This window comes from Humulus lupulus, chromosome 5, assembly GCF_963169125.1.
Source record: "Humulus lupulus chromosome 5, drHumLupu1.1, whole genome shotgun sequence".
NCBI lineage: Eukaryota > Viridiplantae > Streptophyta > Magnoliopsida > Rosales > Cannabaceae > Humulus > Humulus lupulus.
This window is the reverse complement of record NC_084797.1, coordinates 41,260,558-41,332,646: the sequence shown is the minus strand read 5'-3', so window position 1 is coordinate 41,332,646 and position 72,089 is coordinate 41,260,558. Positions and strand designations below refer to the sequence as shown.

The 72,089-nt window shown below is 36.8% G+C and overlaps 3 protein-coding genes across 5 annotated transcripts; 1 reads left to right on the top strand and 2 right to left on the bottom strand.

Moving 5' to 3' along the window:
* The first annotated feature begins 52,944 nt into the window (after nucleotides 1-52,944).
* LOC133834776 (probable transcriptional regulator SLK2) lies at nucleotides 52,945-58,724 on the top strand. 2 transcript variants are annotated; one of them, XM_062264520.1, is made up of 10 exons: nucleotides 52,945-53,071; nucleotides 53,888-54,926; nucleotides 55,086-55,217; nucleotides 55,370-55,418; nucleotides 55,706-55,920; nucleotides 56,000-56,068; nucleotides 56,186-56,286; nucleotides 56,792-56,885; nucleotides 56,971-57,040; nucleotides 57,516-58,724. In XM_062264520.1, exons 2-10 carry the CDS (start codon nucleotides 53,982-53,984, stop codon nucleotides 58,412-58,414), a joined length of 2,574 nt encoding a protein of 857 aa, XP_062120504.1. In that variant the 5' UTR covers nucleotides 52,945-53,071; nucleotides 53,888-53,981; the 3' UTR covers nucleotides 58,415-58,724. The 2 variants fall into 2 exon arrangements, with proteins under 2 accessions (XP_062120504.1, XP_062120505.1); XM_062264521.1 differs by having other exon boundaries at nucleotides 53,009-53,071; nucleotides 53,670-54,926.
* A 178-nt stretch (nucleotides 58,725-58,902) lies between these two features.
* Nucleotides 58,903-62,268, bottom strand: LOC133834777 (F-box protein At4g00755-like). 2 transcript variants are annotated; one of them, XM_062264522.1, is made up of 7 exons: nucleotides 62,030-62,268; nucleotides 61,472-61,658; nucleotides 60,635-61,048; nucleotides 60,354-60,532; nucleotides 59,876-59,994; nucleotides 59,463-59,565; nucleotides 58,903-59,170 (listed from the first exon to the last, which is right to left on the bottom strand). In XM_062264522.1, the coding sequence occupies exons 2-7, from the start codon at nucleotides 61,605-61,607 to the stop codon at nucleotides 59,105-59,107; spliced, it is 1,017 nt and encodes a 338-aa protein (XP_062120506.1). In that variant the 5' UTR covers nucleotides 61,608-61,658; nucleotides 62,030-62,268; the 3' UTR covers nucleotides 58,903-59,104. The 2 variants fall into 2 exon arrangements, with proteins under 2 accessions (XP_062120506.1, XP_062120507.1); XM_062264523.1 differs by lacking the exon at nucleotides 62,030-62,268 and adding an exon at nucleotides 61,835-61,966.
* Nucleotides 62,269-62,680: 412 nt separating this feature from the next.
* Nucleotides 62,681-65,865, bottom strand: LOC133834778 (F-box protein PP2-A13-like). The gene is made up of 3 exons (XM_062264524.1): nucleotides 65,256-65,865; nucleotides 65,034-65,152; nucleotides 62,681-63,296 (listed from the first exon to the last, which is right to left on the bottom strand). Exons 1-3 carry the CDS (start codon nucleotides 65,625-65,627, stop codon nucleotides 62,876-62,878), a joined length of 912 nt encoding a protein of 303 aa, XP_062120508.1. The 5' UTR covers nucleotides 65,628-65,865; the 3' UTR covers nucleotides 62,681-62,875.
* Nucleotides 65,866-72,089: the final 6,224 nt, after the last annotated feature.

Genomic DNA, 72,089 nt, shown 5'->3' with positions numbered 1-72,089 from the left:
TTTCTATTTGGTGGATTTTGGGTTGAAGCTTGGCTAGGCCAGTTTGGGAAATAAGAGGGATACGCTTGGAATTGGACTTGGAGAAGGCTCAGAGACGAATTTCAACTTGAGATAAGGTTCTATGCAACTCTGATATGTTTTAGTTGAGGTAGTTTAAGTTTCTGGTTTATTGGTTTAAGTTTCATAAAGTTTCAAGCCAATTGGTGAATTAGGGATTTGATTGTGTGTTTGGGTTTATTTTGATGTTTCTGAGTTTTTAGATGGTCTATGTGGGGTTTTGAATTGATTTTGGGGCTTAGGTACTTGCTTGGGATGATTTGGAGTGGTTTTAGCTCGGAGAAAACGCAGGGAAAATCCCAGAAATCTGGGTTCGCGAAGGAGCGCCGCGGCCCTGTTCTTGGGCGCCGCGGCGCGAGGCTGCTTCAGGTTAGGGGGAGGCTCTCTGACTTGCTGGGCGCCGTGGCGCGAGGCTGCTTCAGGTTAGGGGGAGGCTCTCTGACTTGCTGGGCACCGCAGCCCTCTAGGGCAGCGCCGCAGCGCTAGGCCAGTTTCAGGGCATAACAATTTTGCAATTTTGAGCTTTTGCACCGGGGGTTCGGGGGATGTTTCCGATGAATTGTTTTAGGAATTTGGGGATTCCGAGAGTGTGGGATTGGTTCCGGGAAGTGGTTTTGGATTGATTAGTAATAAAGGATGTTTTATATGTGTTGTGACTAGGTCTTTGGAGAGGCTCGGGTTAGAGGACCGTGCTCGCGGCTTTGGGGCATCGGAAGCTCGGGATACAGGTAAGAAAACCACTGTTCCCACAGAGCTTGTATGCAGAGCTGAGCCCAATGTGTTTGAATTGTAGGGCATAGCCCTTTGATTGAATTTGTTAGTATTCAGTATATGTTTTTTATGCTATGAATACGATTATGTGAATGTTCGGCGAGAGCCGGGAACGGCGTTCGGCACGTTGAGTGCAAGGCCGAGTACGGCAAGGGGCCGGGAGCAGCGTTGAGCACGTGGAGTGCGAGTTGCTAGGGTAAGACCCTAAAGGATACCTGGGATATCCTCACGGTGTGGACCGCGAACCCAGGGCCTGGTAAAGCGCCTGGGACGGCATGGTCGTGTGTGTTTAGGCTATTGGTGGCCTGATTATATGCTAAGTGTTTGTTGTGCATATGTTATTGGCTTGTGAGGGTTTTCTTGCTGGGCTTCGGCTCACAGGTGCTCTGTGGTGCAGGTAAGGGCGAGAGGAAAGTTAACCAACCATGAATATGGAGAGCGTGAAGCGGCGTGTACATGTTTGGCCTGCCTGGCTGCCATGGCCAGTGGTTTTGGGAGATGGTTGTATTAAAACTTAGATTTTGTCATCTAGTCGACTCAAACTTGTAAATTTTATGTTGTAAATATTTCTAAACGGTATCTTGGGATCCCAAGTGTCAAACACTCAACGATTTGTAGTAAATGGAATTATTTCCAAAGTTTATTTCACTATTTATGATTTAATTACACTTTTGACCTAAAAACCTCGATTAGCGAGTTAAATGCACGTTTAAAACTCACTTAGTAACGACTCTAAGGAAGTAGGGCGTTACATCTGTCGTCTCAAAAATCTGAACTTATGACTTCTCTCTAAGCACTCCTTTTATAGACTCAATTAGGTCATTTAATTTAATTAAAAAATCAATAAAACAATAGCCAATTTGAAGCCCTAGGTAGAAATTATCATGGGCTTTAGGCACGTGAAATTTCCCATTTGATTATAAGCTCATTAGACTTAAAATCAAGGCATGTATTATTTTCTATTAATTTAATTAATTAAATAATTATTTAAATCCTTTATCAAATTAATTATTTATAATTTGAACCTTGATTTAAACTTATTTATTAATTTAGAGACCAATTTATCTTAATTAATAAATCTGGCCTAATTTATCTTTTCTTCTAAAAAAAAACATAACTCTGTGAAACTATCCAAAATTGACCTGGTAAACTTTGATAATTCTAATTGATAATTAAATCAATTAATTGAGACTATCTAGATGATTTTATCCAAGGTACAATGGGGACCATGGGCCTATGAAATCAAGCTCCAATAAGTTATCATAAATCTAACAAATAAATTTACTAACTTATTAATTCCTCGTGACTCCACTATAGACTCGGAATTGCACTATTGAATTCATAGAACGCTCTATAACAAATATAGATACGCTATTGATTATCCATTGTTACAACCATAATTTTCACTTAATCATCTATAGACGGTCTACAATGAGATAGGACTAAAATACCGTTTTACCTCTCATTGTATTTTATCCTTAAAACACTTAGTTCATTGTAAATGATATTTCAATAAACTAATTTAATTACTGAAATGAGATCTCTATCATTTAGCACCTTGAACCAAACTAAAGGGAAACCATCGTTTCACTTCTTCATCAGAAGCTATAGATGTTCATATCTATAATTAATACTCCCACTCAATTATACTACCGAGTTCCCAAGATGTAAGTATGGGCTAGTCCATAGGGTAAGCTAGTAACGAACAAGTCAAAGAACTCAAATAATACAATCAGTTAGAATATTAACTACTCAGAATTGAGATTGAATTGACCTATGGTCAACTATATGATATGACTAGAATAGATAATAACGGTATGTTTACTTATCTTATCAACTGTCAATATTGATCCAGTCCGATGTAACAAATACATCCGATCTTATCTACTTTGCTAATGTTCTAAAAAGAACATAACACTGTAATGTGTAAGTAGATCATATCGTAGATTGGCAAGTCAGTGTAAATCCGGTGCACTGACTAATCTTAGGACCAACTTATTTTGAACATATAATCATATTTATATTCCACTGTGATTACGTCACTATAAATATGATTAGCTATATGCTCAGGATTTAATAGAAGTTTATATTAAAAAAATAATCATGAAAACAAAACATGTGAGCAAAGTGATTGACCAAGTCAAAAAATGATTTCTATTCTTTTATTGATAATAAAATGAGATTACAAAGAATTTGGGTTTTATTTAGGGCATAAAACCCCAATAATAACTTTATAGTAGTACAGCCCCACACCTCCGTGTGGAAGCTGGTGTGCTCCTGGTTTGGTAGATGAATGCTTATCTGGTTGTACCCCGAGTAGGCATCCATAAATGTTAAGATTCTGTGGTTGGCTGTAGCATTTACCACCTAGTCAATTCTCGGAAGTGGGAAGCAGTCCTTTAGGCATGCTTTATTTAAATTTGTGAAATCTATGCACACTCTCCACTTGTTATTAGGCTTCAGTACCAATACGGGATTGGACACCCATACTGGGTAGAAGGCTTCCCTAATGAAATTGTTAATTCGAAGCTTCTCTACCTCCTCCTTCAATGCCTTTGCCCTCGTTGGATCTAATAACCTCCTTTTCTCCTATACGGGTTTGAAGTGTTCGGTATCGATGTTGAGGGCATGGCTTATAATGGTTGGGAAGATCCCCACCACATCATCATGAGACCGTGCGGATACGTCTTGGTTGTCCCATAGAAACTGGATCAAAACAGATCTTATGTTCCTGGACAACCATTTTCCTACTTTGACAACCCTGGTCGGGTGCTTTGGGTCAAGCATGATTTCTTCTAATTCTTCGGCTGGACCCACCCTTGTATCAATATCCCCAAAACGAGGTTCTGTGTCCTCCCCCCCCCCCCCCCCTCCCATTTTGGGCTGCATCCTATTTCTGGTGGCTGGACCCTACAGGTTGTGCGGTACAGACTGCCTTCCCTGCCTTTTTTACTGATGAATTATAACACTCTCTGGCCATGTAATGCCCGAATTCCCTAATAGGGTTTAGGACCTTGATTAGGAGGTCGGGAGGGTCATAATTGAGTTATGATGCTATTTAATGATCATGTGCATGTTTATGTGAATTATATTATTATATGATGGTAAATGCATGCATATGGGTGTATTTATGATTATAAGGGTGTTTTGGTAATTTGGTCGTCGTGGGCGTAATTGTGTATTTTGGGTGCATGGTTGTGATTAATTAATATAGCCACATTATAAGGTGGATTGGTTCGAGCTATTCGGCATGAAATGATCATGGAATGCAAGTGCTCGGTCTAGTCATAACGGGTTTAAGTTCGAGGCTCGGGGTGAGTCTCGGGGTCATTTCGATGATTAGAACATTACCGGGAATTAAAGGGTAATGGGATATGATTTATTGGTATTTAAGATTATTGAGAATAGTGGGAATTGGAGAGCGTTAATTATAATTAACAAGATAGGCGGGAAAGGACGATTTTTCCCTTGGGAAGGCTTTAGAAACTTTTAATGACCTAGGGGCATTTAGGTCATTTGGTTTGGATTTATATTGACTTTGAAGGCTGTAGAAACCTTCAGAACAAAAAATAGAGCACCATCCTCATCTTCTTCTTTCTCTCCCGTACATGTTCTTCCCTTCATCTTCCTTTGAATTTCGAGAACCAAACCGAGGCAACAAGTTAGGAGAGCAAGGCTTGAGGACTTAGGACCTTGGTTCAATAAGTGAGGGGCGCCTAAAGCAAGCTTGAGGTAAGTTCCAGCCATTAGTTTTATGGTATACTCTGTTTTGGGCTATAGTTTTCAGCTTGTGAATTCTTTGTGGAAAGTTGGAATTAATGGAAGCTAGGTTGGTGTTTAGCTTGGGCTTTGTTGAGGGTGAGTTGTAGATGAAGTTTAGTGGTTGAATTGGGTGTTAGGTTGATGTTTGGGACTGGTTTGAAGGATTGGTTTCAAGGAAAAACGCAGGGGAAGAAAGCTGGTGGCTGCTGGTTTGCGTAAAGGGTCGCGGCATGGCTATGGTGAGTCGCGGCCTGTGTGTATTTCTGGGGAGGTTTTTCCTCTGTCTTAGGGTGAGCCGCGGCATGGCTAGGGAGGGCCGCGGCCCATGGAGGAATTTTTTCCAGAAATGGGTTTTTGACTTGGGGATGCTAGCCTTAAGCCTCGGGGTTGATTCTACTACTTGGTTTAGTTTGGATTGATGTCCCGGAGGCTAGATATTGGTTTGGGAACCTATGTTGATCATTTTTATTGATGGTATCTTATATTTGGTTATGACTAGGTGACCGTTAAAGGACTAAAAGTTGATCGTTCTCAAGGGTCGTTCTTTTATCATTCTAGCTCGAATCTGAGGTAAGAAAACTGCACCTTGTGTATATGTGACATGCATGGTTGTTCTTGATGCATGTTGGTTGACTATTAAATGTGACATGCATGGCGATTATTGGTGCATGTTGGATTGTTAAATATAATGCATATGATGCACGAGAAACATGTGATTAGGATATGCTTTATATACTGAGTATGATAACGTTCAGAGCTTGAGCCTCTGTGTTCGTGCATGGTCCTAATTGTACTAGTACCTGTTAAGTAAGCATGTTGAATACCTTGTTTATGGATATTGGACATGTGATATATGTTTGATGGCATGGCTTACTTGTGTATGGCACTGACTTATTAGTCAAATTCGGCAATGGTGTTAGATCCATCTGTGAAGCTGTGATTTATTAATCAAGTTCACAATGAGTTGAACACTAGTCGTGTTTTACTGACCTAAGAGTTAGAAATGGCATAGCATTATGAACGCCGAGCCAAATGAAGATTAGATTTAATCGATATCAGCGTTGAATGACTCATATGGGGTATTAACGCTAGACCGACCCTAAGGTCGATGAACTTATAAGCACTTGTCTGGTCTAAGACCAGTTATTCAGAGCCAGGGCATATGGCCCCGGTTACTGTTTGTCACATGGCTAGGGAACGTTGTTCCACAGTTATGACTCTAGAGTCAGGAGGAAGGTTATGTTGGTGACTAATCACCATGCACCTATCCTGTTAAAGCTAGTGAGATGCTCACTTATTTGTTAAGCCCTGGTGATCCTATCGTCACATGGCTAAAGGGTGTCATTCCCATATTAGTGACTTGTGATATCTGTTAAGCCCTGGTGATCCTATCATCACATGGCTAAAGGGTGTTGTCCCCATATTTGTGACTTTTGTGATAGTCACCTATTTGTTTGGACTGTTGGTCCTGAATAATTAATACAGTCATTGTTGATATTATATCATGTTATATTGTGTTTTCTTGCTGGGCTTCGGCTCACGGGTGCTATGTGGTGCAGGTAAAGGCAAAAGAAACCTGGACCATCCTTGAGTTGGAGAGCTTAGGTGATGACGTGTACATATGCAGCTGCTCATCCGCCACGGCCGAGGTTTAAAGGGGAACTAGGGTTAAACCCTGTTTTGCCACATAGAACGGCCTGTTGTAAATATTTTCTTGTAATAAACTCTGAAATTATAATTTTGGGATCCCAGTATATATATCAAATGTTCTAATAAAACGTTACATCTTAACCAAAAATTTTAATCCCTAAACCGCTAATCATACTTAGTTACACGATTTTGGCCAAATGACTCGATTAGCGAGTTTAGCACTGTTTACAAGGCACACCGTAACGGTCCCTAGAGTTGGGGCGTTACAACTTGGTATTAGAGCGAGCCAAGGTTTATGGTTCCTGAAGACAAGCTGGGCATGTACACTCATCACTGAAGATAGCTTCACTCATGGGATGGTAACTATTTCTGTAGTTATGTGCATAGCTGCATAAATGGAATGTAAATGCTGTACATGCACATTGTATTAGGGAGCATGAGATTCTGATAGAGCTTGGCTCTTGACTATATGATTATATGCTCCATGAATATATATATTTGATTGTGATCATATGATTGCTTGTTCCATGAATATATAATTGTGATATTTGCATGCTGGGGTTGGAGGCATGGTTTGAATACTGGAAGAGCAGGGATTATGAGTAATGTATGAATGCTATGGGCATGTTTTTAGCACTGCAAGGGGTTAATGATTGTGGTGTGGCAAGATTTATCCCGTGGGGGAAAGCCCTTGATATGCTTATTATGATTAATGGGTCAAGTTGTTGACTGCAGATTTAATCAGCAGGTTTATATTCAAGGCAGATAATGAGACCCGGTGGTAGTTATACAGGGGCTGGGAGTTACAGCCAGGGTATCAGTTCTTCGTCTGCACCTATGAATTTTCAGCAGACGCTTGCAGATTTGCAATTAAGATTGCAGAGACATGAGGAAGAGATTAGATATTTGAAGCAAAAGCGAAGTCTGTTGGGGAGCACCTCTTCCTTTGCTATGCCAGGGGTGGCATCAGCTTTAGCTCAGCCTAGGGTTGAGAATAAATGGGAATTCCTCTGTGGAAGATTCCTGAAGTTTTATCCTCCAGTCTTCGAGAGAGGCCTAGATCCATTCAGAGCTGAGCAATGGATGGGCATGATCAGTTCCATTCTTGATAGTATGGGACTGGTGGGTCACGATAGGGTGATCTGTGCTACATGTGTACTGCGGGAGGATGCCCGGACGTGGTGGGAATTAGTGTCCCAGACACGAGACACAGCTGTGATGGATTGGAAAGAATTCAGGCAGTTGTTTAATGAGAGGTATTATTGTGATGTAGCCAAGACCGTTAAGATGAATGAGTTTTTGAATCTTGTTCAGGGTAACGCATCGGTGGCCGAGTATGTTACTAAATTTGATGGGTTGGCCAAGTTTTCCTTTGATATGGTACCCACAGATATAGATCAGAAGGAAAAGTTTATTCAGGGGTTGAACCCTGGAATAGCTCAGGACATTAGAGTTGCCCCAATGCATGAAGTCTATACCTATGTTCAGGTGGTAGGGAAGGCTCTTGCTGTTGAGAGCGCGGGACATCTGATTGGCCAGCAGAGTGCTGGAGACCACGAAGCTTAGATAGTAGTACCTCCACTTATTGGAGCAAATAAGAATGAAAGCTGGAAGACTCGTCCAATATGCACGCGGTGCAAAAGGCATCATCTTGGTGTATGTCGAGCAAAGGCATGCTTCTCATGTAGGATGTTTGGACATCATAAGAAGAATTGCCCAAGGCTAAGAGAGCTTGAGAAAAGGAGGATAGACAGCTCGATTTCAACTCAAGTGTTTATTCCAGAGCAATCAGAGTCAGAGACCAAGACTAGTTCCTCGGGGGTGACAGGTTAGTTTTCTAGTTCTGAGTTTTGAGTTATGCTGTTTGGTTTGGTGCCATGCTGTTCCTTTTGCTTGTTGCATATATAGAAGCATAAAGATGGTGTGTATAGATCACATGGTTATGCTATGATGGGAAATGTAATATGGTATTGGCAACTTAAGAGATGAGTTGGGTTATGGAAAGGACTCATCAGTGATTTTGATAAAGCTGGTTATGACGGGCTTTGGTTTGATCCAGGGTTTGGATTGGTTAAGTAATTAAAGAGCAATATTGAATGGCAAGGAAAGTATAGTAATTCTTGGGCTTGAGAGCGGAAAGCCTTGTGTTAGTCGGTTTGGTACATGATTCTTTATTTTTATGATACCTGTAGTGAAAGCTAGAGTTTTGTGCAGGGAGGTGCATGGAACTCTTAGCTAGCGTGGTGGATACCACTTAGATTGTGTCAGTGAGATCAGGACAAACTGGTTTAGTCTGTGGGTTTTGAATGTGTTTCTAGGTTGTTTGTTAGGGTTTCTTTTATATGTGAGGAGACTAAAATGGTGATTGGATTAGTGCCAGAGATGGGATCAGATGTAAACACTGTTTTGAGTGGCTCAGCTGAGTTATAAGAATTAAAGGTTTAGTTGTGGAGTAAGATGGAATTCTTTAAGGTGGATCTTGGATCTGGTTAGGACCAGTTAGAGATCAGAGAGAGGAAATTATATAAAGGATTGTGTTGGTATCAGATTAGAGCACTGCAAGTGCTGAATATGTCTTGAGAATTGGTTTAATGCTAAGTGCTTGTGAATCAGATGAATGGTGCATTCAAAGGTTTATTTGAATGGGATTTGTGATCATCTTGGATGATGGTATTGTGGTATCTTCTTTGTGGAGATTTGCCAAGGTTGGAGAGTGCCTTAGGAACAGGAGTGTCCATGGATGGTAAAGATGTTTCAGGTGCCTTGGGAAAGTGTCTTGGGTCTTTTATGGACCAGGATCAGTTAGTGGATTGTTATGACATCCCAGTAATAGAGGAAAAGTGATTGCCTATGCAACATGTTGATCAAAGAATCTTTCCAGAACTAGAATAGAGTTTCTGGTGGGCCTGGTGGCCAGTTTCTGGTGGGCGTGGGCCTGGTGGCCTGCCTATGCAACATGTTGATCAACATGTTTTAGGTGCCTTGGGAAAGTGTTTCTGGTTGGCCTCAAGCTTGATGAATTCCTCTGCCCGACCAAGGAACTCCTGGGTGGTATGCGCAAACTTCCTTTTTAAACTGCTCCAAAATAGGCATTCTACTTTGACTCCCGAATTGATGGCTATCAACTTACCATCATGACTGAGGGATTTCACTATGGTGGCTTCCCCCATAAAACGTTGAATTGATGGTTATCAACTTACATTGAATGCTCACTTATTTGTTAAGCCCTGGTGATCCAGGCGTGACCTTGTCTGCCCAGGCATGACCTTGTCTGCCCAGTCATGACCATGTCCGACCAGTCATGACCATGTCCGACCAGTCATGACCTGTCTGCCCAGCCAAGTGCATGTCTGCCCAGCCATGTGCATGTCTGCCCAGTCAAGTGCATGTCTGTCCAGTGAAGGTTTGGGCGACCAAACTGAATGTGATACGGATCGACTAGATAGAGCAGGACTACGTCAAGATTCCCAGAAACGGCTTCAACAAGAATCGTTCTTGGCATACGCGAGAATCTCTCAATTTATCCCACAAATTTAGTGTATTGTTATATTTTGAATATTATTGTAATTTTAATATAATGAGAATAATAAAATATCCCGATGGGGGATATCATCTGTCCTGAGCCTATAAATACAAGACTTATGACATCATAAAGGGGGGAACTTTTGATTCGAATTCTTATTTTCTAGAGAGAGGGAGTACTTGTATTTGAGAGAATTCTTGTATTCTTGTAATATGCACTGAAGAAACTCAGTTGACTCAGGTTCATCTGATCTTGAGTGCAGACCTATAATCACAACTCTAAGTGGATTAGGCTATTACCAACACATTGGGCCTGAACCACTATAAAAATCGTCTGTGTTGTTTATTTCTCTTGAAGGTTTTTATCGTTTTTGACGTCTACACGTCGTTGGCCAAAAACGCGGTCAATAGATACCAATTTATTTTAATTAATAAATCTGCCCTAATTTCTTTTTTCTTCTAAATAATACTTAACTCTGTGAAACTATCCAAAATTGATCTGGTCAACTTTGATAATTCTAATTGATAATTAAATCAATTAATTGAGACTATCTAGATGATTTTATTCAAGGTACAATGGGGACCATGGGCCTATGAAATCAAGCTCCAATAAGTTATCATAAATCTAAAAAATAAATTTACTAACTTATTAATTCATCGTGACTCCACTATGGACTCGGAATTGCACTCTTGAATTCATAGAACGCTCTATAACAAATATAGATACACTATTAATTATCCATTGTTACAACCATAATTGTCACTCAATCATCTATAGAAGGTCTACAATGAGATAGGACTAAAATACTGTTTTACCCCTCATTGTATTTTATCCTTAAAACACTTAGTTCCTTGTAAATGATATTTCAGTAAACTAATTTAATTACTGAAATGAGATCTCTATCATTTAACACCTTGAACCAAACTAAAAGGAAACCATCATTTCACTTCTTCATCAGAAGCTATAGATGTCCATATCTATGATTAACACTCCCACTCAATTATACTACCGAGTTCCCAAGATGTAAGTTTGGGCTAGTCCGTAGGGTAAGCTGGTAACGAACAAGTCAAAGAACTCAAATAATACAATCAGTTAGAATACTAACCACTCAGAATTGAGATTGAATTGACTTATGGTCAACTATATGATATGACTAGAATAGATAATAACAATATGTTTACTTATCTTATCTACTGTCAATATCAGTCCAGCCCGATGTAACAAATACATCCGATCGTATCTACTTTGCTAATGTTCTGGAAAGAACATAACACTGTAATGTGTAAGTAGATCATATCGTAGATTGCAAGTTAGTGTAAATCCTGTGCACTGACTAATCTTATGACTAACTTATTTTGAACATATAATCATATTTATATTCCACTGTGATTACATCACTATAAATAAGATTAGCTATATGCTCAGGATTTAATAGAAGTGTATATTAAACAATTAATCACAAAAATAAAACATGTGAGCAAAGTGATTGACCAAGTCAAAAAATGATTTCTATTCTTTTATTGATAATAAAATGAGATTTCAAAGAATTTGGGTTTTAATTAGAGCGTAAAACCCCAACAGAATGTAGTTCTTTAAAGGTTCATTATCTCTTTGTTTTATGTCTACTAAGTCATTTGGCTAGACCAGAAGGGGCAATGCCGAAGAGAATTGGGAATAGAACATGTGTACAAATCCATCCCATGATGTAATTGACCCTGGTTGTAACTTGAAGAACCATTGATGAACGATTTCTCACAGGGTGGTCGGGAAGATCCCGCACCTGCCATCATCCCAAACCCCCTGGAGATCAGTCTGCAGTTCAAAGTTGTAAACATGGGATACTGGGTCTTCCAGTCCAGTGTACATCTTCCATGTCAGCTTTTTGAATTTGATAGGGGGCAACTGATTAATACGTTCTGAAAATGGGGAACCTCTCTACCTCTCCATTTCAATACCAGTTAATTTGGGAGCTGTCGAGTCCCTTACCTATAGGGCTAACAAATCCAGCTGGGCTTGGATGTTAGGGAGCTATCTGGGGCTATGCTACATTGCAGACCTCATCCATTCTTGGGTCCTGAACAGGCTCAGGCAGAGCTATGTTGTTCGAATCTCGATTTTCCCTGCTACAATTAAGAGCATCTTGAAGGTCTTCACCTCCCAAGGGACCCATTCGGTTGAAAATAGAGTTTGGCCAAGGCTTGCCCCCATCATTTTGGCTGTATGCTCGGCCTAGTACTAGAGGGACTCCCTGAAACCCTCCACCTCGGTGTGGTTGGTTGTTCGGGATATTCTGCCCTTGTGGGACAAATGGTTCTTCAGGCTGGTTACCTCTCTGACCCTGGTTATTCTGTTGGAGAACTTGGCTCACTACCTCATCATGGTCATACCCATCAGCATAATGGGATCTGTAAGCACTACTAACTTTTGGCTCCTCCCTTTGGGATCTTGGTCGGTATTCTTGGTGTTGTCTATACCAACCAGGCTGCTGGTAGTAGTTTTGGGGCTGACCACTCTTATTCGGCACTGGAGCTCGAGGGTTGCCATCCCGTCCTACAACACCATGATTCTTGTCACGGCCACTGCCTTGAGATCTTGGCCGAAATTTTCTAGCTTGGTCATGTCCCATGTTTCGCCTTGGCAGGACCTCCTCATCAGCTGGTAAGGGTCACCTATTATTGTTGGCTTGGGCACCCTGACCAAATCTGTGACTCTTTGTCGGACCTTAATTCCCATTATGAGGTTGAGCCCCTGGTCCATTCATGACTCCATCACCAAAACCAAATACAGGAGGATGTTGTTGGTTGTGGGCAATAGTTCCAACTATAGTCCCCATACCCTAAGTTTGTTGTTGTTGTATAATTGTGAATGGATTCAATAGCCTCCCAAGTCCGGCGCTCCATGTATTCCTGACGGGCCTGCACCTCCCGGGAATGTCAATCAATCCATTCTTGGAAGTCTCCCCTTTATTTTTCGAAAGCCTTGTTAAGGGCCTCATGAGCAGTAGCTAGCCCCTCGTTCATGGTGGAAAGTTGATCTTGCATCTGCCCCATGACCTTGTTAGGAAACTTATACAGGATCTTTATTTATTTTCATGTAGATCTAATATTAAACAAATTAATATGAGATAACCTAGAACATTTTTCTAAAATTGAATTCAAAGAGAAACAAAGACAAGAATACCTACAGTATACGCAGCAGAATGAAAGAGTCATTCCTTCAATTTCTCTAACTCTTGTATCCTCTCTGTCACTGAGTATTATACAGAAACTGAATCGATCTTCTATTTTCTTCACAGTCTTCCAATGTATCCTTAGAATCACCTAGACTAGTGTGGACAATTCTCAACACATGAGATAGATATAGAGAGAAGAGAAAATAACAAAGAGGCTTAAAAAATGACTTGTGTTTAGAGAGAATAAAAAACTATCAGAAAATTTGACTTGTGACTTGTCAAACTTATGTTTTGACTTCTCTCTAAGCACTCCTTTTATAGACTTAATTGGGTCATTTAATTTAATTAAAAAATCAATAAAATAATAGTCATTTTAAAGCCCTGGGTCGAAATTATCATGGGCTTTAAGCCCGTGAAATTTCCCATTTGATTATAAGCCCATTGGACTTAAAATCAAGGCTTGTATTATTTTCTATGGATTTAATTAATTAAATAATCATTTAAATCCTTTATCAAATTAATTATTTATAATTTGAACCTTGATTTAAACTTATTTATTAATTTAGATATCAATTTATCTTAATTAGTAAATCTGCCATAATTTATCTTTTCTTCTCAAAATTAGACAACTCTGTGAAACTATCCAAAATTGACCTGGTCAACTTTGATAATTCTAATGGATGATTAAATCAATTAATTGAGACTATCTAGATGATTTTATCCAAGGTACAATGGGGACCATGGGCCTATAAAATCAAGCTCCAATAAGTTATCATAAATCTAACAAATAAATTTACTAACTTATTAATTCATCGTGACTCCACTATGGACTCGGAATTGCACTCTTGAATTCATAGAACGCTCTATAACAAATATAGATACACTATTAATTATCCATTGTTACAACCATAATTGTCACTCAATCATCTATGGAAGGTCTACAATGAGATAGGACTAAAATACCGTTTTACCCCTCATTGTATTTTATCCTTAAAACACTTAGTTCCTTGTAAATGATATTTCAGTAAACTAATTTAATTACTGAAATGAGATCTCTATCATTTAACACCTTGAACCAAACTAAAAGGAAACCATCGTTTCACTTCTTCATCAGAAGCTATAGATGTCCATATCTATGATTAACACTCCCACTCAATTATACTACCGAGTTCCCAAGATGTAAGTTTGGGCTAGTCCGTAGGGTAAGCTGGTAACGAATAAGTCAAAGAACTCAAATAAAACAATCAGTTAGAATACTAACCACTCAGAATTGAGATTGAATTGACCTATGGTCAACTATATGATATGACTAGAATAGATAATAACAGTATGTTTACTTATCTTGTCTACTGTCAATATCGGTCCAGTCCGATGTAACAAATACATCCGATCGTATCTACTTTGCTAATGTTCTGGAAAGAACATAACACTGTAATGTGTAAGTAGATCATATCTTAGATTGCAAGTTAGTGTAAATCCTGTGCACTGACTAATCTTAGGACTAACTTATTTTGAACATATAATCATATTTATATTCCACTGTGATTATGTCACTATAAATAAGATTAGCTATATGCTTTGTATGTTCAAAATAAGTTAGTCCTAAGATTAGTCAGTGCACCAGATTTACACTGACTTGCCAACCTACGATATGATCTACTTACACATTACAGTGTTATGTTCTTTCCAGAACATTAGCAAAGTAGATAAGATCGGATGTATTTGTTACATCGGACAGGACCGATATTGACAGTTAATAAGATAAGTAAACATACCGTAATTATCTATTCTATTCATATCATATAGTTGACCATAGGTCAATTCAATCTCAATTCTGAGTTGTTAGTATTCTAACAGATTGTATTATTTCAGTTCTTTGACTTGTTCGTTACCAGCTTACCCAACGGACTAGCCCATACTTACATCTTGGGAACTATGTAGTATAATTGAGTGGGAGTGTTAATCATAGATATGGACATCTATAGCTTCTGATAAAGAAGTGAAACGATGGTTTCCTTTTAGTTTGGTTCAAGGTGTTAAATGATAGATATCTCATTTCAGTAATTAAATTAGTTTACTGAAATATCATTTACAAGGAACTAAGTGTTTTAAGGATAAAATACAATGAGGGGTAAAACAGTATTTTAGTCCTATCTCATTGTAGACCGTCTATAGAGGATTGAGTGACAATTATGGTTGTAACAATGGATAATTAATAGCATATCTATATTTGTTATAGAGCGTTATATGAATTCAAGAGTGCAATTCTCAATCTATAGTGGAGTCACGAGGAATTAATAAGTTAGTAAATTTATTTGTTAGATTTATGATAACTTATTGGAGCTTGATTTCATAGGCCCATGGTCCCCATTGTACCTTGGACAAAATCATCTAGATAGTCTCAATTAATTGATTTAATCATCAATTAGAATTATCAAAGTTGACCAGGTCACTTTTGGATAGTTTCACAAAGTTGTCTAATTTTGAGAAGAAAAGAGAAATTATGGCAGATTTATTAATTAAGATAAATTGGTATCTAAATTAATAAATAAGTTTAAATCAAGGTTCAAATTATAATTAATTAATTTGATAAAGGATTTAAATAATTATTTAATTAATTAAATCAATAGAAAATAATACAGGCCTTGATTTTAAGTCCAATGGGCTTATAATCAAATGGGAAATTTCACGGGTCTAAAGCCCATGATAATTTCAACCTAGGGCTTCAAAATAGCTATTATTTTATTGATTTTTTAATTAAATTAAATGGCATAATTGAGTCTATAAAAGGAGTGCTTATAGAAAAGTCAAAAAAAGAAGTTTGATAAGTCACAAGTCAGATTTTCTGATAGTTTAAATTCTCTCTAAACACAAGTCCTTTTCTAAACCTCTTTGTTATTTTTTCTTCTTCTCTCTATATCTATCTCATGTGTTGAGAATTGCCCACACTAGTCTAGGTGGTTCTAAGGATACATTGGAAGATTGTGAAGAAAATAGAAGATCGGTTCAGTTTCTTGATAATACTCTGCGACAGAAAGGATACAAGAGTTAGAGAAACTGAAGGAAGGACTCTTAATTCCGCTGCGTATACTGTAAGTATTATATTATTTGTTTCTCTTTAAATTCAATTTTAGAAACATGTTTTAGGCTATCTCGTATTAATTTGTTTAATATTAGATATACATGAAAATAAACAAAGATCCTGTATAAGCATTTTCCAACAACTGGCCTCAGAGCCTTTGATAATCTTTATTTTCATGCATGAACATGTTTAAAATTGTATTATTTGATATATTTGAATAATTGGATGTTTTTTCATGTTTTTATGAATATATTGATTTTATGTGAATTTTAGTAATTTTTAGGTTATTTTGTTGTGTTTTCTATGCTATTAATTTTTATATATGTTTTATTTTGTGTAAAACATGTTAAAAATTAATTAGAAAATGGTTTTGGTTTGAAAAATTGCTCAAAAAAAATTTTGGGAAAAATTTGGCTTGGCTCCCCTGCACGCGCGTGCCCACGCACACCAGCACAATGAACAGTACCCGTGAACAGTACCACGGGTACTATTCATCCATTTTTTTTTCAAAAATATTTTTTTTTAATTAAAATTTGTAGAAATAAATTATTTATAATCAAAACCAAAAATATCTTTTTTGTTTCATCATTTAATTTTTTTAAATAAAGATATTTTTGTTAGTTTGGATTTAAATAATTAGATATTTTCTACAAACATTCAAATTCAAATTTACAAATAGACTAACAACTTAATTTTAAGTCTTTTAATATACTAAATATTAGAATTATGATATTAGATATTTAAGTTGATTTTGTTTTATTAAATCTTTATTTGAAAATATAAATATATTTTTATTCTATAGTTTTTAATATTTAAATTATTTGAAATTTGAACATTGTTAGTTAGATATTTTTATGGATATTTGAATTTGTTTAACTATTTGAGATATTTTAGGATTGTTATAACTATTTATATATATATTTAATGGTTAAAATATTAGCTAATAGTTATAACAATACAAGATATTTTGGAAAATAGTTAAGATATTGATTTTAAATTTTAAAATTGGTTAAATTTTGAAAAGTATCATTTTTTTTCAGCCAATTAATAATTTTTTTTAATAGGATTTAAATTAACTTTGGTTAATTGTTAATAAATCCTAATTAAATTAAATTAATATTTTTTTTATCAAATTAACCTAAAACCAAGTTGATTGTTGATAAATGAAATTTAAATTAACTATTGTTAATTGTTGATAAATTTCATTTAAATTGACTTATTTTTTGTAAAAAATTTAATTAATTTGAATTTTTTTTATAAATTCTAGATAATTTATTGTGGTATTTTTGCAAATGAAATAAATTGTGGTATTTTTTGCATAAATTCATAGAATTGCTCATATAATAACATGATTAGGCCCATCCAATTATAATATGTCTGTGTTGCACTATATGTGGTATTTTTGCAATTGAGCTTAGATGCATATAGTTGCACATATGTTTGTTAGATATATGGTATTTTGCCAAATAAAATATTCATAAAATGATAGGTTTTATTTGGGCTCATTAGAAAATGTAAAGTTTAAATTCCTCTCTTGCAGGTGATTCCCCTTGTGAAGGCTCATTTGCTTTGCATGACTATAATGGGCCTAATCAATTATTAACAATTAATAAAACGAATGTTTAAATTCTTGTCATTTGGACCTTGTATGGAAGATAGGGGGCCTTTGTAGTGGGAACGACATACTGAACCCAGCCCTCCTCCATACAAGCCCAATTGTTAAGGCCCATTTACCTGAGTTGGACTTAATTGTATAGGTTCATTATATTAGTTAAACCTAAATATTGATTAGCAACAAATTAATTCTAAATTAATTGAATTTGTTTCAATGTGACACGTTGGAATTAATAAGAAATTATAAGACTTTGGTTTTAAAAAAATTTAATCTGTTTAATTTTTTTTTTTGGAGACCATAGTCATTAATTTTCTAAAAATAAATAATAAAAATACTATTTTAATTTGATAATGAGCTTATTTTAAGGATTTTATTCGATCTCCACCGTTGGTTTAACATAGTCAATAGCTTAATGGGGCCTCGAGGCGCTTTGATTCGTCCCCCTACGGAAGGTGTTCATTAGTTATTTTGACAAGGTTAGATTTCAAAAGATAGATAATTATAGGTCAAATTCTACTAGACTCACCCCTACGGTGACTACTAGGACTAAATCTATGATTATTGAAACCGTGGGTCTAGCTCATAAAATAAGAGATTTTGTTTTCTTATTTTGATCGAATAGTAGGTTGTTAATAGTGGTGTCCATTATTAAATGAGTTTACAACTCTATTTAACTAGTGGTATTTTTGAATCTCGCCAACCGGGACAAGGATATCATAGATTAGTTAAAAACCTAAAGAAATAGAGATATGATTGTTTTTGGTATTTTTTTCTCATATCTTACATATTTTTGGTATATGTTGTGTTATTTCTTGAAATTTGTATGAATAGAAGTTTTATTGAGCAAATGTGATTGATTTATATTTTATTGATAATTTGTAGTTTTAAGCTAAGTAGTGTCTGTGTCTACTCCCATCCTTTCTCAACTTTCGATGGAGAAAACTTCCTTAATTGGAAGCAAAATATCAACATAGAGTTGATTGGTGACAACTCTGAATTCATCATGATTGAGGAATCCCCAGAACGAGCACCGTGTCCGCACGTTAATGATGGCACCGTTAATGCTCGTGATGGTACCGTAAATGCTTGGATAGCACCGTCTCTGCACGTTCATGATGGCACTGTAAATTCTCGGATGGCACCGTATCTGCACGTTCGTGTTCAACTCAACTATGGTCTAACGCAGCTCATGAATGAGCTTCAGATTATTGAACCTGTCATGGGTGAACCTAGTAAAGGAGGTGAAAATAAGACTACTGATGTTGCTTCTCATCTAGCTAAGGCTGAAGCTAACCAAGCTTCGTCTTCGAAAGCTGGAAACAAGAGGACAGGTGGACAAATAAACAACCCTAATCCTGCAAAGGTTGCAAAGACGAGTGCACAACCAAGTGCACAGACGCCAAAGGGGAAAAACAAGAAAAGTAAAGGTAAATGTTTTCACTGCAAAGAAAAGGGGCATTGGAAACAAGATTGCCCCAAGTTTCTAGCAGATAAAAACAAAGGTAGTGATTATAGTTCATTTATCTTAGAAACATGTGTTTTAGAGAATGATAACTCTGTTTGGATTATTGATTCTGGATCTACTAACCATGTTTGTAACTCTTTACAGCTTCTTGAATCGTGGGAGGAAGTGAACGAAGGCGGCTTAAAGCTTAGAGTTGGGAACGGAGCATTCGTTGCGGTCCAAGCTAGAGGAAGAGCTCGTCTGAAGTTTGGAAATAAATTTTTAATTTTAAAAGATGTATTTTTTATTCCGGATTTTAGTAGAAATTTAATTTCAGTTTCCATGTTGCAATTAGGACGATTTGTTATGACTTTCACAAGTTTTAATATATCTATTTCTTTCAATGGATCACAATTATGTATTGCATGTTTGGAAAACGGGCTTTATATTCTGCGACCTAACGAACCCCTCGCTCTTAACAATGATTTATTCAAAGTAGCTAAACCTAGGACCAATAAACGTCAAAAGACCGATAATAATAATATGACGTATTTATGGCACTTGAGACTAGGTCACATTAGCTATGATAGGATTCAAAGACTTACAAAGGACGGACCTTTGAGGGAACTCACCTTAGGTGAATTACCTGTCTGTGAATCTTGTCTAGAAGGCAAACTGACCAAGCGTCCATTCTCTGCAAAGGGTGATAGGGCCAAAGAACCACCTGGTCTTGTGCATTCAAATGTTTGTGGACCTTTGAATGTACAAGCCAGGGGTGGTTTTGAGTATTTCATCACTTTCATTGACAATTACTATAGATACTCATGTCTTTACCTAATGCATAAGAAATCAGAAACATTTTCAAAGTTTCAGGAATTCCTAGCAATGGCTCACAACCAATTAGGTAAAACGTTAAAGATCTTGCGATCTGATAGGAGTGGAGAATATTTGGATGTGCAGTTCCAAGATCATTTAACTGAACTTGGGATTTTATCACAACTTACTGCCCCAGGTACTCCGCAACAAAATGGTGTAGCGGAACGCCGAAACAGAACTTTATTGGAAATGGTTAGATGCATGCTCAGTGTAACGCCCTGGTTACCCCAGAACAGTTACGGTGAACGGTGAACCGGAAATTTGACCCGCTACCCGAGTCCTTTGGTTAAAAACGTGATCTAAGTGTTATTATCAGGTTAAGGTAGAAAACTAGTAAAAAGGAAAGGGTACATTTCATTAAGTAAATAAACTGCTCATGAGCCTTTCAAAATGTTTACAAGTGGTTTGTAATACAAAAGAGTCGCTACAGCTCCAAATTTACAAACTCCGCCGTCCTAAGCGGCAAAAATAGGGTAAACCCCTTGTCCCTCTGAGAACTCCTTGACCGTGGCGGTCAAGCGTCCCTGTATGTACATCACACCGCCCAAGCTCCCCACTCAAGGCTGGCCCAGTTTTTCCTTTCCTTTACCTGCACCACATAGCACCCATGAGCCAAGGCCCAGCAAGAAAACATAATAGAACATGATATAATATCAACAACGATCATAGTAACCATTCAGGACTATCAGTCCAACAAATAGGTGACAATAGCCAACAGTCACAATAACGAGCGTCGCTCCCTCTAGCCATGTGACGATAGGGTCACCAGGGCTTAACGGTTAAGTGATTCTTTCATATGTTCGATTAGGACAGGTGCATGGTGATTAGTCACCAACATAACCTTCCTCACGACTCTAGAGTCGAAGCTATGGACAACGTCCCTTAGCCACGTGACAAACGGCCACCGGGGTCATATACCTTGGCTATAGTCTTCTGGTCATAGACCAGGCAAGCGCTTATAAGTTCTTCGACCTTAGGTTCGGTCCCGCATTAATGCCATAGAGTCATTCAATGCGTAATCGTCGACTTTAGAGTCGGTCCCTGGCTAGTCAGTGTCTTAAACAGGTAATCGGCATTCATTAGCATTTAATATGCAATCCACGTTCACATATATCAACCAACATGCTTCAATATCAAACCATGCATGTCATATACCTTTACAGGGTGCAACTGTATCCATACACTGTTTTCTTACCTCAAGTTTGAGTGAGAAGTATGATAAAGACGACCCCTGAGAATGATCGATCTTTTAGTTCCTTAGCGGTTACCTAATCACAACCAATTATAACCTCCATTAATGAGAATCCACAATAATAGGGTCTTAACCTAAGCTCCACCCTCAGGACCCCGAAACATGCCCACACGGTGAGTAGATTCGATCCCGGGCCTTAAGGATTGAAACCCCAAGTCAAAAACCCTTAAAAACACTCAAAACGGGGTTTGGAAGGAACAGGGTAGCGCTACAGCGCTCAGCCCCTAGCGCCACAGCGCTCTACACAGAACCTCCCAAAGGCCAAAAACCCTCCTGAGGAGCGCTATAGCGCCCTAGGGTGGGCGCTGTAGCGCTACCTCCAGCCCAAAACATCCCTGAACCGACCTTCTTCATCTCCTTCGTTTCTAACTCGATCTCCAAGCTTCCAAAGCCTATTCTTGATGCCAAATGAACCCAAAAACCATCCCAACACACCCCAAACATCACAAGCATGGGAACCCTAGCCAAAACTCCCAACAAAAACCATGAATTCACCCTAAACATTTCAGCTGCAAAACAAAACCAAAACAGAGCAAACCAGAGAAACTATGGTTAGAAACTTACCCAAAGCTTGGCTTATGATGGCCTTCAATAGTGGAACACACTCCCAAACTTCCAAGGCTTGCTTCCCAAGCTAGAATCCTCAAAGTTGGCTCAAAAACCACAAAGAACAGTGAGAAAAAGGAGGTACGGGAGAACTCTAAAACATACTCTATTTTCCTTCACTATTTTCTTCAGCCAAGAGTGTTATATCTATCCTAGGGGTGAAATGTCCATTTTACCCCTAGGTCAATTAATGGTTTCTAAAGACTCCCAAGGGCATTTTTGGTACTTTCCTCCAAACTCGTTAATCATAATTAACGCTCTCCAATTCCCGCTATTCTCAAAAATCATAAACACCATTAACTCACCTCCCGTTACCCTTTATCCCCCGGTAACGCTCTAACCATCAAAATCACCCCGAGACTCAACCCAAGTCCCGACACTTAAACCTGTTGTGACCAAACTGCTAATCAATAATCTACGATCGTCTCATGTCGAACAACTCGAACAAACCCACATCATAATGTGGTCTCAACTTATATCACCGACATGCATACAATTAACATTATATTATAATATAATTCTCATAAACATGCATAAACAAATTAAATGGCATAATTAAACAATTATGGCCCTCCCGGCCTACAAATCCAGACGTTAAACCACATTAGGGAATCCGGGGCATTACACTCAGTTACTCAACTCTAACACCTTTAGAACGCTGGAATGGTCGTGAACCTAGTTTACACCATTATAGAATCTTGGGGTGTACCGCTCATGTCCTGAGGAAAAAGGAGGGAAAGCTAGAACCGCGAACTGAAGTTTGCATGTTTGTTGGCTATCCTAAAGGTACTCGGGGTGGACTTTTCTATAGTCATTCAGAAAAGAAAGTGTTTACTTCTACAAATGCTACTTTTCTGGAAAATGACTATGTCCAGAACTTTAAACCTCGGAGCAAAGTAGTTTTAGAGGAGATGGTTAAAGAATTGACTCCAACCAATGTTCCATCGTCATCAACGCGAGTTGATGATGAAATTCCCACTCTTCATGTACAACCGACGCAAGTCGATTTAAATGAAGAAAGTACCACTGTTCCTGAGCAAACAGTCACGAAGCCTCGTCTTAGTGGGAGGGTTTCTAGAAACCCAGTTCGCTATGGTTTGGATGGTGAAACCAATATGGTTGTTGGTGACACTAGTGATGATGATCCATTGTCTTTCAAACAGGAAATGGCTAGCCCTGAAAAGGAACTATGGCTCGAAGCCATGAAACAGGAAATGGAGTCTATGTACTCAAATTCCATCTGGGATCTTGTGGAAGCACCTAGTGACTTTAGGGCCATTGGGTGCAAGTGGATCTACAAGAAGAAACGAGGTATTGATGGAAATATCGAGACTTATAAAGCTCGATTAGTGGCAAAGGGTTATACCCAAAGAGAAGGCGTGGACTATGAGGAAACTTTTAGTCCGGTAGCCATGCTCAAATCCATTCGCATCCTCCTATCCATAGCAGCCGCTCTCAACTATGAGATTTGGCAAATGGACGTGAAGACTACTTTTCTTAATGGAAAGCTTGACGAGGTCATTTATATGGGTCAGCCATAAGGATTTAAAGTATCTGGACAAGAAGGAAAAGTTTGTAAGTTAAATAGGTCCATCTATGGACTTAAGCAAGCTTCTCGTTCCTGGAATCTTAGGTTTGATGAAATAATCAAAACCTATGGCTTTGAACAAAATATTGATGATCCCTATGTTTACCAACTGAAGGCAAATCAAATAGTGGTATTCCTGGTTCTTTATGTAGATGATATCTTACTCATTGGAAACAATGTTAAGAAATTATCAGATGTGAAGAATTGGCTGAGCACTCAATTCCAGATGAAGGATTCTGGTGAAGCAAGTTATGCTCTAGGTATCCAGATCATCAGGGATAGAAAGAACAAACTTTTAGCTTTATCTCAAGCAGCTTACATTGATAAAGTGCTTGAACGTTGCTCAATGAAAAATTCCAAGAAAGGGCGTTTACCGTCCCGCCATGGAATTCATCTTTCAAAGAAGCAGTCTCCCCAGACTCCTGAAGAGGAAGAAGCAATGAGAAAAGTTCCTTACACATCTGCAGTTGGAAGTCTGATGTATGCCATGTTGTGTACTAGACCATATATCTCCTATGCAATGGGAGTAGTGAGCAAGTATCAGTCAAACCCAAGACCGGAACATTGGATAGCAGTTAAGCATATCTTGAAGTATTTGAGACGGACTAGGGATTATATGTTAGTCTACAAGGGTAGTGTTCTGAACCCTATAGGCTACACCGATTCAGATTTTCAGACTGATGTCGATGACAGAAAGTCTACTTCTAGAATGGTGTTTACTCTTGGGGGTGGAGCTGTGATTTGGAGAAGCGTAAAGCATTCTGCAATCTCTAATTCCACCATGGAGGCTGAGTACATAGCCGCATCAGAAGCAGCTAAGGAAATAGTCTGGCTAATGAAGTTCTATTCAGATCTGGATGTTATTCCAGAAATGGATAAACCGCTTGTGTTGTTTTGTGACAATACAGGAGCGATAGCCAACTCAAAAGAACCTCGAAGTCACAAGAGGAGTAAGCATATAGAAAGGAAATATCACATTATTCGAGAATATGTGGCCAGGGGAGATGTGAAGGTTATGAAGATTGCAACTGAAGACAATCTTGCGGATCCGTTTACAAAGACACTACCAGAAGCTACATTTGATAAGCATATCAAGGAGATAGGATTAGTAGAATTAAGGCATTAGTTTCAATTAGTGCAAGTGGGAGTTTGTTGGGATTTTATGCCCTAATTAAAACCCAAATTCTTTGTAATCTCATTTTATTATCAATAAAAGAATAGAAATTATTTTTTGACTTGATCAATCACTTTGCTCACATGTTTTATTTTCATGATTATTTGTTTAATATAAACTTCCATTAAATCTCGAGCATATAGCTAATCTTATTTATAGTGACGTAATCACAGTGGAATATAAATATGATTATATGTTCAAAATAAGTTAGTCCTAAGATTAGTCAGTGCACTAGATTTACACTGACTTGCCAATCTACGATATGATCTACTTACACATTACAGTGTTATGTTCTTTCCAGAACATTAGCAAAGTAGATAAGATTGGATGTATTTGTTACATCGGACAGGATCGATATTGACAGTTGATAAGATAAGTAAACATACCGTTATTATCTACTCTAGTCATATCATATAGTTGACCATAGGTCAATTCAATCTCAATTCTGAGTGGTTGGTATTCTACCTGATTGTATTATTTAAGTTCTTTGACTTGTTCGTTACCAGCTTACCCTACGGACTAGCCCATACTTACATCTTGGGAACTCGGTTGTATAATTGAGTGGGAGTGTTAATCATAGATATGAACATCTATAGCTTCTGATGAAGAAGTGAAATGATGGTTTCCTTTTAGTTTGGTTCAAGGTGTTAAATGATAGAGATCTCATTTTAGTAATTAAATTAGTTTACTGAAATATCATTTACAAGGAACTAAGTGTTTTAAGGATAAAATACAATGAGGGGTAAAATGGTATTTTAGTCCTATCTCATTGTAGACCGTCTATAGAGGATTGAGTGACAATTATGGTTGTAACAATGGATAATTAATAGCATATCTATATTTGTTATAGAGCGTTCTATGAATTCAAGAGTGCAATTCCAAGTCTATAGTGGAGTCACGAGGAATTAATAAGTTAGTAAATTTATTTGATAGATTTATGATAACTTATTGGAGCTTGATTTCATAGGCCCATGGTCCCCATTGTACCTTGGATAAAATCATCTAGATAGTCTCAATTAATTGATTTAATCATCAATTAGAATTATCAAAGTTGACCAGGTCAATTTTGGATAGTTTCACAGAGTTGTCTAATTTTGAGAAGAAAAGAGAAATTATGGAAGATTTATTAATTAAGATAAATTGGTATCTAAATTAATAAATAAGTTTAAATCAAGGTTCAAATTATAAATAATTAATTTGATAAAGGATTTAAATAATTATTTAATTAATTAAATCAGTAGAAAATAATACAGGCCTTGATTTTAAGTCCAATGGACTTATAATCAAATGGGGAATTTCACGGGCCTATAGCCCATGATAATTTCGACCTAGGGCTTCAAAATAGCTATTATTTTATTGATTTTTTAATTAAATTAAATGGCCTAATTGAGTCTATAAAAGGAGTGCTTATAGAAAAGTCAAAAAAAGAAGTTTGATAAGTCACAAGTCAGATTTTCTGATAGTTTTAGATTCTCTCTAAACACATGTCCTTTTCTAAACCTCTTTGTTATTTTCTCTTATTCTCTCTATATCTATCTCATGTGTTGAGAATTGCCCACACTAGTCTAGGTGGTTCTAAGGATACATTGGAAGATTGTGAAGAAAATAGAAGATCGGTTCAGTTTCTTGATAATACTCTGCGACAGAAAGGATACAAGAGTTAGAGAAACTGAAGGAAGGACTCTTAATTTCGCTGCGTATACTGTAAGTATTATATTATTTGTTTCTCTTTAAATTCAATTTTAGAAACATGTTTTAGGCTATCTCGTATTAATTTTTTTAATATTAGATATACATGAAAACAAATAAAGATCATGTATAAGCCTTTTCCAACAGATTCCAGTAGAGGCAGCAGCTCCGCACCCTGGTGCACTGGGCCCAACGGTTTGCCCTCCTACACCAGATGGGTTCCTTGGTGGAAAATCACCTCGCTTCCCATTCAAATTACTCATCGATGGAACTTGGTGAGGGATTTCAGCTTCAAGCTCTAGAGGCTCTTCGCTTGACCTTCTGGTTGAGACTACCATCCTTGCAGCAATAGAATCTAAATGTGATTGTCTTGGGCTCTCAATGAAAGCACCAAAATGTTGATCGATTTTTTAGCCAACTGACATGCAGTCAAAATAATTAATTCGAGTGCTTTCAATTAGACAACCAATGAACCATAAATAAGCCAAGAACCTAATAATAATGAGCAATAAATAATAAAGAAAACCAGGATTTATAGAAGTTTGGCCCCAAGAAATTGTAATGACCTACTTCCTCTTAGATTTGTATTGATCTTAAGGGTTTACACAAGATAACCAGTGAATAAAGGTAGATTTCTAAGTGTAAAGAATGATACAGAATGGCATAATCGCTGCTAAGTACCAAGCCAGGCTGCTCGGTATGTTTCTGGTGTTGGTTGGTAGGCTATCTTTGTGTGTGTTTCTCTCTCCCTTCACTGTAGTGGAAAGTTTGTATTTATATTGTTCCTCTCCCCAAGGGTTGCACCTGTGCATAACTGATGGGGAAATATCCCTTTCTTCTAGCAGGTAGTTACAAACCTATGTGTTAGAAAGTTTGACCGAGTCTTCAAGGCTGTTAGGCGCTCTTTGCGGGTGGCTGGGCTATTCTTGCAGAGTGCTAACAGAGTGTAACTGCTTTCATCCGAGCAGGTATGTCTGTTCGTCATACCGATCAGCTGCTCTTCTGGCAAGCGTACCGAGCAGTGACTGTTATTCATTTGTTAAGCGTATTCAGACTAGCCTGCCTGTCATACTGATCAACAAGTTTTCTGGGGGTCCTGCTAAGCAGCTGAGCCTCTAGAGATAGTATGTCAAGCAGTAACTTGTCGTACACCCTGCAGGTATACACCGATCAACCTGCCAAGGGGTCTGCCCAGTCTGCTCCACGTGTCCAAGTTTAGTGCCACGTCAGATATGGAAATTTGTGGGATAACACCAGTGAAGACTTATATAGAATGCTTATCGAACTTCCAGTATCTACCAACACTTGTTTCACCATCATGTTGGAAATTTGAACGTCCACGACCAAGGGAACTGAGTGGGGGAATCAGACATGTTGTGCGTCCAACTCAGAGAAAGTTATACTATCTTCCTCTGTTCGAGCTTTTTTGGGAGTTCGCTCCTCAACATTTAGCATTGCTATGCCCTGTTCGTGATGTATCATTATTGTAATGCCCCAAATTTCCTAATAAGGTTTAGGACCTTGATTAGGAGGTCGGGAGGGCCATAATTGATTTATTATAGTATTTAATGATTATATGCATGTTTACGTGAATTATATTATTATATGATGGTGAACGCATGCATATGGGTTCATATATTAGTTATGAGGGTAATTTGGTAATTTGGCCACTGTGGGCGTAATTGTATATTTTGGGTGCGTGATTGTGATTAGTTAATATAGCCACATTATAAGGTGGATTGGTTCGAGCTTTCTACATGAGACGATCATGAGATGTAAGTGTTCGGTCTAGTCATAACGGGTTTAAGTTCGGGGCTCGGGGTGAGTCTCAGGGTGAATTTAATGACTAGAGCATTACCGGGAATTAAAGGGTAATGGGATATGGATTATTGGTGTTTGAGGTTATTGAGAATAGCGGGAATTGGAGGGTGTTAACTGTGATTAGTGAAATAGGTGCGAAAGGACGGTTTTGCCTTTAGTGGCTGTTAAGGTTTTATTTTAGACCTAAGGGTATTTAGGTCTTTTTACCCTAAGAGATATATATCAGCCATTAAGGCTATAGAAGAGTAACAAAAACAGAGTTTCTTTTCCTTCTCTCTCGATAGATTTTCTTCCTCTTTTCTCTTTGGATTTTCCAGCTCAGTTTGAGGAATTAAGCCAAGGAACCAAGCTTAGCCAAGCTAGGGTTGTGCTCCACCATTGAAGAGGGTGTGCTGCCAAGATTAAAGTGAGTTTCTAGCCACTAGAACTCTTGTTTTTGCTCTGTTTTCTAAGTTAAGTTTCAGCTGGTTTTTGGGTTGGAAACTTGGGAATTGGTTGGAGTTTTTGCTAGGGTTCTTGGGGTGGTGGTCCCTAGGACATGTGGAGCTGGTATTTGGGTTCATTTGGGAGTTAATTTGATGTTTGGAAGCTTTTGGATTGGGTTAGAAATGGTAGAATCGAAAGAAGGAAAATCTGGGAATTGGCTGGCTGAAGGTAGCGCTACAGCGCCCAGTGTAGGGTGCTACAGCGCTACCTGCAGGGAGGTTGGGCGGCTTGAGGTTCTGTCTTGAGCGTTGGGGTGCTAGAAGGGCAGCGCTGTAGCGCTACCCTGTTCCTTCAGAACCCTGTTTTGGGTGTTTTTAAGGGCTTTTGGCTTGGGGTTTCAATCCTTAAGGCCCGAGATCGAATCTACTCACTATGAGGGCATGTTTCGAGGTCCCGAGAGTGGGGGTTTAGGTTAAGACCCTATCTTTGGTAATTTTCATTAATTGGAGATCGTTTTGGTTATGACTAGGTGACCGTCAAAGGATTAAGGATCGATCGTTCTCAAGAGTCGTTCTTGTTTTAACTTTTACTCGAACCGGAGGTAAGAAAACTGCACCCTGTGTATATGTGACATGCATGGCTATTATGATGCATGTTGGTTGATTATTGAGTATGACATGCGTGGTTATTATTGATGCATGTCAGTTGATTATTATGCATGACATGCATGGCTACTCTTGATGCATGTTGGTTGATTATTAAACGTGACATGCATGGCTGTTATTGGTGCATGTTGGATTGCTGGGTATATTGCATATGATGCATGAGAAACATGTGATTAGGACATGCTTTGTATATTGGTGTTGACGCCGTTTTTCGTCAACAGATAAAAGAAGAGCACAAAAACAATGAATGACAATGGCCAAACAAAACAAACAAATCAAACACACGGTTTTTTACGTGGTTCAGCAGTTAAATCTGCCTAGTCCACGAGTCTCTGTTATTAATCTTAAGATTATCTCTGAAAAATTCTTTAGCATGAATTCTCCAGAGTTTTCTCTCAAGGATCAGAATTTCGGTCCTTTACAATAGTGCATGACCTCTCTATTTATAGAGAAGGCTGCAGAATACTATCCCACATATTTTGGGTAGTTACTCTTTTGTGAATAAAATAAATGGCTTTAAATGCCTATAATCAGATATAAAAGGAAACGTCCCTGAAGACCAGGAAACGCATAACTGACCAAATAATATCCCATGATTCTTGGGGATTTACATTAATAAATGAGGATTACATCTCATATTTATAACACTTGTAAATATTCAAGGTGATTATCGCGTATCTCTAAGGCTTTAGCATCTCAGGTCTCACGTCATTGTTCGAGCTAATGGCATCTCCCGAGATCACGTGTCTTTCGAGATCGTACGTACATCTAGCTCGAGACCCCCGATCCGAAGTCGTCCCCGAAGATGAGTGTGTTCTCGGAGCTACCTTTCGAGATCGAGATCGTTTCGAGGTCATATATCATACTTTGAAGGCTCGATATACAATCCTGGAGCATACTTCAATCCTTACGAGACCATTTGTTGCGAATCCAACTTTCGAGGTCATATTTACCATGGCTCGAAATCTGGGTATAACAATTGGGTATGATATTGTTCAGAGCTTGAGCCTCTGTGGTTGTATATAGTCCTAATTGTACTGGTATCTATTTAGTAAGCATGCTAAATACCCTGTTTATGGATATTGAACATGTGGTATGTGATTGGTGGCATGACTTGCTTGTGTGTGGCACTGACTAGTCAGGGACCAACTCTAAAGTCGAAAATCACGCATTGAATGGCTCTATGGCATTAATGCTAGATTGACCCTAGGGTCGAAGAACTTATAAGCGCTTGCCTGGTCTAAGACCAGATGATTTCAGCCAAGGTATATGACCCCGGTGACTGTTTGTCACATGGCTGGGGGACGCAGTCCTTAGTTATGACTCTAGAGTCGAGAGGATGGTTATGTTGGTGACTAATCACCATGCACCTATCCTAATCAAGCTTGTGAAGGAGCCACCTATCAATTAAGCCCTGGTGACCCTATCATCACATGGCTAGAGGAAGCTGTACCCACTTCTGTGACTTTTGGCTATTGTCACCTACCTGTTACGGACCGTTGGTCCTGAATGGCTGTTACAATTACTGTTGATATTATATCATGTTATCTGTTGACATTACGTCATGTTATCTGTTGATATTATATCATGTTATCTGTTGACATTACGTCATGTTATCTGTTGGTATTGTATCATGTTACTTGATGATATTACATCATGCTATCTGTTGATATTACGTCATGTTATTTGTTGATATTATATCATGTTATACGGTGTTTTCTTGCTGGGCTTCGGCTCACGGGTGCTATGTGGTGCAGGTAAAGGCAAGAGGAAGCTGGACCATCCTTGAGTTGGAGAGCTTAGGTGATGATGTGTACATATGCAGCTACTCGTCCTCCACGGCCGAGGTTTAAAGTGGAACTAGGGTTGAACCCTGTTTTGCCGCTTAGTACGGCCTGTTGTAAATATTTTCTGTAAAAGACTCTGAAATTATATTTTCAGGATCCCAATGTATATGTTAAACGTTCCAGTGAAACGTTACAACTTAACCAAAGTTTTTAATCCCTAAACCGCTAATCATACTTAGTTCACGATTTTGGCCAAATGACTCGATTAGCGAGTTTAGCACTGTTTGCAAGGCACACCGTAATGGTCCCTGGAGTTGGGGCGTTACAGTTATGGCATATCTCTCCCTTGCCTTACCATTGTCGCCAAATATATGCGGTCCCCCATAGATAGTCAGCAAAGTACCAGCGACTGGGGCTGGCTACAACAGAGGTGAGCGTTGGCGTACAGGTGCCTACTCGTTGCCTCCGTTATCCCCTTGCTGGGAGTTTCCCCCTGCTCGCACATATCTTCTCAGATGTCCCTGTCAGATAAGGAACTCGATCTCGTCCTTCAGCTAGTTACACTCGTTGGTATCATGGCCATATTCATTGTGGAAACGACAAAACTTGGTTGTGTCCCGCTGGTTAACCTGAAAGAAACTGAGGTGTGAGTAGCTTGATACACTTCTGCTCTGTTGTTGACCAAGGCCATGTTGTTAGTGAACCTTGGCTCGTATCTGTTCTGCTTAGGGCGTTTGTTATCAGATGTTGTCTGCTCAGTATTTGCCATTTTTCCTCCATTGCTAGTATTACCTTTGTCATTATTTTCGTTGTGTTTGCTAGACTCACTTGCAACCTTGGTCGACTCTTCCTTTTTTCCCTGGTCGGCCTTTGGAGACTTCCCTTCATTGGCGATAGCCTCATCCAGCTTGATATATTTTTTTGCTCGATCAAAAAATTCTTGAGTACTTTTGACTGCATTTTTCCTTAGGCTGCTCCAAAGGAGAGATTGGCGTTGTACTCCAGTTGTGATGGCCATCATCTTTCCCTCGTCTCCAACTGTTTTGGCTCGAGCAGCTGCTCGCATAAACCTTTGTATGTATTCTTTGAGAGGCTCTCCTTCCTTCTGTCTGATATCGACCAACTGATTGGGCTCTGTCGGATGTATCCAATCGGCATAAAATTGTTAGTAGAATTCTTTTACGAACATCTCCCATGAAATTATGTTGGCCAGTGGCAATTTTAATTACCATTCCTAGGCAACATCAGATAAAGTAGCAGAAAAGATCCTGCATCGAGCATCTTTGGACACCTTCTGGATGTCCATTTGTATCTCAAATTTAGTCACGTGAGATACCGGGTCTTCTCTTCCAGTAAAGTTGGGCAATATTGGCATTTTGAATTTGCTTGGGATTTATGGCACAACAATTATATTGATGAACGGGGTGCCCTTTCTCCGGTCATACTCAATATGTGACATTTTATTCCCGACTAGCTGTTGAACAGCCTGATTCAAGGCATCTATTTGAGCCTGAATAACGTTTGGTATAACAAGGATAAGAGTGGTTGCTGCAGGGGACATGCTCATCATGCCTTTCCCTTCGACCATTAAGTATGTCCCTTAGGTCCTCATCCCTCCACCTCTGCTCGCTTTCACCTAGTCGGTCAAAGACATTGGGGTGTCTGGGTTGCCCCTCAGCATTTTGGCTTGTTGGCAGTTGTCCATTGGAGGAGGTTTTTTCTGCCTGTTCCTTTCCTCTTGTTTTTGACCAGCGTTTCTCCTATTATAACTGGAGTCCCCCTCATTGCAATTATGGTCGTCTCTGTATTACGACCTGTGCATTCGCGACCTGGTGTATGCATTGTCCCCTTCTCTTCTCCCTAGTTCGTCTTGGTAAACAGGAGGAGGTCTGCGCTGGTCGTTGGGTCTTTAGACATTGCTCTGTCGTTGGGGATCCCAGACCGCAGAGCCTAAGTCTGTTTGCCTCCTACTTCCTGAGGGACGTTGTCCCCTACCAGGAAGGTTTTGTTCGTCTATTGCTTGACGTCTAGGGCTTTTGGTTTTGGGACACTGCTCATCCCTATTCTATCTGTGCTGCTGCGTATGACCTCGACCAGCACGAGAGGGTTGTTACTACTCGTTATTTCTAGCAGGATTCTGGGGCTACCTTTCCTACTGAGCAACTGGATGTGTGTTTGGGCCGTTGTGGACTCCTTAGGTCTTGTGGATTTGGAGGACACTAGAGGTGCTTTGATCGCGAGTTTTGAGGAGGATGAGGATTTGATGGCAGGTCGGGTTGAGAGTTTGGTGTAGATGGTTGTCCACAAGCCAACTAAATGTCCGCCTCTAAAGCCGATGTCACGTCTCTTTGTTGACGATCCATGTCCGCTTGTCTTTCGTTAATTCTCGACGTTGTCGGTCGAGCTCCATATGTTGCATCACCATTGTTTCAGCCACGTTCTCTTGATTAGCCTTTAGGGTGGGTAACTCGTCTTGCAACACTTCCAATGCTGTCCTCAGGGCTCCAACATCCATCTCCTCCTCTTCTAATTCCACCTATGGTTCATCCTATGCGATGCCATGTGGATGATGTGGATTTAGTACATTCTTCGACGTCTGTCCAGCTTGACCATTTGTCATTGTGTTCTTAGCCATTATTTCCTTGATATCCTTGAGTTCAGCTCTCAACAAAAGCACCAAAATGTTGACCCTCGATTTGTCACAAAAACCATAAGAATTAGATAATGGAATGCAAGAATGTAAACGACACTAGGATTTTATAGTGGTTTGGCCCCAAAGATTGGTAATAACCTACATCCACTTAGTGTTTTTATTGATGTAAAACTCCAAAACCTGTGATCAGCGAACAAGGGTTCATTGAGTTTCACAAGTCTCAAAGATAGATACAAGTACTGTGTAAAAAAGCACTATTTCTCTTTGAATACAAAATATTGCGCATGAAATAAATAAATCATATGAGTCCTATTTTTAGGCTCATGGATGTACTTATGGGCCTACGGGCCATGTTCAATTGACGTCACAATCATAACAAAATAATAATATTTACATTTAAATTAGTTAAATATCTCTGCAATATCTAACATATAATCGCATTTGAGCGTTTGTCTCAGTGCCACGAACAGCTCTGGTCATATGCCTCTGCACCCAATTTTTACCTGCTGCTCGACATATTCCTTGTGTCTATTCGAGCAACTTAATTTCTTCTTAACACTCTGGTCATCGGTCGACCAGACCTTTATTAATAATAACCACATGCCACTCACGTGCCTCTTTAACATGCCACATCATCATGCAAATATTTGGGAAACACAAAACATATACTAAAACATAAAATAATTAGAATTGTATTGATGACAGCCATACACAAGTTTCATTTTATATTTGACAACTCTACCAAAAAAACATTAAGAATCATATATTGTGGAAAAATATTCACTCAAAATAGGAAATAATGACCAACATATACCATGAGACATATTAGTCTGCACAAAATTCGAATTTTGAGTATTTTTGTAGCAAAATATCACCAAAAAAATGAAGAACAAAGTGACAGCCGGAGTTTGAAGTTGAAATTTTCCGATCAGGTGTTAATAAACAAAAAAGTATATTCTGATCCTAATATGTTTTCAATGTATTGAAATATAAAAAATAGTGTAATGGGAAGTTATTATTGATGAATAAACTATTTTTCACCATTTTTCACGACAATGATTGTCTCATATTACTAATGTATATATTTTTTTATCGATTTTGTATTTTGTCTAATATCTATGTTCTTCATGAGAATTAAATTTGTGAAACTGGGGCGAAACTGTGTTTATATTAGAGACTTGAACCATTTAAAAATCTTCTGAAATAGATATCTGGATTCTAACGTTTACAAATAAAATATAGGGAATTTACTCATTTGGTACCTTATGTTTTTGCAAAGTATCATTTTAGTACCTTTTATTTTCAATAATGCTCCTATGGTACCATATATTTTAAAATTATACATATTTGATACCCTAGCCTCAGATTTAGTAGATAAAATTTTGTCAATATGATCAAACTATCATCAGTTATATGTAATTAAGTAATTAAATTTAAATTTGGAATTTACATAATCGACAGCAGTTTCATTAAATCGGTAAAATTTTATTAATTAAATTTGAGTTTAGGGTACCAAATATGTACGATTTTAAAATACAGAATACCATATGAGCATTATTGAAAACAGAGGTTACCAAAATAATACTTTGTAAAAACACAGGGTACCATATGATAATCTACCCTAAAATATATTGAAAGTAATTTTTGTAACAAAATAAACATAAGCGTTTATTTTTCAGATACAACATGATTAAACTGCACATTTTATTTAAATGATGACACAATTTAAACTAAAAAAAGAGGTTTATTTAGTAGATTGAATAATAGAATAATACAATAATGAAATTATAATAAACAAATTGGTTTAGAATAATATATAGCCAATAATTTTGACGGACTTATGGAAATATCAAAATAAACAATTGTGTTAAATTTGACAACTAAATTAAATTTGTTTGTATATTTTTAGTGTTCAAAGTTTAAAACATTGTAGTTAGATTTACAATATAATAAACCAATCTTAAAATTAAAAAAAATGGTTTATTTAGTAGATTAAATGATCAAATAATAATGTATATATTTTTTTGACGATTTTGTCGTTTGTCTATTTCTTAATACCTATGTGCTTTATGAGAATTTGTGAAACTGTGTTTATATTTTTATAGACTTGAAGCATGTACAAATCTTTTGAAATAGAAATCTAGTTTCTAATGTTCACAAACAAAATTAATTGAAAGTAACTTTTTTATATAAATAAACGTAAACATTTATTTTCGAAAAACATGACAAATCATAATCTCCATTACACTTCAATCCAGTTATAAGACCAAACTCAGCCATACTGAACCTAATCCTCTTCTCACCAACATAAAATTAAATCTCATTAGAGCTCAATTGTTTAACCTCTCTGACAAACACATGGTGCAGAAGTTGTGACTAATATATGAAATGATTAATGTCGATAAGGTGTCCAACAGCCGATTCCCTCAACATAGCAAGCTATTCTTTTGATAAAAAATAAACCAAAACAGTTTTTATTGGTTATCAAAATAAAAAGTCATGATAATAAACAACCCGAATCTATACATCGAAATAAACAAATCCATTCAACATGCTCAATTAAAATAAACCAAACCTTTTAAATTAAACCAACTATATTTTGATTATAAACAAAATAAACCATCACCAAAAACTTCTATGCACAAAAATAAACTAGTCAGATCATATACAGGTACAAACAAGATAATAAACAAAACTGTATAAATTAAACCAAAGAGATTTTGATTATCAACAAAATAAACAATCACCAATAACTTCTATGCACAAACATAAATCTTTCAGTTCATATACAGGTACAAACAAGATAATAAACCAACCTGTTTAATTTAAACTAAAGATATTTTGATTGTCAAGAAAATAAATCATCACTAATAACTTCTATCCACAAAAATAAACCAATCAGTTCCTAAACAGATACAAACAATATAATAAACCAAACAAGTTAAATTAAACTAAAGATATGTTGATTATCAACAAAATAAACCATTACCAATAACTTCCATCCTAAAAATAAACCATTCAGTTCATATACAATTATAAACAAGATCAAATAAGGGATAAAAACCAAACCTTGAACAATGGAGTGTCGGGTGGGCCTTCTTTGTCGGAATTAGACTCCGGCACTATTAGGAATATAAGTGGGTTGTTGTAACTGTTTCGGGTGTTTGCTATTCTTTGGGGCCTTTATTATATATAATGGTCCTTTGTGTAATAATAGAACATATTGAGGTGTTTTTCTGTTGAGGAGTGTGTACTGTAACATGGTATCAGAGATTATTTTTTTCAAACCCTCTTTTGTCAGCAACCCTCAAACCGAAACTCTCTTTTTTCAGAAACCCTCTTCTTGATATCCAAACCGAAACCCTCTGTCTGAAACACACTTCTTGATATTCAAACCGAAACCCTCTTCTTGAAACCTTTCTTTGCTTTTTTCTGAAACCCTTTCCTTGCAACTGAAACCCTCTTCTTGAAACCCTCTTCTTGGATCCCGTTGCCGCCTCTCTGCTCAGCCACGACCGGTCTCGGCTCAGCCACCTGGTTCGCGACCATCCTCCATGCTCAGTCGTTACCTTCCTCGCTGCCCAGTCGCCTGGTTCCTTGCTCATGGCTCGCACCAGACAATCTCAGCCACGAAGCTCCTCTGTCTCCAGCTTGCCCCCTGCGCCGGCCACCGTCCCTGGTGCGTCTCCTTCAGCTCCGACCATGGCGCCTGGTCCTTCTCCGAACCCCAGTGTTGCTGCGCCTCTTGCTGGCTCTTCTTCATCACCTCCACGTGCCGGTCTGCCAACTGCTCCTTCGCCTCCTTCTCTGGGTCCTCAGCCCCCTACTCCGGCAGCTGTTCTCCCAAGGTGCTCTGCTCCTTCTGGCAATGGTCCTCCGAGCCTTGGCATTCCGTGTGCCTCAACAGCCCCTATCTGTCAACCTTCTCAAGTTGATCACATCTATCACTTGGGAACCAGAGACAATCCCAACTTTCTGATATCAACTCAGATTTTAACGGGTCAAGAAAATTTTCAGTCATGGAAGAGGGCTGCTTCCATCTCCATTGCAGCCAAAAATAAAACCCAGTTTATAAACGGGTCCCTGCCTCAACCCCCTCCCCATGATCCTTTTTTTCATGCTTGGGTTCAGTGCAATAATATGGTTATGGCTTGGATTTTACAATCTGTTTCTCGTGAAATTGCAGCTAGCATTATGTTTCAAGATTCAGCCACCGCTATGTGGAATGACCTCCATGAGCGATTTAATCAAGGCAATGGTCCTCGCATATTCCAGCTTCAAACTTCAGTCCACACCATCAAACAAGGTGACTCGGATGTCAATTCATACTTTACTCGTCTCAAAGCTATTTGGGATGAACTCAAGGAGTTTCAGCCAATTATCCCTTGTTCTTGTGGCTGTAAATGTGGTGTTGTTGAAAGATTGCTTGGCTATTATCATAGGGATCAAATAATGCAATTTCTGGCTGGTCTCAATGACTCCTATTCTTCTGTAAGAGCCCAAATTTTGCTCTATGATCCTCTTCCTCCGCTGTCCAAAGTCTTCTCCATGATCTCTCAAGAAGAAAGACAAAGAAGTCTAGGCCACACCATTCCTTTCATTGCTGCTACTACGGGTTCACACGCTTCAACCAAGCCTCCTCCATCAAGATCAAAGAAACCGAGACCCACTTGTTCTCATTGTCTCAAGCCGGGTCACTTAGTGGAAAAATGTTTTTTTCTTCATGGGTTTCCCCCTGGGTACGGTGACAAGCGTCGTCAAGATGAAGCTATCAAACCTTATGTTCATCAAGCTTCCGCTTCTCTTGCTTCTGGGTCGATTTTAGGCAAACCACCTGTGCTGTCCCAAACCGAGCTCAGCCAGCAGCTTATCTCCCTCCTAAGTCAGAATCTTCAGCACACCGTGGCTGCCACAGACACCAATATGCCGATTGCCTTACAAGTCTCTGGTAATCTCGTTGACTTCCCTTCATGTCTGTGGATTGTTGATAGTGGAGCATCTCACCATGTGTGTTACTCCCTTAAATGTTTTAAGACCATTGATAAACATCCTACTGCCACTTTAGTAACTTTACCTAATGGTCATATCATTCCTATTTCTTATTCTGGTACTGTTCAGCTTTCTAGCTGCATTATTTTGACTGATGTTTTATTTGTACCTGATTTTCAGCATAATCTCTTCTCGGTTAATGCTTTCTTGCAACATAGTCCTCACTCTCTAATTTTTTCTACTTCTGAATGCTTTATTCAGGCACCCTCTCGGACTTCCAAGATTGGGATTGCTAAGAAAATAGGGCGGCTGTTTTACTTTGAACAAGACCGTCAATTCTTACATGTTGTACATTCTGACAGCACTCTTAATACTTGTACTAAAATGGATCAATGGCATTTCCGCCTTGGCCATCCTTCTATGTCAATTTCAAATTCAATAAATAAAACTCTTGTTTTTTCTAACAAGTCTTATGATCATGTTTGCTCTATTTGTCACTTAGCTAAACAAAAACGGCTTCCCTTTGTGTCTAATAATAATCGTGCTCCTAAGCCTTTTGATCTTGTTCATTTTGACATTTGGGGGCCCTTTCATGTTATTAGCATAGAAGGTTACAAGTATTTTCTAACAATAGTTGATGATCATACTCGATTTACATGGGTATATTTACTTAAAGCAAAATCTGATGTGCAAACTGTTATTCCTCAGTTTTTTTCTCTAATTGCTACTCAATTTTCCATTTCTATTAAAGCTGTTAGATGTGATAATGCAAAAGAACTTAACCTATCTTCTTTCTATGCTTCCAAAGGGATTGAACAATTTCACTCATGTGTTGATCGGCCTCAACAAAATTCAGTGGTTGAACGAAAGCATCAACACATCCTCAATGTTGCTCGGTCATTATTATTTCAATCTCATATTTCTATATCTTATTGGTCATATCTCATTACCACAGCTGTCTATCTAATTAATAGAACTCCTTCTTTACTTTTAAAGAAAAAGACTTCATTTGAGCTGCTTTATAATAGATTGCCCTCATATGAGCATCTTAGAAACTTTGGTTGCCTTACTTTTGTCTCAACTTTAGATCGAAATAGACATAAATTCTCACCTAGATCTAAAGCTTGTATTTTTATTGGTTATCCTCATGGAATGAAGGCCTATACTTTGCTTGATATTGAGACTCACCAGATATTTCACTCTAGAGATGTCATCTTCTATGAACATATTTATCCTTTGAAGCATGATAACTCTACTGTGTCTAATGATTCTTTTCTCCTAACTAAAGTGTTTGATACAGGATTTACTCATCCTCAAGTGTCCTCTTCTTTCAATAACGCCCTTGAGGATCCCTCTCCTGTGGTTACCACTTCTAAAAGTGGTCGAACTATTTCTCGCCCCTCTTATCTTAAAGACTATGCTTGTAACTTTGTTATTTCTAATTCCTCTACTTCTTACCCCTTATCTGATGTAATATCTTATGATAGGTTATGTTATATTATTTTATAATATAATGTAATATTATATTATTTTATAATATAATGTTTTAGATTAAATAAATGTGACATAGAGTGTCACATATTGTAACATATAATAGAGAGTTACATTATTTGGATATATGTGAAATATCCAAACATGTAACATATTTGGTGTTACAAATTCATCACAAATTTGTAACTCCTAAATATCACCCATTATTGTGTAGATTTGTTGTTACACAATATTGAGATGAATTTCTTAAAGCCATATGAGAAATGGCTGATAGATATGTGATTTTAACTCCCATATTGTGTATGGAAGTTACAAAATCAAGTGGGAATAAATTGGAACGTTTTGGAAAAAACTGAAAAATGTGTTGCTGAAATTGACTGAGGGCCGCGGCGCCTGGAACTAGCGCCGCGACCCTAATGCCTGACAGCTTCTATAATTTCAATTTTTTATCCAACTTTGAACGATTCCAACAGCTTAGTAACTCCCAATTCTCTATTTTAATTCCATAAAACACCCAATTAATCATTGGTAACAGCCATGGGGGTTGGTGGAATTTGAAATTCAAAGGGTGTCTCTAAACTCTATAAATAGGAGCCTAATGCTCACTTGTAAGACACACCATTTCTATCCACTAGAGCACTTGGCTAGAAACACCTTGAGGCTTGATTATTCCAGAAAGCATTTCCAAAATCTGAGAGAGATCCCTTTGTGCTTGAGTTAGGGGGAAATAAGCTTTTGGACAAAGGTTTTAAACCTTGTTCAAGTTGGTGATCCCCAATCCTCTTCACTTAGGTTGTGTAAGTGAGAGTTTGTTTGTGGTTTATGTTCTTCCTTTTATTCTATTGTTCTTCTTCTTATTCTCTTGTTTTATTTACTTGTATATTTTTTTTAAGAGTTGTAATCTCTTCATTTGGTCAAAACACTTTATTTTACTTGTAACTTTTGTTTTGAGTTGTACTTTACTATTCTCTTCTTCTTCTTCATCTTCTTCATTTCCTTTGTTTTATTTGTATTTTCAGTTATAGAGTTGTAACACTTTATTTAATCAATCTTGTCCATTGTAATATTTTGCATAGAGTTGTAACATTATCTTACCATTTCCATTGAGGCAATATTATTTTTCCTAACAGGTTAAATGATCACTTTCGGGCTGCCATTTTGTCTGCCCATATGGTAGAAGAACCATCCAGTTACAAGCAAGCTTCAAACATTCCAGAGTGGCAGCAAGCTATGCATGATGAACTTCATGCACTTGACCGAAATCACACATGGGAAATTGTCTCTCTTCCTACTGGCCAGCATGCTATAGGATGCAAATGGCTCTACAAAATCAAATATCAACCAAGTGGAGCCATTGATCGCTACAAGGCCCGGTTGGTTGCCAAAGGCTACAACCAAAAGCAAGGTATTGATTACTCTGACACTTTTGCACCTGTTGCAAAGTTTAATACCCTTAAATTACTTCTTGCTGTTGCTGCCATTAAAAATTGGTCTTTATACCAATTAGATATCAACAATGCTTTCTTACATGGGGACTTAAAAGAAGATGTCTACATGAGTTGTAACATTATCTTACCATTTCCATTGAGGCAATATTATTTTTCCTAACATTCAAAAGCTTATCCCTTTTTGTTTCAATGGAAGGGGAGACAATCAAAATCATGAACCAAGACCTAGTGAGATTGGATAGGTTTGATGGATCCAATTTTACTAGGTGGCAAGACAAGGTGATGTTTCTTTTAACCACTCTCAAAATCGCCTACATCCTTGGGTCTTCCTTGGCACCTCTAGCCGAGCCATCCGACAAAGACACTCCCGAGGAGGTGGAGAAGAGAAGGAAGAGGGAGGAGGACAATCTTCTTTGTAGGGGTCATATCCTCAACGCTCTATCCGATAGGCTCTATGACCTCTACACCGAGACCAAATCGGCAAAGGAGATATGGGATGCACTTGAGAAAAAGTTTAAGGCGGAAGAGGAAGGTACCAAAAAGTTTTTGATATCTCAATACTTCGATTTCAAATTTTTTGGTGATAAACCTATTCTTCCTCAAATTCATGAATTGCAAATTATTGTTAATAAATTGAAAGTGTTAAAGATTGAGCTTCCCGAGGCCTTTCAAGTTGGTGCTATAGTGGCTAAATTACCACCAACTTGGAAGAGCTATAGGAAAAGAATCCTTCATAAAAATGAGGATTATTCTTTGGAGGAGATCCAAAAGCATATTCGAATCGAAGAGGAATCGATATGTAGAGATAAACTTGTGGAGGGGTCTAATGGAGAGACTTCCAAAGCAAATGCGGTGTCACAACCAAAACATCCCAAAAACAAAGGGAAAAAGGGTAATGAGAAACCTTTGGGTCCAAAAACCAACCCAAACAAGTTTAAGGGCGAGAAAGGTCCTTGCTTTGTGTGTGGGAAAAAGGGTCACTATGCTAGAGAGTGTAGACATAGAAAAGACCAACAACGACCTAAGGTGAACGCAACTCAAGAGGAAAACATAGTTGCTACCCTTAGTGAGGTGAATGCGGTCCAAGGCAAGGTGAAAGGGTGGTGGTATGACACATGTGCCACCGTCCATGTCACCTATGACAAATCATTGTTCAAGACCTTTGAAGAGTCAAAGGGCAACCATGAGATACAAATGGGCAATGAGGGCAAATCCAAGGTACTTGGCAAAGGTACTATTGATGTCTACTTCACCTCCAGCAAGAAAGTTACATTAGTGAATGTACTTTATGTTCCCGAAATGAGTAGAAACTTGGTAAGTGGTGATTTACTTGGCAAGCCCGGCATTAAAGCCGTTTTTGAGTCCGGTAAACTTATACTTACCAAATCAAATGTATTTTTGGGAAAGGGGTACTCTTGTGAGGGTATGGTTAAATTGTGCACCAATGATGTAACTTTCAATGTTATCAATAAAAATGCTAATTCCGCCTATATTGTTGAGTATGATTCTTTATTTTTGTGGCATCTTAGACTATCGCATATAGGTTTTTCAACCATGAAAAGAGTAGTAAAATGTGGTATGATTGCATGCAATATTAAAAACTATGGTAAATGTGAAACATGTGTTAAGGCAAAAATGATTAAGAAACCATTTCCTAGTGTAGAAAGATCATCTAATTTACTAGATTTAATCCATAGTGATCTTTGTGAATTAAATGGTGTTTTAACTAGAGGTGGTAAAAGGTATTTTCTTACTTTTATAGATGATTTTAGTAGATATACCTATGTGTTTCTTTTAAAGCATAAAGATGAGACTTTTGATGCTTTTAAATTGTATAAATTAGAAGTTGAAAACCAACTAAATAAAAAGATTAAGGTGCTAAGAAGTGATAGAGGAGGAGAGTACTTCTCTAATGAATTCAATACATTTTGTGAAGAAAATGGTATAATTCATGAGTGCACTGCACCTTATACACCACAACATAATGGTGTTGCTGAAAGGAAAAATAGGACTTATCTAGAGATGATAAATTCTATGTTGGTGTTTTCTAAGTTGAACTTCAACTTATGGGGTGAAGCGCTTTTAACCGCTTGTCACATTCTTAATCGAATACCGATGAAGAAAAATGAGATATCTCCATATGAGTTATGGAAAGGAAGAAAACCCAACATAGGGTACTTCAAAGTGTGGGGGTGTCTTGCATATTGCAAGAAAACCGAACCTAATAGAACAAAGTTAGGTTCAAGAGCCATAAAGTGTGCTTTTGTTGGTTATGCCAACAATAGTAAAGCTTATAGGCTATTAGACTTAGAGTCTAATATTGTGATTGAATCTAGAGAAGTTGAATTCTTTGAGAATATGTTATGTGACAACAATTCTCAAGCTTCAACATCTCTAAAGGAGAATTTGTTATATGAGAACAACTCTCAAGCTTCTACATCCAAAGTTGATTCTCAAGAGGAGAATTCTTAAAAGGATGTAAAGCAACCCTTTGAACCTAGAAGAAGTCAAAGGCTTAAAAATCACAAAAGTCTAGTAGTGGATAAGATAGATTCTCAACGAATTTCATTCTACATGGTAGAAGGAAATAGAGAGGAAGTCATTAGGAAAATTCCTATCGTACTTCTCGTTGAGGATGATCCTAAGACTTATAGAGAAGCTATGCAATCGAGAGATAGTGCATTTTGGAAAGAAGCCATCAATGATGAGATGGATTCCATTCTTTCCAATAACACTTGGGAATTGGTAGACCTCCCACCGGGGTCTAAGCCAATTGGGTGTAAGTGGGTATTTAGGAGAAAATATCACACTGATGGCACTATCCAAACCTTTAAAGCTAGATTAGTAGCTAAAGGGTTTAGGCAAAAAGAGGGTATCGATTATTTCGATACCTATGCGCTTGTTGCAAGAACAACTTCTATAAGAATTTTGTTCGCCTTAGCTTCTATACACAACTTGTATGTTCATCAAATGGATGTCAAAACGGCATTCCTTAATGGTGACCTCAATGAGGAGGTCTATATGGAACAACCCGAAGGGTTTGTCCTACCAAAATATGAACATAAAGTTTGTAGACTTGTAAAATCCTTATATGGATTGAAACAAGCTCCTAAGCAATGGCATGAGAAATTTGATCAAGCCATCATGTCTAATGGGTTTAGACATAACAATGGAGATAAGTGTTTGTATTCCAAAACTTGTAAGGGATATGTGATCATTGTTTGCTCATATGTGGATGACATGCTTATTCTAAGTAATAGCATGAAAGGGATAGAAGAAACGAAGAGGTTTCTATCATCAACCTTCATGATGAAAGATCTTGGAGAAGTTGATACCATACTCGGTATCAAAGTAAAGAAACATGGTGGGGGTTTTGCGTTAGGGCAAGCCCACTATGTTGAGAAAGTATTGAACAAATTTAACCATCTCAAGGTTAAAGATGCCAATACTCCATTCGATCATAGTGTAAAACTAGAGAAGAATGAAGGAAGAGCGGTGGCTCAATTGGAGTACGCTAGTGCTATAGGGAGTCTAATGTACGCTGCCCAGTGTACTAGACCTGACATAGCATTTGCGGTAAGTAAACTTAGTAGGTTTACAAGTAATCCAAGTGTGGATCACTGGAAGGCAATTGGAAGAGTCCTTGGTTATCTCAAGAAAACCAAAGGACTAAGCCTTCACTACTCCAAATTTCCTTCGATATTAGAAGGATATACAGATGCAAGTTGGATATCCAATATTGGGGACAACTTGTCCACAACTGGTTGGGTATTTACACTTGGTGGAGGTGCAATTTCTTGGGGTTCCAAGAAACAAACCTGTATATCTCATTCCACTATGGAAGTGGAGATCATAGCTCTAGCTGCTACTGGCAAAGAGGCCGAATGGTTAAGGGATCTGTTGATAGAGATTCCCCTAATCAAAGATAATGTATCTACTATATTGATACATTGTGATAGCCAAGCAACATTGGCTAGAGCATACAGCGGAGTGTATAATGGGAAGTCTAGACATATTAGTCTAAGACATGGATATGTAAGAGAATTGATTCAAAGAGGAGTCATCTCAATATCCTATGTGAGAACAAGTGAAAATCTGGCGGATCCTTTCACTAAGCCACTAACGAGGGATTTAGTGGCTGCATCATCTCGAGGGATGGGACTTAAACTCCCTAAAGAGATTCACCATTGATGGCAACCTATCTTAACACTAGTTATTCAACTAGTGTTAGGTTCAATAGGTAATAACAAGTCAATCAAGTGAATATTAGTTGTACTCAAAACAAGTCCCATCTGAGATATTGAGTACTTGTGTGTTACCAAGTGGAGGGTTAAAACCGAAAGGTTTTTTAATAGAATTCAGTCTTGTAAAGACAAGTATTTTTGGTAACAAAATACTGTAAGAATTCTACCTATATGGACCTAGGGGTGGTGCCGCCTCTCATGAGAATTGGGAGTATTCTCAAGAACGTCCATGAATGGAAAGTGCACATGGCCATTAACGGTGCAAAGCAAGACATAGAGGTCTCAAGTGAACATCGCAAAGGTGTGTGTATTATCACCGATTTGTCACCATGAAAAGATGGTTCAATGCCTAGTGCAACCAAATTTTCGACAAATTTTGTGATAATTACACTATAGTAAAGTTCAAGTTGAAAAATACTTTACTTTATGCATCAATGTAATGACTCCTATAAGAGAGAGTTCTTATTTAATCAAGTGGGGGATATGTTATATTTTAAATATAATGATTGATTAAATAAGTGTTACAATAGATGACTATTTAATCTAGTGGGGGAATGTTATATTATTTTATAATATAATGTAATATTATATTATTTTATAATATAATGTTTTAGATTAAATAAATGTGACATAGAGTGTCACATATTGTAACATATAATAGAGAGTTACATTATTTGGATATATGTGAAATATCCAAACATGTAACATATTTGGTGTTACAAATTCATCACAAATTTGTAACTCCTAAATATCACCCATTATTGTGTAGATTTGTTGTTACACAATATTGAGATGAATTTCTTAAAGCCATATGAGAAATGGCTGATAGATATGTGATTTTAACTCCCATATTGTGTATGGAAGTTACAAAATCAAGTGGGAATAAATTGGAACGTTTTGGAAAAAACTGAAAAATGTGTTGCTGAAATTGACTGAGGGCCGCGGCGCCTGGAACTAGCGCCGCGACCCTAATGCCTGACAGCTTCTATAATTTCAGTTTTTTATCCAACTTTGAACGATTCCAACAGCTTAGTAACTCCCAATTCTCTATTTTAATTCCATAAAACACCCAATTAATCATTGGTAACAGCCATGGGGGTTGGTGGAATTTGAAATTCAAAGGGTGTCTCTAAACTCTATAAATAGGAGCCTAATGCTCACTTGTAAGACACACCATTTCTATCCACTAGAGCACTTGGCTAGAAACACCTTGAGGCTTGATTATTCCAGAAAGCATTTCCAAAATCTGAGAGAGATCCCTTTGTGCTTGAGTTAGGGGGAAATAAGCTTTTGGACAAAGGTTTTAAACCTTGTTCAAGTTGGTGATCCCCAATCCTCTTCACTTAGGTTGTGTAAGTGAGAGTTTGTTTGTGGTTTATGTTCTTCCTTTTATTCTATTGTTCTTCTTCTTATTCTCTTGTTTTATTTACTTGTATATTTTGTTTAAGAGTTGTAATCTCTTCATTTGGTCAAAACACTTTATTTTACTTGTAACTTTTGTTTTGAGTTGTACTTTACTATTCTCTTCTTCTTCATCATCTTCTTCATTTCCTTTGTTTTATTTGTATTTTCAGTTATAGAGTTGTAACACTTTATTTAATCAATCTTGTCCATTGTAATATTTTGCATAGAGTTGTAACATTATCTTACCATTTCCATTGAGGCAATATTATTTTTCCTAACAGGTTAAATGATCACTTTCGGGCTGCCATTTTGTCTGCCCATATGGTAGAAGAACCATCCAGTTACAAGCAAGCTTCAAACATTCCAGAGTGGCAGCAAGCTATGCATGATGAACTTCATGCACTTGACCGAAATCACACATGGGAAATTGTCTCTCTTCCTACTGGCCAGCATGCTATAGGATGCAAATGGCTCTACAAAATCAAATATCAACCAAGTGGAGCCATTGATCGCTACAAGGCCCGGTTGGTTGCCAAAGGCTACAACCAAAAGCAAGGTATTGATTACTCTGACACTTTTGCACCTGTTGCAAAGTTTAATACCCTTAAATTACTTCTTGCTGTTGCTGCCATTAAAAATTGGTCTTTATACCAATTAGATATCAACAATGCTTTCTTACATGGGGACTTAAAAGAAGATGTCTACATGACAATTCCAAAAGGGTATAAATCCCATAGTCCCCTACCAAAAGATGTGGTTTGTAAATTAACCAAAAGTCTTTATGGCTTAAAACAAGCCCCAAGACAATGGTACTACAAACTTAGCACATACCTTATTTCTAGTGGTTTCCGTCAATCTCAATCGGACCACACATTATTCATTAAGAGCTCTTCTAATATCTTTATTACTCTTCTAATCTATGTTGACGATATTATTATTGCTTCAAATAATGATACTGCTGTCTCTCATTTTAAAGACATGTTACACTCTGTGTTTCAACTAAAAGACCTTGGCCCTTTACGATTCTTCTTAGGCCTTGAGATTGGGCGTTCTCCCAAAGGTATATCTATGTCTCAACGCCCATTTACCTTACAATTATTGAGTGATACATGTTACTTGGGGGTCAAACCTTCTTCCACTCCAATGGAGCCTAATCCCAAACTCAACAAAGATGAAGGGGATCTCTTAGCTAACCCCACCATTTATAAACGGTTAATCGGTAAACTCATCTACTTAATGATTACTCGTCCTGACATTTCCTTTTCTGTCAACAAGCTAAGTCAATTCTTAGCTTCTCCAAGGACTCCTCATCTCAATGAGGCGCATCGTATCTTTCAATATTTAAAGGGCACTCCTGGCCAATGCCTCTTTTTTTATGCTCAATCCCCTCCTCACATAAATGCTTATGCTGAAACTAACTTTAACTGTGGAGATCTATCTCTCAAAATTTTTACAGATGCAGATTGGGCTTCTTGTAGTGATACCAGACGATCTGTGTCTGGATACTGTGTCTTCCTTGGACAATCTCTCATCTCATGGAAATCTAAGAAGCAAACCACTGTCTCTAGATCGTCAGCTGAAGCTGAATACCGTGCTATGGCCAATGCCACATGCGAGATCTCATGGCTTCTCTCCCTTCTGAAGGACTTTGACATTCAGCATTCGCATCCCGCCATTCTCTATTGTGACAACACGGCTGCTATACACATCTCGGAAAACCCGGTGTTTCATGAGAGGACGAAGCATATCGAGATCGATTGTCACCTTATTCGTGAAAGAGTCCAAGATGGCTCCATCAAGCTTATTCATGTCCCCTTAAAACACAACCTTACTGATATTCTCACAAAACCCCTATTTCCAAATCAGTTTCATGAGCTAATCTTCAAGATGAACGTAAAAATTTTATACTGTTCATCTTGAGGGGGTGTATTAGGAATATAAGTAGATTGTTGTAACTGTTTCGGGTGTTTGTTATTCTTTTGGGCCTTTATTATATATAATGGTCCTTTGTGTAATAATAGAACATATTGAGGTGTTTTTCTGTTGAGGAGTGTGTATTGTAACAGGCACACCTCCAACTCTTCCTCAATCTTCTTCCTCTTGGTTGAACGGTGTGAAATCTTAGGAGGATCGTGGTTCTTCTTCCTCGTACGGGCGTTGTTCTTCCTTGTGCTAGGCGGCGATGGTGGGTACCATTCAGAAGACCCTTCGGAGTTGCCATCGCTATCTTCTCAGGGGTTTGCTCACCGGTGCTCCTAAGAATAGCCATTTTAGTTATGGTTTCAGAGATGGGTTTCAGGATGGGGGTGGCTACGGGTTGACTTAAAACAATGGGATGGAGAGAAAATGGCTACGGGTTGACAATGGAATTTCGGCGTGGTGGATAAATGGGTTTCGAGTTATGGTTATTGAGAGGGAGGGAAAATGGGATGGAGAGAAAAATACATACTACGGGTTGACAATGAAGTTTCAACGTGGTGGAAAAGGACGACGACGGCCGGAGCTGGGCGGCGACGTGAAGAAGGAAGAGGGAAGATGAGGGTTTCAGGTGAGATTTTTTCAGAGAGAGGGAACATTTTTTTCGAGAGATAAACGAAGTAAATTCTGAAAAGTTTAATAGATATAATACACTGTATTGGAAAACCTAAATCTCGTGACGCAAGGAGAATATGGAACAATTTCCTTTTCAAAATAGTCCAATCAAATTTAATTTGGGAAACACACCAACTTTTAAAATACTTACCAAATATAAAGACATACAAAATAAAAAATAAATAATACTAATATTTATTAAAATAGGATGTGAAAATGGCGTGGTAATGTAAATAGCACACCCTAATATTATTGTAAATCTTATTAATTTTTGTTATGCAAAATGTAATTTTCTCAAAAAAAAATTGGACAGAAAGATAACTCTTAACAATTAAAAGAAATATGCATATTATTTTTTTTAGGGAAAAATCTTAAATTTTTTTTTATATATAATATTCACTTAAGTTCCGATAAGACAATTTTTTTTTTTTAAATTCATTACATGTTACAAATGATGTATACTTTGTAATACAAAACATGATAATGATCCCTAATTATATTTACAATTCTCAACCCAACACAGTCTACTAGGAACACCCATGAGAGAATAAGTGACAGACCTTATCATGAAGAGGAACAGAAACCACAGCAACACCACCACTTTGGGAGGCCAATACCATCACATTAGGGGACAAATACTTGCATATATACATATTTACAAGTTTTTGGCATGGTCCAAATTGAACCTCCAACCTCTAGGTACAAAGAAAGAGGCCCCATCGCTAGGATAAACCCATAAATGTTTCTCATATATGACATTCGATGATTGATTTGGCAAAAGTTATTAGTAGTGATTTAATTGATACAAAAATAATAATTTAAGGAACATAAGTGATAAAAAAAAATTAGATTTAAGTGATAGATTAGGCAAAGAATGAGGACTCTCTATCTTATATAAACATTTTTTTAATAGATTTAGAAAATGAGACTTAATTTAGGAATTATAAAAAATGTAAATAAAGACTTTTTTTTTCACTTGCATTGTTGTAACAAGGGCTCAAGAATCGGCTAAGTATGCATTTACAGTGGATAATGAGTTTACTTGGTTGGATGAAATTCCACATTGTAAGAAAAGAAAGATAGAGTGCCCATATAATTTTGTTTTAAGTGTAAATATAAGATGCATGATAACCAATGCTATTCATCCTATCCACTTCCCATGTAGTTGGCCGTGTTTGGATTAAAAGAGTCTCAAAATATGGTTTGAATATTACTAAAATAAATTCTTTCAGAAAAAATAGTGGAAGCTTAATAGCATAAATTAAACTATATAGATGCATTGTAATGCACACTGTACAATAATTTGAAACTAATAATGTAATGGGGGTTTTAATTTGTGGCTAGTACATTTTTTTCCCCAAAAGTAGGCTGATAATGGATATGATGGTCAAATGTTAATTGCCCAAAAGAGAATCCATTCAAATAGATAGTGGTACCTGTCTATAACTTATCACCCAAGATATATATAATAATAAAAAAGAAAAAAAAAAGATATTGTCAAGTTATAATATTTTAAAACTATTAATTAATACAATTGTAATTATCTTTTGATTTGTAAATATTGACTACTGAATTGTTTAAGGAACCTTATTTCAAAAACAAAAACAAAAAAGAATTGTTTAAGCAACCCACATGCTAAAATATGTTAAAAATATATTTCATGTATTAAAAAATTGCAAGCCTATGGTATTCATAATTTCCTAATCTATATTATAGATTATATATGTATTTATGTAAAAGGTGATTAATGGCAATTTATTATGTATGATTAACACATCGGGGATCACATTTGCTGAGCACATACATGTACCTGTCAAGGATTATTTAATATTGTAGGCTGATAAATATAAATATATACATTCTATATATATATATAATAGATTTGAATGAAATTAATACAAAAATTTAGTTATCTAAAATAAAATTGGCCCTATTAAATAAAAGTCAAGGCGTATCAACTACACTAATATCAATCAACATGAGAAATGGAAAGTTTCAGTAAGAAATTATATTTGTATTTTTTTAATAAGGAAAAATTCATGAACAATAAAAAGAAAGAAAAGAAAATGAATAAGAAAATCGCAAAGTAGCAATTAAAATATTGATTTAAAAAAATTGGTCATTCGATCGTTTAAACAAAGTATTATTTTCAATAATTTCTAAAATGAAATTAGAGTATCTGGCAATGAATCAAAAGTTTCCGAATGTGTTTACATGATTAATTAAGAAATTAAAAAAAAAAAAGTAAAAACACACCAAACCAAATAAAAAAAAGGGTTTATACATTTTTGGATTTTATATTTTGTCTCATTACGTGTTTAAACTCTGTGTTTTGATAAATTACTTTTTGAACTTTATGTTTTGTAAAATAATTGAAATAGAACCCTAAACTCAATTTTGATGAAGAAAAAAATTGAATATAACAACATAATTTTTAAGCAGAATGATTTTATTTTTATTCTGAAGTGTTAGTTTAGTAAATTATTTGTAATTTTAGTTGAAAAAATATTAACCAAAATTAGATTTAGAGTTTTATTTTAACTATTTTACAAAATATAAGATCTAAAAATAATTTGTTAAAACACATAATCTAAACAAATAATAGACAAAATACAAAGTTCAAAAACGCATATACCTAAAATAAATTTTTGATTAGATTTTATGGCAAAGGCAGCACACGAGGGCTAGGCCTTGTTTTTACATCGCACGTGTCAATCTGACGGCCAGTCTTTGTCCTAATTAACCCTTAAGTCTAAGGTAAAGCCCAAAGCCCCACGTTTTCAAAATATCACAATCTCAACCAATCATAATCGGCCAACTCAGCTTACATTCTCTACTAAAATACTATAAAACCCTCAACACTTCCTAAACTTTGATTGTTTTTTGGGGTCTGGGGGCGCAGGTGAGCATTTTGGTAATGCGAAGCACTAGATACAAACTCAAGTAAGACTAATCAGTACGTACGATCCTCAATAATAAACCCATCTCAATAAATCAACAAATCAGATTCAGCCACGTCATCGTCGTCCTTGTATTGCCACCGAGCAATCTTTCACCGACTATGTTCTTGACCTAGATATTGGACACGTTTCATTCTTACAGGAAGTAGACGGTAACTGTCGGGTTGGGTAACGGGCGTAACCGGTCCATTAAACACTGCAATTCCCGCTAGGTATATAAACAGCCAACCCGAAATTCTACCTTTCTCTCTTCCAATTCCAGTTTCCTAATTAGGCCCCAAAATAAGAAAAATAAAGCAACATTCGCTTTTCTCAGCTCCCGATTCCATGGTTAGTAGCTTCCTACATTATTATTTTATTTGTAATTTTTTTAATTAGTATTTTTTTTATGAACTTGGACTGCTCCGATCGATCTCTACCACTTTGAAACTTCAGTATTAAGCTTTTCTTTTCCTTCTTTGATTCGTGATCTTAACTCATGCTTTGTTAGTGTTGTTTTGATTATTTATAACTTGGTTTGTGTTTAATTTGGCGATTTTGTAATTTCTTGCTGAATTTTGGCTTCTTTGAGTTCGATCCTGGACTTCGATTCTCGGATATTAGGATAAAGTTTAGGCCAAAACTTGGGTTTCTTTTGCTTAATGGAAATTGTAGTGAACTAATTTGCGTTTGGATTCTCAAAAATTACAGTCTAGAGCCTTTATGTTAATGCTTACTTGATGTTCATAGCTGGGTAAGTGAAAATTAGGGTTTTATGGGGGCATGTTTGAAAATCAAGGTTTTTAGTCACTTAGGGCTTGTTCTTTCTTGTTTGCGTGTCCTTAGTGTAGTTATGCGGGTAAGGTTTATTTTAGAATGTGGTCTAGTTTCTATTTTTAGATTGGTTGGCCCCCCTGCTAATGGTTTTGCTCATTTTCGTTTATTTTAGATCCGTATGAGATATTGTTGAAAGCTCAAACAGATTAGTGGATATTATGTGCCATTAGGTTTGTAATAGTGTTACACTCTTTGGTGACATTATCGATTTGGTGAATTGGAAGTAAACAAAAATTATTTTCTGTTGGTATTGGTTACTTAGAGATGTTGTATTTATAAGCTGTTATTGGGGATTTTTTTATGTGGGTTTTGCTTGTGTATTGTATTCAGTGGCTTTGAGCATATTTATTCTTGTAAAAAACACTAGTAAGGCCTGGCTCTGGAGAGCTATTTAGACTCTGGCCATCAAGGGGCGGTGCCTCCCATGGTGCCTTCTCGGGTGGCTGGAGGGCTAACACAATCTTCCTCAAGTTCTGGAATTTTCTTTCAAGGAGACGGGCAGTCCCAAGCTGTTGTTAACTCTCACTTGAGCTCATCCTTCGCGAATTCTTCTAATTCAATTCCTGGAACTGGGCGTTCGAATTTGGGTCCGGTTTCTGGGGACATGAACAATGCAGTGTTGAACAGTGTTGCGAATTCTGGTCCAAGTGTTGGGGCAAGTTCTTTGGTCACAGATGCAAATTCTGCACTTTCAGGAGGTCCACATTTGCAGAGAAGTGCAAGCATCAATACAGAGTCATATTTATGTGTGCCAGCATCACCAATGTCATTTTCGTCAAATAACATTAGCATCTCTGGGTCATCGGTTATGGATGGATCATCTGTAGTGCAGCAGAATTCACATCAGGACCATAATGCTCAACAAGTACAGCAAAGTCAGCAGCATCAACAAGGAGCATCAAGTGCTACATCATTACCCACTTCACAAACTGGTCAAGTTTCACTTCCAATGGGTGTGCGCCTTCCTGGATCTTTCCTTCAGGATCCAAATAATTTAGCCCAGGTGCAAAAGAAACCCCGGTTGGATATCAAGCATGAAGATATTCTGCAACATCAGGTGTTACAACTCCTGCAGAGACAGGACAGCATGCAGTTCCAAGGCCGCAATCCACAGTTACAAGCTTTGCTTCAGCAGCAGAGATTACGGCAGCAGCAACAGATGTTGCAGTCTATGCCGCAGTTGCAGAGAGCCCAATTGCAGCAGCAGCAGCAGCAGCAACATCAACAACAACAGCAGATGCAGTTGAGGCAACTGCAGCAGCAGCAGGCTATGCAGCAGCCACAATCTGGAATAAAACGGCCGTTTGATGGTGGTGTATGTTCTCGGCGGCTGATGCAATATCTATATCATCAGCGGCAAAGACCAGCTGTGAGCTCTTTACTTTAATTTATTTGGATTCTTTTTGTTTCTTATTTGCTGAGAAATATTACACCTAAATAAACTATAAATAAATGTAACTTATATGCTATTTTTTAAAAAATTATTGTGTTTACATAATTAGTTTTTATGATGACTTGTATTTGACAGGATAATACCATTGCATATTGGAGGAAGTTTGTCGCAGAGTACTACTCTCCTCGTGCAAAAAAAAGATGGTGCTTATCTTTATATGAAAATGTTGGGCACCATGCTCTTGGTGTGTTCCCTCAGGCAGCTATGGTCAGTTTTTTCTCTAGCTGATCCCTATTTTTTTTGGTTAAGAGAGACAGAGCAGAGAGAGAGAAAAGTGGTGGTGTGTGTGATTTTAATTACTTATCTTTCTTATGTAAAACCATGTGGTGGTGGTTCTGACAATTGAAACTTTTCTTTAGGATGCCTGGCAGTGTGACATTTGTGGTTCAAAGTCTGGAAGGGGTTTTGGTAAGAAAATTGGACTACCACTTTATTAGTTTTTACCACAAGAAAATGTAATAAATGATATGGTTCATTATTTAAAAACTTCAAATAGCATGGAAGCAGAGCAGTGTGACATTTGTATGGGTGGTTTTTAGTGTTAATAACCAATTGAAATTCTTATATTTGTTGCAGAATTTTGCTCATCTTTTGTTTAACTTGGTATCTTAACCTTTAGGTGACTGATGATTTCCATTAATTTACTTTATTTGCTTTTATCTGAATTTATTTTTGCTGGGACATTTTTTTTGCAGAGGCAACGTCAGAAGTGCTCCCTCGACTTAATGAGATTAAGTTTGGCAGTGGAGTCATCGATGAGCTTATTTTTTTGGACTTGCCACGTGAAAGCAGATCCTCGACTGGTATAATGATGCTGGAGTATGGAAAAGCAGTACAAGAAAGTGTGTATGAGCAGCTTCGTGTTATTCGTGAAGGTCGACTTCGCATCATATTTACGCAGGATTTAAAGGTTAACAAGCTTTCCCGATTAATTTTTTTTACTTTCTGTGTCAATATAATGAAATATTGCTGTTTTCATGCATTTCCAGATCTTATCATGGGAGTTTTGTGCCCGTCGCCACGAAGAACTTCTTCTTCGGAGGTTGGTTGCACCACAGGTATACTTTTTTATGCAAAAAGACTTTGGATGAGTTATTATATAACTCATATTTAGTTATATATGAGTCGTTAAGAATTAACAATTGTTAATATTCGGTTTTTTTTTTCTTTTGCAGGTGCACCAGCTGGTTCAGGTTGCACAGAAATGCCAAACCACAATTGCTGAAAGTGGATCAGATGGGGTTTCTCAGCAAGATTTACAAACAAACAGCAACATGTGAGACAGTGATATCAATTTTTTTTTTCCTTTTCTTTCTTTGGTTAATTTTTTCCTGTATGCGGTGTCCTTATTCTCCCCATAGATTCCTTTATTTGAGTGATAGTTTTAACTAAGTCTAAAGAGCTAGAAGATCTATATTCCTTTCTCTGGCTGGTAGCTATCATAAAATAAGAAAAATATTGCAAATGAAGCACTGGGAGTTGTAACCACTAGTAAACGTCCAAGATATCCTATTAAACCAATCATTTTTACCATGCCTTTAGTGGATTGGGGATCATTTTTCAAAGAAAGGAAAAAGGTATATGTATTAAGATGTAGGCCTGTGAAATATAATTAATATCCTGTGAGGGGCTTCTGCACATTATTCTTTTTTAATTTTGACTGAGCTCTTAGATCTAGTCTTGTTTAAATTGCTTGGAATTGAGACAGACTGCAGTTGGAGTTTGAAACCTATTGTAATCAGTTTTGTATAGTAAAATTGAGGTTGAATGTTTTGCTTCAGGGTACTATCAGCTGGACGACAGCTGGCCAAGAGCATGGAGCTACAGTCACTGAACGACTTGGGTTTTTCTAAAAGATATGTGAGGTGTTTGCAGGTACAATTTTTATGTCTTTGTTCAGGAAATTTAGTGTGTACATTTTGTCTCTAGGCTTTCTTATGATTGTTGGCTCTTTAAATAGATCTCCGAGGTCGTGAATAGTATGAAAGATCTGATTGATTTTTGCGGGGAGCACAAAGTTGGGCCTATTGGTAAATTCCTTTTTCTGAAAGTTTCATTCTGTTGACGTGGTTTATCAGATTGCTTGTAAGATATTTAGGGATATGATGTATATATATATATATATATATATATATAAAATGTTTTTTGGGTGGCAGAGATATGATAGTCACTTTGAAGATATCATGGCTGCATACAAACTGCAGTGTTTCTCGTATTTTGAGTTGTACAAAGCAGTCTTTACCTGTGCATATTTCTCTTTCCCGACGGAGATCCTTTTTTCTTCAACATATTAGCTTTTATATTTAATGGAGCCCTTAAATTTTATGAATCGACTGTTTAGAATAATTTGCTCAGATTTAATTTCCAGTCAATATAGATCTTTAACTTTGGAAGGTCTGTTCCTTTTACTTTATAAATTTTTATATGCATGCAAATATATATAATTGAAATCATTGATTCTAACAGTAGTTTGTCTGGATTTTTTTCGTTAATACTTTTTGGCAGAGGGGTTGAAGAATTATCCTCGACAATCTAGTGCTGCCAAGCTACAAATGCAAAAGATGCAGGAAATGGAGCAGCTAGCGAGTGTTCAGGGTATGCCAACGGACAGGAATACTCTTAATAAGCTAATGGCATTGCATCCTGGGTTAACTAATCAAATGAACAACAACCATCAAATGGTTAACCGGGGAGCTTTAAGTGGTTCAGCACAAGCTGCTATGGCACTGACTAATTACCAGAATTTGCTCATGAGGTCGAACTCGATGAATTCAAACCCCAACTCTCTACAACAAGAGGCTTCATCGTCCTTTAACAATTCCAACCAAAGCCCCTCATCACCTTACCAAGGAGCTGCTTCTTTAATACCAGGATCCATGCAGCACGTATCTGCTAGTGGCTACTCTAGCCCTCACCTACCTCCACAACAGCAGCAGCAGCAGCGCTCGATGAGTTCTAATAACATGCTACAACAGAACCATCCACAGACCACTCAAGGCAACCAGGCCTTGCAGCAGCAGCAGATGATCCAGCAACTGATGCAGGAGATGTCGTCTAATAGTGGAGTGGTGCAACAACAGTCTCTCTCTGGAGGAAATGCTAATGGGGTGAGGAATGGAACAAGTTATGGGGGTAACACTTCAGCGGCAGCTGCAGCTACAACTGCCAATGTAGGAGGAAGTAATGGACCTGCCCCAAGCAGGAGTAACAGTTTTAAAGCTGCATCGAACAGTGACAGTTCAGCAGCTGGTGGTAACAATGGATTCCACCAGAGAACACCAGAGTTGCCCCAGAATCTTCATTTGCAAGGGGATATGACAACGGACATTTCCCATGAGTTCACGGAAAACGGGTTTTTCAACAATGATCTTGACGATAACATGGGGTATGGCTGGAAGGCATGACTAACAAAACTCGGTCTAATTATTTGCGATCCAGGCCGCACAAGTGGGCAAAATATATCTTTGTACAGGTCATTTGAGTTAGCTGCTTTCTTTACCCCTATCCTTTGGGTTCTCCCCCTTTTTTGTTTTGTTTTTTTTTTAATTTTTAAAGTATGGAATTTGTGGTGACTTGGCCCCCGCTTGTACTTCGGTAGGATCATTAGCAATCTTTTTTTTTTGGTTTTCGGTCGCCCAAGTCTTGCAAGTGTAATCTATTGGACAAAAACCTATGAACAAACAGATTTCGTATTAACATGTTTTTCATCTGGTATTCACCAACTCTCTGTGAATGCTGGTTTTTACCGGTGTTTATAATCAACATTTCAACGGCTTCCGAACATGGCTTAAACGTACACCAATGGTGGCTAATATTTGGAGTTTTACAATTACCATTCCTGAGGTTTAATACTTTAATTAGGTAAAAGAAACTGTACACTACTCGTTGGGTGTTAGGCACAATGGTCATAGATTAATTGGAATTTGGCCCCTAAACTGTGCCATCTGCAATTCATAGAAATTATTATAAGAAAAATCATTAGTTCATGTCTACCATAATATAGATAAATAGCTTTCGTTGCACTCAAAAAACCTCAATTTCTGTAACTTTGCTCGAGTATAGGATAATATCTGCAACATCGGGTGCACACAATTTCAGAGCCGAGGCTGGCCTTGCTGGGTTGGTGTTGAAATACTTCCAAAGTTGTCAGTCAAATCTTCCTGGATTTGGGGAATATCTCATTAATTCAAAGGAAAAAAGAAGGAAGAGTAAAATAACCAACAAAAGATTGTTCAGCATTAAACACATAATTGTATACTAATCATCTGTCTTCCATTTCAGTTTCCATCACTTTCCACGATGTCACTGAGCTGGAGTTTGTTATTTCGAATATATTCAAGTAAATAAAAAATCTAGTCAAGACGGAGATCCTAGATATTTGTTCAACACCATAAGTTCTCAACCTAATTTTCATAAATCTGGAAATGATTGTGCACAAGCTAGAAGACTCACCGTTTCTGAATAATGCTTCAATGAGCATTTTCCCGATGGTTCATGCATTTCGACATCAAAAGTAGGCAAGAGTGGTCTCCCCACGACTTGGACATGAGCGATACTGTACCATGGTTGGTACAAAAAAAAATGTGTTTAGAACAGGCATAATGAAAACATTTACAAAATTATCTGTAGCTTTTAACAAATCAGGAATATCTTAAGTTACACTTCTGCATAAATTCCTTACTATTACTCTCAGTGATTCCAGTTTTATCTCAATAACGTGGAAAACAAGCTGGGACATAGAAGTTTCTTATGAATCCTGTTGTATCGTCCAAAGAAACTTTAAAGGAAAGCACTGGAACTACTAGATTTAGACACCAAGTATAACTGTAAACGAACAAATCATAAATGAAATATTGTTTGTGTACCAGATATAATACAAGTTGTCTATTTCTTGTTTTTGGACCCTGCCCAAAAGCTCAACTAGCAAATATCCTCCAATACAGAGAGCAGGTTCCGGGAGCTCAAACTTTTGCAGAAAACTTTCCTGTTTCATAGCAGTAAGCTATTATAAGTGTAAAAGTCATGCATGACATTATATTAATAAGATTGCATTTCAATATACATATTCACTTAAGCTTCTACTTCTTAAATTTGTACATTTATAATGGTGTGGAAAAGTTTCAATGTTACATGGAACATCAATTCAATCAGATTGTGGCTGAAGAGAGGGGAGAAAGGGGAGACTTGTATATACTCATTATTACTTGTAGGGAGAAAGGGGAGACTTGTATCTTTTTAAAGTCTGAACTTGTTACTAGAATGAAAAGAACATAAAAATAAAAGCATCTCAGATTTCCGATCCAAAGTGGAACAAACTCAAATGATTAATGTATTGAAACAAACCTGAACCATTGGGAATTCACGTGAGATGTATGTCCATACAAATCTATCGTCTAGCAATGCGTGATCCTCAGATTCATTATCTGAAAAGTCAGTGTCCGAATCACCAAGATTTCTGAGATGGCCCATTCTAAATCGGACAGCTTTACATGAGTATATTGGGTAGTGGTACTGAAAATATGCTGATATGCAAAAGTAAATTTTCTGATAAGCAAGAAGTTCAAGAATAATAATAAAAAAAACACTAAACCACAGATGAAAGATACAACAGAGTAAGAATAAACCTTGGAACGGTTGAACATGGATTTCAGTGACCAGACACAACTTGGTCACCAACTCATAAAGCAGTGTCTCAGGAACAGAAGGTTCACGTTGCCCACTGCTTGACCAGTATGAAGCCGCATTCTGATTTCTATCCCCTGGTTGTAACGTATGCACAATGCTTTCAGTGGGGTAATTGTCAGTGCTGGATGCACTAATGGCAGTCGATAAGCAATCATTTCTAATGGCAGAAGAAAGCGCTTTCGCTAAAAAAGAAAATATTTTATGGTTCCTCTTTAGCAATTCGAATTTGGTACTGTTTCTAAGACCAACATCTACTGGTTCTATCATGTTGTTTACTTCAACATCATGAGCAGCACCAGATATTTCAGGAAACTTCTTCAAGCAAAGCTGTTTACAGATGTCATGTTCAATCACTGCACAATGTCAACAAATGACATCAGAATTGTTTAAAGACTGAAATCTAGATCATGCATGCTCTATCCAAAACCATATTAAAATGTCATTTAAATAAATTAATTGAAATAAAACCACCACATGTATGATCAATTTTATCTATTGATTCCTTTGATATATCCAAAAACACAAAATAAGTCAAAAGAAAATCAGAATCGGTTTATGTATCATTCTGAGAGAGTCAAATTGCAACACCATCAGCATTAAAATCAGTCCATCCATGGATTTTGACAAGGGCCATTAAGCCACTAGGGTTAAAAGCATTCAAGAACCTAATTGTCTTACAATTCACGCTCAAGGGGTACAGAAAGCAAATAGCAAAACACTTAAAATTGACAAAAACCGTTCACCAAAATGCTCATAACGTAACATCATGGGCTTACCAAATTGCCGCCAGAGCTTTGAAACAGAGGAAACACGGACTACATCAGATGAGTCATCTAAATAGGTGAGAATCTTTATTGATATGTCTTCCGCAAACCAGAAGATAAAATCACCAGTGTTATCCACTTTAGGCATCTTAAGAAAGAATAGTAAACCTTCCTCCAACCTCAAACAACCAAATTCACACTGCGAAAACACATTAATTAAAGCATATGATTAAGCTTGAATTCAAAATAAACCAACCCCAAAAGCCAAACGAATGTACAGCTTTAAGACCAAAAAAAAATTGAAAAAAGGGATATATTCTTTAAAATCCTTATAAGAGAAAACATCAACGACATGAGAGCTAGATAAGCTTCCACCTTAAAAATCTGTATCAAAGAAACTCTTTTGATAGATGTGAGGAACTAATGCAACAAAACGATTAGAAAACTGGACCCATGAAACAGTTGATTATCTTACAAAAATTAACAAGCTTATAGCAAAGTAACCATACAAAATAAAATCAACCCAAATGAAAATACACAACATAAAGTAATGGGAAAAGAAGAATATACCTTAGGGATTAAGAAGAAGGGGAAAGCAATACAGTTCTCCTGAAAGGAACAATGGGATCTGAAAACTAAAAAAGCGAAAGGAAACTCTTTGCGAGACACGAAGAAAGATAAAGAAAGATGTAAGCTTTGTGATGACCGACTGGCCTTTTCCAAGCTTTAGATGACAAATGAACTCAGTAATTTGGAATTGGATTCATGTAATTATGTTCATATTATTATTATATTGGGTATTCATTAATTTAGATGGTTCCTATCCAATCAGAAAAGCATTGTATAAATTATTTGCCAAGTATATGTGCGTATTTTTCATTTTTATATATATTTTAACAAACAAAAAAAATAATTAAGAAATTTTTTACTGATGTGAAAATTGTAAAAAAAGAAAAAGAAAAAGAAAAAAGATTGATTGGATTTTGGATTGGACAAAAGGCTGCATCACAAGAATTAACAAAAGAAGATAAGACAAAGTGTATTTACATATTATTCGAATTGGTTTGGTGGTCCATCCTTGTTGGATGGTAGTAGTTGAGTTTAGATTGAGATTGAGATTTCTTCATTTCATTTCATGTCTCCCTTTCAAAGAGTATTGACATCACTAATCAATTCAATTGAAGATTCTCGCTCTTTTATATAATCTATAACATAACAATATTATATACAAATGAACTATATTACGTTCTTGAAAGGAAAAAAGTGAAATTTCATTACATTTGACTTTCATTTTATGCAATTATGCAAAAAACTTTAGACTAAATGCATAATTCTTTTTGAAAATATAATAAATTAATTGCTAGTTGTCACTCACATTTATACACTTGTCACATAAAGAAAACACACACACACCCACTAAGATTTCAACAACTTATTAGAAATCTCAGTTGGGTATATATACACAGTATCTAAGCAGAGACCACCTTTGGTGTGTGTACAATCAATTTGAACCATTGAAAAGTTAATCCTGACGAGCATGTTAGGATTTTCCACTACAAAATCACCCACACGGTAATGGACCCAATTTCCATGGTTGTTCAAATGACATTCTGATGAAGCCTTATGACCGTTGGATGTTGACAAGTGGAACCGAGCTGGCTTTAAATCCCACCCATGAACTTGATCAAGGTTACAAACTCTTCTCCCAAATCTTCTTGAAGCTTTGCCTAATTGTAGTCGAAAGTACAGGCTATAACTCCCTGGTGCCAACTCTAACTCCAACTCTCCTATCACTTCAAACCACCAAATTTGTTGTAGATAGGCCACTGTGTGGAATCTGTATAAACATAAACACGTACTACAACTTAATGACAAACTTTTTAATTAATTCTTTTTTATTTATTCACACTAAATTATAGACAAACAAATATATTTATATTTTAAATTTAAACACCGTATGATATATTTCTTTAACAAATTATGGTGAAATTAAAAGTCGGTTTTTTTAAAATTTCTTTAAATAAGAGAAGCTTGAAAAAAAAACAATTAGGTCATCAATGAAGATTTCGAATATATATCACCACTATACAAAGAAAGCATCTACAAAACAGAAGAAATGGATAAGATCAAAAGAAAATGCCTTAATTCGAAGCTAAGTAATGGTGTGAATAAATTAATGGATAAGCTTACTAGACTATGACAGAGAATATCATCTTCTAGGGCCCCGAAATGTCGTTGTATAGTTCCTTATAATTGATTTGTCTGTTTGTTTAAAAAAAAATCAATTATTCTTGAATTTTTTATTATAACAGAATTAATTCTTAGATCTTTAAAAAAATAACTTATTCTTGGGTTTTAAGTATAGCTAAATTATAATATGTTCACCTTCTTTTTATTTTCTAACAAAAATATTTTTGTACGATAATGTTTATGTGTATCAGATAAATTCCATTTCCTCTAACAAACCTATAAAACACTCATCATTTTAAGTGAATTCATGCTATATGTCGATCTAAAAATTCAAAATTATCAGATTAATTTTTTTAGTCATATTATACGTTAATAATATCATCAATTCGAATAATCTAATCAAGTATGTTTTGTTCATTTTTATGGGATATTAATGGCATAAATACTTAATATCTAACTTATATTTTGACGTTATAAGCAATATTTATTTTTTATTACAACGGTTACTTTTTCTCGTTAAATGACAAATATCAAACATATTAATGGCATAAATACCTAACTTTATGTATAATTGTTGGAATTATATACCTAACTTTTAATTTTTGTAGCATAAATAATTAAAATGGTACAAAAATTAAAAGTTAGGTATATGAGTGCAACAATTACATATACACATGTATTTATGCTACTAATATCCATATTTAAAAAGTTTAATATTTTCGTGTTACCAGAAAAATAGTAATTGTAAAAAAAAAATAAACGTTAGGGATTTATGCCGTAAAAAAATAAGTTAAATATTTAAATATAATAAACTTTCAAATTTATGCTGTAAATATTTTTTTATGTATAAAAAATGGATTTAAGTACAATAACTCCATAGTCCTAAACATTAAAAAAAATTGAGGAGCTCCATTTCCAAATGACAGAGAAAAGCAACAATTATAAGCCACCTTTAAATTACTTAAGAGCATATGATCACACACAAAAATTCAAAATCCAGCAATTTCCAGGAACTTTCTGCCTTCAAATGTAATACTAAATAAGACATTTTTCAATTTGTCAGAAAAAAAAAAGATATTTTTCAAAACTAAATTCATGTATCCTGTTGTCTATAACTAAAAAGAAAAGAAGAAGAATAATAATGGACTCTATAGGGGTACTTCTGAAAAAAAAAAGACGATTGATTAAAAGAACAACATTCTTCTTCTTTATCCTATTTTTGAATAATGCAAAAAGCACAACCATATTGTTTAAATTGCAAAAAACGAATTTCAAAGATAATCCATATTACTAAAACGAATTAAATTGCTTGTGCAAATGAGTTTTTCCTATAAATATAAATATATATATATATAAATGTAAGGAATTGAAATGAGTTTCTGACCTTGATTCTTCAGTTGGTATGTAATTCCAATACCTTCGATCATCTATTCCAGTTATCCTCAACGCCTTTGATGAAATCGACAAACAAAGTTTCCCAGTAGTCTTCTCCAACCAAGCTTCCTATTGGTTGACAACAACATCATTTACGTGCTCATAATTATAAACAATCACAACATCACATTTGTAGATATCAGTAAATTAAATTAAGCAATATATATATTACCTTGGTACCACCATCGAAGCGATTTGGCTGACACAATTTGGAATATATAAGTTTCTTAGGTATGTAGTTTTGAGATTGATATTGAAGAAGAAGTAGTTTCTCAACAAGAAACTTGTAATTGGATGGGAGCTTTGACTCCCAAACAAAATCAGCTAAAGAAGCACCATGAAAAGCACGGTTCAACAAAGCCAATTTACAGATCTCAGGTGGATTCAAGTACTTTATTATGGTTGAGATACAATTCTCCGGCAAGTCATCCAGCATCGTATTCGCCTGCTTCGAACAGCGAAAGTTTATTCCAATACCAATACCAATACCAGCACTAGCACTACTCTCTGCTGATTCAGCCAACACTGAGAAACCAGCCCGCATAAAACAGAGACTAGTTTCTTCTTCTTGTTTTCTTTAACTAATTGAAATGTAATATGAAGAAAACCAATTAATAGAGGTATTCAAAAGACTAAATTGTATGTGGGTATTTTCGAAGTAAAACAAAAAACAAAACAGAACGAACAAGTTTAGGGGTAGAGAAGAAGGTGATAAAGGAGATGGGGAGGAGGAGCCATTTTCATCAAGGAAAGAAAGAGAAAGGGATAAAGTAAGCTTTTTGTTAATAGGAATCAACGCGAAGAGTGTGCATGGAATTTTTATATATAAATAGAGTAACGAGGTAATAGACACTTGACGTTGAGGTGATACTGTTTTTTAAAACATTGAGCCTTGTTTTTAATAAATATGATTTGTTAGATTAACCTGTAAAATTATTATGTATAATATTTATATGCATATTTTTTATTCACATATTATTACTCATATAAATATATATTTTTTGATAATTAGTATATTTAATTATATGAAAAAGTTGTCAATAAGGATTACTACATTTTTAATTAGTCCCTTATTATAAAAGATTTCAACATGTAATTAATTTTGTTTTTAAATTTTGATTTTAAATAAAAAATACTTTCAAATATAAAAATTGAATTATTTGCTAAAAAAATGCTCAAAGTAGGTATATGTTATATTTGATATTAGTTTAGGACTTGAAATTACTATTTTGCATTTAAAATTGCTTTTATTTTGTTACGAGCATTGCTTTTATTTTGTTACGAGTATTGTTATTTGATATCTTAACGTGCCTAACATTACTTATGTAGCATATCACTATTGATAAAAATTAATATCAATTTGAAATAATTTAATTTAAAATAAAATATGTGAGATTCGATATTGATTCACACCAGCAATGATATGCTTTATTGAGTAATATTAGGCATCTTAAGGTATGATAGCAATAACCTTTAATAACCTTTGTTATATAGTTAAAGTTTGAAAAATGAGTTTAATAATAATTGTGTTAGTAAGTAATTAATAAGTGTCTGGCAAAATTTTAAATGTGGTAAAGTAAATGACGATTTATATTATAAATAGTAAAATTTAAATGTTTGTAGAGTAGGTACCTTGTATTGGCGTGTAGAGTATTCTCTAATAAATTCTGTTTAGGGTAGGGTAGGGTGAGACTATGAAAAACATATACTAAATGCGATAGACTACAGATATAGATTTATCATACTCTATCCAATTATATATTATTATTCTATATAAAAAGTGTGTAGATATCATAAATTATTGATTTTAACCGTTTATTTTGTTAACTTTAATGGAATATTATAAATATTTAAATGAATATACATTTAAAACTAATTGAAAATAGATATTTATTAATTATATTAATATAAATTCAAATGATATAAAATATCATTATTATAATAATATATAATATAAGACTAGATATTTAATAATTATATTAATATAAATATAAATGTTATAAAATACTATTATGATAATAATATATAATCTTAATTTTTTAATAATTATATTAATATGAATTAAAATATTATTATTATAATTGTTGTCCATATTTTCCACCAAGAACACGTGATATTGTCAAATGGGCTTCATAAACTCTCAAGAGAGGCCCGGGCCCAACCAGGGCCCAATGAACACTGAGCAACCAGAGGCCTGCCCAGACCCATCCTAAGTTCAACAACTGGCAAATAATCCAAGTATAACGAGATCCCAGACCTGAGATGAAGGCCCAGACCAACTTCATGAGTGCACACAACTTCCATCCTCCAGGATGTAGCTCGTGATGGTGGACATCCCAGTCCAAGGGTCGGATCCCACCATGTGGGATTCGAATGGAGTTTCTAGGTCCATCCTCAGATTTCAACTCGCTACCAGGATATACCCTTCGATCTGTCATCGCTAACTGATGTTCGCCTTGGTAAATGAACCCGGACCATACGTCCTGGTAGGATAAGACCAATACTTCACCTGGCTGACGTGTCCCCGAGAAATCCTATAATGACCCGACCTACTCTAAAGACCTTAGACCATTAAAAACTACTACGCATAACTACTATTTTGGAATACATACATCAAATAATAGAACTTTATTAGAAAATCCAAAATACGGGATCCCATTGTTATTACATAAAATCATAAAGAAAACAAAAACCTATAATTAGTTGTTCAAATACTAAATGCGGAAAAACATAAATACATAATTGAAAAAACTTGAAACAAAACGTCATCCTCGCTCTTTCCCATCAGTCCATTCATTCAATTCTCGCCCAATACACATGCCAAAGCTGCCACGAATCCGTCCCGCCTTCCAAGCTCATTTTCCAGTACCATCTAAAATAAAAAGGAATGAGCCTAATGCCTAGTAAGGAAAATCTACTAAAACATATCATAAAACATAAATCATAAAACATAAAACATAAAACGTATGATGTAAAAACGTAAATCATAGAACATAGGAATACAATAATAATGGCCATTAACTCATTACCATAGTATGTGATAGAAACCACCTAGGTCCTCTTGCTACTGTTCGAGGCAGGTTAAATCATAACTAAAGTCTACGATAATGATAAAAATCTTGGAATTTGCTTATTTGCTATCTAAGCAACTATATTTCCCAAGCGACTACAACATAAAACATATACATATATATACATACATACATACATACACATAGCATATAAACATTATCATAACACATAAAATCTAACCTATTTTCCTTACCAAAAACCGGGATATTGAGACAAGAGCGGAATTGGAAACTCTAAAAACTTTAAGTTTCAAGAAACTCAAACACCTTAGATAGATTAGAACTTTGATCTACACCTCAATACCGAAAGATCACTCTATCTTACTTCCTAAGTGTTTAGAAAATCTTAGATTGGAAAGCTTTTAACCCCAAAACCCTAGTGTTTCTCTCTAGAATGAACTTAGTAGCTTGGAGGCTCTGAAGAATGCTTGAATGGAAAAGGCTGAGTGAAAGGTCCTATTTATAGAGTTAAAAGAGTGAAACTAACCCTTTTAAAATGAATAAATAAATGAATAATAATTGAATAAATTTGAATTTTCTGTTCAACAGATGCCCAGAACTCGGTCAAAAACGTTCAAGAGCAAGTCCAAGTTGTTGATGGCTGTTTCTAGCTCAGATTCCACGGTTTCAAATATGCCAAAGGGATTTGATATATCACCCCTATAGGCAATATATCGTCTGCCACTATATCTCGAACCTCTGTGGTTTCGTTCGTGCGAAGTCGACGTGTTTTCTGTATCACTCATAGGCGATATATTGACCCTTAAAGCTGCGATATATCGGCATACACTGATATTTTAAACACGTTTTTGCACACTTCAACACACTTGAAGTTTATTAAAACATCTTTGACCGAATAAAATATGATCCTAACAGCTGCTAGAAGGTTCTAGACCTTCTAGATCTATCCTTTATTAATTTATTCATCTAAAATCCTTAAATCCTTAATAAACATACATGTGACAACTGTCATGTTCTTAATTATTCTATCTAAACCTTAGTTATAATAAATATCATTTCTAGGACCAGCTATATTAATCAAACCTTATGTTAAAACTACTACTACTACTGGTCCCACCTTGTCCAATATCTCAAGAGGACCTATAAACCGGGGACTGAGTTTGCCTTTCTTCCCAAACCGCTTCACTCCTTTCATAGGAGATATTCTTAAAAAAACTTGATCTCCGACTTTGAATTCCACATCTTGCCGCTTGGCATCCGCATAACTCTTTTGTCGACTCTGAGCAGCGAGCATACGCTTTCTAATTAGCTCCACTGCATCTTAAGCCTCTCTAACAGCTTCGAGTCCAAGAAGTTGTTTTTCTCCTACCTCATCTCAATGTAGTGGCGGTCGACACTTCCTTCCATAAAGTAATTCATAGGGTGCCATACTGATAGTTTCCTGGTGGCTATTATTGTAGGAGAACTCTATAAGTGGCAAATACTTACTCCACGATCCTCCGAAGTCTACTACACAAGTGCGCAACATATCTTCTAAAATCTGTATGGTACGCTCGGATTGATCATCGATCTGAGGATGAAATGTCATACTGAGACATAGCTTGGTACCCATGGCTTGCTACAAGCTTCCCCAAAATCTCGATATAAACACTGATCCTCTATCAGATACTATGGTCTTAGGGATTCCATGCAGTCATACAATTTCTCGAACATAAATGTCTGCGTACTGGTCAGAAGTGTATGTAGTCTTGGTAGGCAGGAAGTGAGCTAACTTAGTGAGTCTATCTACCATAACCCAAGCCGAGTCGTGTTGCTTATTTGTTCGTGGTAATCCTGTCACGAAGTCCATGGCTATGTCTTCCCACATCCATTCCGGAATACTAAGCGATTGCAATAAGCCTGCAGGTCGCTGATGTTCTGCCTTTACTTTCTGGCATATTAAGCATTTGGACACATACTCTGCTACGTCTTTCTTCATTCCCGGCAACCAATATAGTCCCTTAAGGTCGTGAGTCATCTTGGTAGACCTCGGGTGAACTGAGTATAGGGTAATGTGTGCCTCTTCTAAAATCTTCATCTTAATCCCAAAGTCATTCGGCACACACACCTGGCCTTTATATCTTAAGAACCCCTGTCTTGATATAGAGAAATCTGTAGTCTTGCCTTCTTTGACTGCAGCCATATGCGATACTAACGTGTCATCACGCCCTTGCCCGATTCGTATATCATCTAGTAAACTCGACTGGATGGACAAGTTAGCCAGTTGACAAATGACTATTTCTATCCCAACATTAATCAGCTCTTGCTGAAGTGACTTTTCAATTCTGGATAATGCTGCCAAATTTCTATAACTCTTCCGACTTAACGCATCTGCAACTACATTCACTTTTCTTGGGTGGTACAGGATTTCGCAGTCATAGTCATTTACTAGTTCTAACCACCTGCGCTACATCATGTTGAGCTCCTTTTGTGTGAAGAAATATTTTAAGCTCTTGTGGTCCATATAAATCTCACACCATTCTCCATAAAGATAGTGGCGCTAGATTTTCAATGCGAAGACCATCGCTGCCAACTCCATATCGTGTGTTTGATAGCGTTGCTCATATTCCTTCAGCTACCTTAAGGTGTAGGCTATCACTTTGTCATTTTGCATCAGCACACAACCTAACCCTTACTTTGACGCATCACAATATACTACAAACTTGTCGTTAGGTGTCGGTGCTGAGCATAATTTATCTTTGAGCAGCAGGAAGCTCTCTTGACATCTATTTGTCCAGTTGAACTTTTGTTGTTTTCGGGTCAAGTTGGTAAGCGAAGTGGCTATCTTAGAAAAGCCTTCTACAAATCTTCGATAATAGCCTGCTATCCTGAGAAAACTTCTAACTTCTGACACATTCTTATGTCTTGGCCAATCCTTCACAGCCTCTACCTTAGTTGGGTCTACTGCAACTCCGTCTTTGGATACTATGTGGCCAAGGAACGCTACTTGTGATAGCCAGAATTCACACTTCTTGAACTTGGCATAAAGTTGATGCTCCTTTAGTTGTAGCATGATCAGTCTTAAATGATCATCGTGCTCGACTTCATCCTTGGAGTACACCAAAATATCGTCAATGAACACTACGATGAATTTGTCCAAGTAATCCTTGAAGAACCAATTCATTAAGTCCATAAATGCAGCTGGAGCGTTGGTAAGACCAAAAGACATTACTAGTGCACTGTAGCAAGGATTCAACTTTTTCATACATGCAAAAATGCTGCTGAACTTGCTGAAAACATCTATTATTAAACCCTCTAAAGCTCAATACAATTGACTCGTGGACTAAGGCTCATTAACACCCTAACCATGTAAAAGCTTTGGTCTTGTTTATTTCTCTTTATTTCTTATTAGCTCTAATTTCTTAATATATTTATAGTTTTCAAAAAACTCGGTAAACATTTTGGAGCTTTCATTGAGAGCTAGAAGAAAGCTTGAATCAGTCTTTGCCATCTACGAAGATGGTGAATACCAGACACACTATGTTTTATCCCGCTCAATAGCACCAACAACAAGACAATGGTGAACCATTGCAAGACCAACAACTTCCTCAAGAGCAATCGGAGGATATACCTTATGGCCCCTGCCTGATGACTCCCAAAACTTTGAAGTAGGAGGTGAATACGACGAAGAGTATTACGAAGAAGATAGAAAGGGGTACGAAGACCATGAGGCCGAAAATCCCATTGACCCCGACGAGAATGATGTGGAACCTAAACCAAAGGACCCAAAAGTGGTTCATTTAAGATGACAGGTCCTCGATCAAGAGGCAAAGATGGCGAAACAACAAGAGACCACCTGCCAGATGCAAGAATCTCTCTTGACTCTTCAAGCATTTATTGCTGCTTATGACATTACAGTTGATCCCACGACAATTCCTCCCATAGGAACCCAGCCAGTTGTCCCACTTACAGGGACTAACGCTCCCAACAATACA

Excerpts from the sequence above, each read along its gene's own strand:
- LOC133834776 (XM_062264520.1), top strand. The coding sequence starts at position 53,982 with ATGGTGCCTTCTCGGGTGGCTGGAGGGCTAACACAATCTTCCTCAAGT. Across the intron at positions 55,218-55,369 it reads TGTTCCCTCAGGCAGCTATG|GATGCCTGGCAGTGTGACAT; the intron begins GTCAGTTTTTTC and ends ACTTTTCTTTAG. Across the intron at positions 56,886-56,970 it reads GATATGTGAGGTGTTTGCAG|ATCTCCGAGGTCGTGAATAG; the intron begins GTACAATTTTTA and ends CTCTTTAAATAG.
- LOC133834777 (XM_062264522.1), bottom strand. The coding sequence starts at position 61,607 with ATGCCTAAAGTGGATAACACTGGTGATTTTATCTTCTGGTTTGCGGAA. Across the intron at positions 59,995-60,353 it reads GTGAATTCCCAATGGTTCAG|GAAAGTTTTCTGCAAAAGTT; the intron begins GTTTGTTTCAAT and ends GCTATGAAACAG. Across the intron at positions 59,566-59,875 it reads GACAACTTGTATTATATCTG|TATCGCTCATGTCCAAGTCG; the intron begins GTACACAAACAA and ends ACCATGGTACAG.
- LOC133834778 (XM_062264524.1), bottom strand. The coding sequence starts at position 65,627 with ATGCGGGCTGGTTTCTCAGTGTTGGCTGAATCAGCAGAGAGTAGTGCT. Across the intron at positions 65,153-65,255 it reads GCTTCGATGGTGGTACCAAG|GAAGCTTGGTTGGAGAAGAC; the intron begins GTAATATATATA and ends GTCAACCAATAG. Across the intron at positions 63,297-65,033 it reads ATACCAACTGAAGAATCAAG|ATTCCACACAGTGGCCTATC; the intron begins GTCAGAAACTCA and ends ATGTTTATACAG.